The 62720-nt window shown below is 44.2% G+C and overlaps 3 protein-coding genes across 3 annotated transcripts; 1 reads left to right on the top strand and 2 right to left on the bottom strand.

The window, feature by feature from the left end:
- Positions 1 to 1989: 1989 nt before the first annotated feature.
- Positions 1990 to 29450, bottom strand: T265_07195 (hypothetical protein; the record flags this gene model as incomplete). The annotated part of the gene is made up of 8 exons (XM_009172651.1): positions 1990 to 2585; positions 8700 to 8824; positions 9874 to 10265; positions 15700 to 16197; positions 16318 to 16624; positions 24093 to 24394; positions 28369 to 28767; positions 29442 to 29450. 8 exons carry the CDS (start codon positions 29448 to 29450, stop codon positions 1990 to 1992), a joined length of 2628 nt encoding a protein of 875 aa, XP_009170915.1.
- A 3471-nt stretch (positions 29451 to 32921) lies between these two features.
- Positions 32922 to 43347, bottom strand: T265_14227 (hypothetical protein; the record flags this gene model as incomplete). Its single annotated transcript, XM_009172680.1, has 6 exons — positions 32922 to 33232; positions 33431 to 33598; positions 34454 to 34697; positions 37852 to 38223; positions 40708 to 40938; positions 43219 to 43347. Coding segments are annotated over 6 exons (1455 nt in total), but the record flags the coding sequence as incomplete, so codon positions are not given.
- T265_07194 (hypothetical protein) lies at positions 35959 to 36279 on the top strand (the record flags this gene model as incomplete). Its single annotated transcript, XM_009172650.1, has 1 exon — positions 35959 to 36279. One exon carries the CDS (start codon positions 35959 to 35961, stop codon positions 36277 to 36279), a length of 321 nt encoding a protein of 106 aa, XP_009170914.1.
- Positions 43348 to 62720: the final 19373 nt, after the last annotated feature.

Here is a 62720-nt window from a genome sequence, read left to right as displayed (position 1 = left end):
ATATATATATATATTGGAGCCTGCGACTAGACAGTTCAGAAGCAGTGGCTTCAATTGTTTTCATTGGAACCTAAACACGATCTTTTACAGACCTCATTACGGCAACGTTTCATGCTTCTTAACAGTGGATTATTGAGAAAATGAAACAACCTACTAATCCTGCAACAAGTTAAATGGAGACCATAACACATTCTCCCTCCATCATATTGTGGGTATAATGTATACGGACAATATATACGTCCAAGAGTTTACTTTTCTTTCTAATAGGCTGAGTTTGGATTTAGACTAAATTGCTAAGGGAACATATTCTGGGTATAAGCTATAAAAGTAAAGTGCTTATGGATATTTTTAACCAAATCCGAAATTTTTCGGCTGTTGACAATTCATGGTTCCCGGGAATTGGCCGATTGTACTTATAATTATATAAGACTACCTCTCTACGGAGCCGAAATGGACACACTAAGCTAGGGCACCAGAGCATTGAGCTGGTACTCAAAGACAAACCGGAGGGATCAGAACAGAATACAGCAATTGAGGGGAATTACCATCTTTATTTTCAGGACCTGCAATAGGAAGCAACAAGGCGATCCCTCCTGGTCGTTTGAGGGTTGAATTGCACAAAAATAGTCTTCCGACGTTCGGACGTTTTCATGATATTTTACACAACCTCACGCAACTCGTTGGTCCAATAGTCAAATGGATGAGGAAATATGACGAAGAGATTGCTTTCAATCTCAATTTCTTTCTTTCCCGACATATCGCCATATTTTGTAAGCATGTTCCTTCCGTCCCCAAAGTGACCCCTCAATAATAACGTCTATTAGGGTGAAATTCGGTCACACATTAGGAACTGGATAAAAAATGTTCCGCTTGAAAGATGTGGGCTAAACTAGGGATATAAGTGGGGCCATGTATATTACTATTATTATTAGTCGGCTACTATGATCATTATCAGCAACGTAGCACTTGTTGAGGCGACATGACGTCTATAGACGAGTGTGAAGGGGGGGGGGCAACAGAATAATAGCGCGGAAAATCTGAAGGTCGAAAACAACGAACAAGTTGGAAGAAGCAATAGACGTATAGAGTACGGGACGATATTGATCAGAAAAGCTGGTACGTAGTTATCTGTGTTGGATCCCATTTTTGGTTGACACACGGATATGGCCAGAAGAAAAGATGAGCCTGACGTTATAGGGATAAGCTATGACTGAAAAGTTATCACTGACGTCGAAGTCAAGAGTTGGAAAAAAACCTGTCCAGAAATCTATCGAGCAAATTGGATGAAGCCATGAAAGGCTGAAGTTTGGGTTTGGTAAAAATATAAACTTAGGGGAGATGGTCTAACACTCAGTACTACAACAGGAATGATAAAAAACGAAAGTGGACTGTACCCAGTCTGGACAGAATACGAAAGCCCCATATTTAAGTTTCTAGTTCTTAAGCACATGTTCAAGATGAAAACAATGGTAAGAAGGAGCAGCGATCGAACAGGGATCACAGTCGCCAACCAAACGCGCACCTGCTGTGTAGAAGTTGTACCCGTAGAACCAATCTTAAAGATCGCTCAGCCATTAATGGCGCAATAAAAAAGAAGAGGCATTTTGGCTAAATCATTACATATTTCACCCAAATTACTTCCATAGTGTGCAACAAGGAACGAATTTGATTACTTCAGCTTGAGCGAAAGAGAATCTTGTAATTAGACGGGTAATTAGACATGACGACGAGAAAACAGAATCGAAAATAAAAGAACACTGAAATGGTGATGCCAATGCGGAGGGTTCGCGACATCGGTTGATACCGAGGCTTGCTGATGAAAAGGAATGTGAATAACACTTATTTGCACACCAATTTGGTTTTAACGAGAGACTCCACTGAATCCCAGTGAAATTTCCCGTTTATGATAATGATCAACTGAATGAGCTGCAGCGTCATGTTTCAGTTGGTACGATATTCGAGATGTGGTGGTATATTTTTTGAAGGGAATTAACCAGGTTGCTGAAAACTTTTCGGCAACAAACCTACGAGTAGTTTCCTTAAAAAAGAACTTATTGTTTTATTTAGCTGAAGACACTGACAACTAATACAGAGAATGCTCAGGGGAGGAAACGTACTGTCAAACAATTGGGCAATTAAGTTTTCAAAGACCAAGCGGCAAATCTTCGACTTACCCGTTGTCTCGTTCAAGGAGAATTCCGGTTGTTTGGTCAGCAGCCTGTAACGAACCACTGCATTGGTACCCTCGTCCAAACTAACCGCCTTCAAGCGAGTCAAGTGACGTCCAGCGGGCTCCAGTTCGGAAACGTGTATTTTATGCGCTGAGGTATTTACGAACTGCGGTGGTGAGTCATTAACATCCAGCAAACGAATAGTGAATGTCGTTGTTGCCGTGAATTGGTTGGCACTCTTGGAGTAAATTGAAGACGAAGATGAACCGTCTGTTACGAAGACGGTCAAGGTATGCACACTCTGAGTCTCACGATCCAATGTTCGGCTGACCTTCAACAGCCCCGTATGCGGCTCGACGGTGAAACTGGCTTCATGTGCCGAGTCGAGGCTGTAGACCAGACGATTTGAGTCAACTGCGAAGCAGATGAATAGCACAGTGGAGTATTAAATGAGGAGGGTGTCGCTTATCTATATGGGGTAATTTGCAGTCATCAGAGTGAAATGATGTTGACCGTATACGGACAGCCGAGGCCAATTTACAAAGAACCAATCAGACACGCGAAACAGTTATCCAATCACAAATTGGGGCTCGGAATATGCGCACATACGGGCAAAGGGTTAGAGAAGGAACCTGCATGAAGTAATCCTGATAGCTTATAAATAACTCTGGTTAAAAACAGAGAGAACCACAGATAAAAAGCAGTGAATCAGGCAGTTAAAAACCTAGTAGTACTTCGCAAAAGACTGCTGCGTAAAGTGAAAAACCGCAGTGTAGAAGATGCAAATAACATGAAACCAGTGTGGTGTGCATGAAAATTTGTGGGGATTGTGCATGCGTGGGTCTACTAACTCAAGCGCACCCTGGCTTATTATTGGTGCTAGAGTGAGCATCCACCAATTTCAATCAGAAAAGCGGCAGGCGATAAGTTACGGCTTAACATTGGTGATTCTTGTGAGACTTCCCACAGAGTGACTAGTATGGAATTTGAAAACGTCTCACCCAGCCGACAAAGTTATCTCTGTACACAAAATTTCGAAAAAAAAGTGCATTCAATCTTCCAATCGGACTAAATAAGAATGCACGTGTGAAAACGACACCTTGGGTCGACAAACTGATATCATTCAGAATTGTGAACCATCACTTTTTTAATGGTTAGACTTCGGTTTTAGTCAAACGTTTTAATGCAAACAAGTGATGGACTAATACCGGTGAAGATACGGCATGTATACTCGGAACTGTGCCAAACCGATTTGTATGATCACAAAAATAAAGCTAGCGTGACAGAGTCACGCGAATAATACTCACAATTGTTTCAAATACACAACTAAAGATTTGAACATGCATTTGGACCGTTAACAGACGACAACTAATTCAGGTGAGCGATGACCGGATGGAAGCTACTGCAACCGTTAGGCATTTCTGGGAACTTTGAGGACTCCACTTTCTTTCCCACATACGTCGCTGTCTTAATATTTACCTAGTTCGCTGTCTCGGACAATCTCAACGTTTGATCACGTAAACGCAGTTTGTGCATTCACTAAACGGAATGATATTCTTGTTCTTTAAAAGATGTACGAATGCCAGTAGCAACACCTTAGTCCAACAAAGTGATAGATTAAAAACACAGAGATATGTTCCCATCAGCAGACTAGTCACATCGCTTTGTCGAGCTACCACATGTAGGCAACCCACGGGATCTTGAAGAGTCATTAACCAACCTCAACCTTTAGTAGAAATTCGTGTCTAAAAATCTACGGGGCCGACAAACGGTGGTCATACAAGGGGAGAAAAATCGGCCGGTAGGCTTCGTACTACCCCGACAGATATGCCTCCTTGCCTACTGGGCATCTGAACGTGATGAGTCACGATCGCAGATTTATCGAATTNCCGAAATAAAACAAACAAAAAGTAGAGGGGTTCAGTCTGGGGCGGTGGAAAGAAATGGCAAACCAAGTGAAAAATGATCAAAAAGGTAAGGACTTGTTGCACACGTTTGTTAAGGGTACGCTGACGTTGACGAACACGTTGAGTCGAGGACAGGAGAGCCGATCAAGACACTGAACTGGGTTTTATGAGGGCTGTTTACATCAACGGCGAACTGCCTTATGACCGCGTGGTAGATAAATTTCAGACGATATGGTTGTCCAGCGGAATAATCTTCAAGCCATTTTAACAAAAGCCAAGCTGATCGAAACACACATCGCTCTTTGGTGCAATCCAAATCTGGATAACTCTACCCGAGCAGTAACAAAAGCACCGTTGGAATATGCATCGCTAATTGCTGAATTCCATACCTCATCAACTTAAGCTGAAAAGCTGAACACCAGTTTCACTCTTACTAGGGATCATCAACAGTGTGAGAGAGAGAGAGACTCGAATCCATACGCATATCCCCATAAAGGAGTCAACTATATTATGTGGCAGCAACGAGAGGTTAGAAGATGGGCGGCAAAAGACCTGAGTATGAGTTAACAGGAAAGCTGGTGAACCATGCAGCTGTATGGCGGCAGAACTTAGAGCTGGAAGTTGTGAATAGGCTTCGAGGTTCGTGACCAGCAGCGTTTTCAGCATAGAACACCAAAGTTTAATTATTTACCAGGCGACCGACAAACTAATGAAAGGCCGTAGCTGGTAGTACAAATATGACTAGAGTACCCGAGCATGAAGCTTACAAAATGTGTGAGAACGAACAGCATTGCGCACAACAAGTTTGTGAAGCGATATATACACATTTAACCGACACCGACAAGCGTAAAGACAGTCTCTAGGGTAATAAAGCAAAAACATTCATCGTTTTGCACACACTCATAAGGAATAGTATGTCTATGCTGCAGAGTCCCTATGGTGGTTGTATTAAAAAAGAATAAAATTTTCTACTTGCAAGTTCGCTTAAAAAGTCGTAAAATCGTAATTAAATGAACTTGGAAATTCGAGCGAGGTGTGATTTCCTTTGATTATTGTGGACCAATTTGAGGTCCTCGAATAGCAATCCTGTCATTTGATCTCATAAAATTTAGAAAACTAGAAGGCTAGCATTGTCCGTAAATTGAGTAAACTATAGCCAAAACAAACAACAAGGCTCTAGTATGCGTTGGAAGCGTGCGAAAGCCGAGTCCCTTATTTTCGGAAGCGTAAAGGACGGATGCACCCTGATAGATAGGAACCAAAACGGGTGGACAGTCATTGACAAGTACCAAGACCCAAACTGTAAGCGAAGTAGACAGGCGAACGGTCGCAGAGTGACAACTTAGTTAGTAACTCGATTATGGTGAAACCTAACGACGTGCCCAAATTCACTTATGTCAAACCAAAAAAATCTGACATTTGCAGTGATAACAGGGGAAAAATGAACTGTAGTAAGGGTGATGGGAATACAGGGAAGGAAAGAATGGCCTAACTGGGAGAAAGAAAATTTAAATTGGACAGTAGCATCACCATCCGTAGGTACACGAGCAGCAGAAGCAGTGTGCGAGAAGATGATGCGACCACCGGTTAGACTGGATGGAATCCGACAGATGTCGACAGTGTTGTTGGAAAAGTTATTAGTGATGGCTTGTAGACGCCCCGGATGAAGCGCTTAGGCACGTTTATCCGCACATGCAAGCATCAAGCTAACTTCAATATGTGTTCGTCAAGGGTGGAAACCAGGGGAGGAATAGTCATCGTCTTCGGGAAGTACCATAGAAAATAGAAACAACAACAGCAGCAGTGTCCTAGAGATATCTCACGCTTGAGGCAATGATGGGTCATAAAAGCAGATGTCGGCTGCACAGGTTGTGAGACAGAGAGTTGAAGGTAAGAAACGAAGGGGTGGATAGCGTAAGTAATGACAACTACACATAGCTGCGGTGACGAAACTTACTGGACTGAAGCAAAAGAACTTATGTGATTCAGACTGAGAGTGAACGTTAATGGAACTAATTATAATGAAATACATATCTAGAAAATGGTTGGTACGAGACAGACTGGTTTGAGTGAACAAACCTTGAACACCTCTGATGTCATGTTGCGCAAAACAACTGTTTGGTGCAAACGGACGATGTAGAAAACACAGTGGCTGGAAGCACCAAGACCGAGAGATTCAGCTGGGTTCCAGGTAAGTCTCTCGAAAAACCAAATTAGTTTGCAAATGAGTGTATATTCGCTGATTTCGTGCAATTTGTTTTCAAGTTTAAGGTTGACGGAAACTCGGGGACTGTGCCTACCTGATGAGCCCCAAGAAGGGTGAAACCGGTCGTGGGTTGTCGAGGAGTTTTCAGCAACCTTATGAGTAGTGAATTACAAAAGTGCTGTTTCCTGTTTGAGTAACGAAGCAAACAAGCCACCATTCGACTATCGTACAATTGGAAACACTTCCTTGACGGTAGTAAAAGGCATACAGCGGGGAATTATTATTCCATAGAGTCGATTATTCGTTCGTAATATGTCATCCGTGCAGAATCTTGTCGGCTAATGTACACTAGAATCGAATACTAGAGCTAACATGAGACACCTACATCAACTCATTGCTTTCCGAACTCTTCCAAATATTGGAAAGACGAGAACAATGGGTCCCACTGGTCATCGTCCGGTACTTTAGTTCCGGTGATTGGTTCACTTGCAGTTGTCTGTCAACGTGGCGTATGTAAAGAGCGCTTTTCCATAGAAAGTTCAGGCTTCTAAATAGGTGCGCCAACGGCTTGAGTGGTAGATAGCACTTTGCCACCAACTGCTCATTAGCTATGGTGTGCACATTTATCCAAGGAGTGTTCCGAAAAATGAAAGATTTAATTGATTTCTTATGATATTGACTGTCTCAGACGCGATACGTAGTCTGAACAGCAAATTTTAAAGAGGTAAAAGAGATTTCAACTATGCAGCAAGATATAGATGAAAAGAGGAAGATAGAAACAAACCAAGCTGAGCGAAGAGAGTAATCGCTTTGCCATCAAATAATTGGCGGATCGATTCAGTAAAATGATACTGTGTTTTAGAAAACAGACAGCAACTTACCTTAAGTCACAGTGTGCGTGTGTTTGGCGTCTGATTCACAAGGATTTTGGTAGATAGATACAACGATCTGGACACAGGCCTAATTCTACAAGTCACCTATAGTGTCATCAGCGTCTTGTGTCAGTCGAGTGCCGGAGTACAAGGGTTTTAGCTAACACCATTTACTCTCGAAAGGCAGAGAACAGCAACAGGGAGATAGGTACCAAGAGTGCACCGACTTATTACATCCCCAGCTCATAAAGTAATGCTAATTGATGGATGAGTTTCTGGAAGATATGGGGTTTGCGACAAGACAGTGCGGTTTTGTGTTCGATCCAGTGGTTTTCTTAGGTAGCTTACGACAATTTACTACACAATTCCAATGTACCTGACAATAAATCGACAACCAAGCAGTGCACCCAAACTATCCGCATTCCGCAGCACTACTACGTGGCGAGGTCGGGCAGGTTTGCCATGAGATTAAATTATCAGAGCTGCTAAAAAATTCGGGAGTGCAGTGAACCACGCATGGCAGTGCACGTATAAATTAATAAACTCCTCGACACTTATTGCGGGTATTTGAAGCGTGAGGATAAAATAGGGGGGGGGGTAATTGGGACCAAAATAAAACATAAAATCATACCCAGTGGATATCGGGATGTTCATCGAGACGTAAAATCATACCCAGTGGATATCGGGATGTTCATCGAGACGGCCTAAACGAAGTGGAGCGCACAAAAAATAGTAGGTCCTTAGCCACGGTCTTTGTGATAGGAAGGAACCTTCACACCGACGACAACCCACAAGGACCAGGACAGGATTCTCCAGTCTCATATCTATCTGGGACAGTCAAACCACTACGAAATAAGTAGGGAGCAAATCGCGGATGCATAATGAGACGAAAGCTCCCAGGCCTTTGTGGCTTTTCAGATGACTGAAATAATGGATCGAAATGAACAGCACCAATCGTGGGACCATATGTCCCACACAATGACTCAACATGCCGGTGACTAATGCAACACAGAAAAGTGTTAGGACGCCATAATGAAATCTAATTAATCACAGTGTCAAAAATAATACCGATGGCTACGGGAAACATAAACATTATTCCGAAATAGTACCGGTAGAAAATGTATACAAAGAAAAGGCTGGGCGGAAGTCTGTGTCACGGTATCCATCATTACACAATCAAATAAATGTGACTGCGAATGTGGCCACAGATGTTGTCAAACACTATCTAACACATAATCGCTAGGGTGGCGGTTTATCAGTAGTATTGCTCTGTTGAATACTAGATTGTTCCAGCCTAGACACAACGGATGTCTCGTAGCGCCTACTATACCCAGTTCAGACGAAATCTGACGACTGAAAGGCCGGCAGCAACATCGATTACATCGGCTCCAGAAAGAACGACCGTGAATTCAGCAAGATTACCAAACGGAACGAATGTCCATGAGATCCCAACCAGTTTGTTCTCCACAGACCGTCACTAGTTGACAGTTTGAAAAATGTTGGGCAACACAGTTCAGAATTGCGATTTGCTCAGTCGATCGACTTCCTCGAAGGGTTCTTTTCGCACAACCACGTGGAAACGAACCAGAGGTGGTCAAACAATGAATTGGCAGCGAAGTATAAAAACCACTGCCAGCAAACTCGGCTGCTCTGGTCAATGCCGTCTTCCTGGATGGGGACCCCGAGATGGGCCAAATCAATGGTTAGAGACATTGTCAGACATGGCCCAGTCGCATCCTCACTGACGCTCATGCATCCAATCTGTTGCATTCAATGCAAAGCTCCCTTCCCAATTCCCCCCCTTAACAGTCCACTGACACTGCAGTGTACAGGCACCAATTTATCAGCTCTCGCCACCAATGCGCAGCTACTTACCCCACCCACTTACCCTATCGGTGAACGGAACTGTGGCAGCTACGACCACTATATGACAAGTACGCGGTCCTTACAGCTGACAACGATGATGGTGATTACGATTTCCTGTCTGTCTGTCCAGAAGGCAAGCGAATGTGTAAAATGAAGAGCAGTTGAGGAGGTTTAGTTCAATCCGCTGAGATGAACATAGGAGACTCAAAGATGAATCAGTCACGAGACAGCGTTCAAACAATGAACTGGCCTTATCTTTTTGCATAACAATAAGGCAAGCAGGATTGAGTGAACAGAAACCAGTTCATGCTACGACAATATGTGGGAACTTAAAGATACCCGAGTAAGTCCAGTTTGTTGCCATAAGATAAAGTAAGTAAATACACGTCAAAGAATCGCCAGAAAGTGTGCGACACGGAGGAGTCCATGTGGGGTGAGCATCGAATGGTGATCAGCGGTCAAAAAGCTCTTTAAAAGTTCTCTAACAGACAATACATTAGGAGTTTGATCCATGATCGAAGATGAAAACATTGAGCTTCCTATCAAAATCGAGCAATGCCACCGGGGCGAAACGGCGAATTCAGCTCGATTCCTGAAATCTAACGAAAATATTTTTTTGCATAAGAGAATGGTGGCACCGCCAATACAATCCTATTCCACGGTGCATCATCACACAGTAAGCGAGGTGAGTCTGTATTGAAATATTCGGGAACGCCTGAAGGTTTTAACGGCCAAGGAACACTCTGCACATTGTAAGAGCTCCTCTCATCCAAGGAGGAGCCAAAGTACTCAAAGGAAAGGAAATGTGAGACACATGACAACCAAGGCAGGTAAGTATGAGGCAGGTTCACATACCCAAATCTCGATCTCTAGCAGTCACTTTCCCCACCAGGCTACCAAGAGGAGCATCTTCAGGGATGGGACTGATCGCGACAGGTTCAAATTCGGGAGGATTGTCGTTCACATCGAGAACGTGTACGACGACATGAAACAGGCAACCCAAGCCCCCAGGGTCACTAGCAATGACACTGAGTTCGTGGGATTCTTTCGTTTCAAAGTCCAGGTCTCCTCCAAGTTGCACAAGTCCCACAGTGCTATTGATATCAAAAAGACTGGGATCACCGGAGCTGAGGCGGTAAGAAACTTCGGAATTCAGAAGATCAGCATCTGCATCGGTAGCCACAAGCTGAGTAAGCACAGTCCCACGCTTGGTATCTTCAGCAACCGACAGAATACGTTCAGGCTGGAACGGACGACAAACTGGCGACTTAAAAAGTGTGAAAAAGCCTGTAAGTTATTGCTTTGGATGAGAACAAATCGTTCAAGGGGAGAAATCTCATGTTTGCTGCGACAAAGTCAAATTGTGGAAGCAAATCAGTGTTTAAAGTTGACGATATTGTTTAGGACTATTACGTATCACAGTGAGGTATGAAAAGCCTAATCAACGGATCAGCGCTGTTAGTTTTGTTCCCTATTTTGGATGATAATAATGGGAAATGTTGTCCAACTAAAGACAGCGATAGGCAAAGTGGTTAAGTGCTGAATGATGCGAAGGTGTCATGGAATAAGCAACCATCCAGCTAAGCTATAGACTACCTTACCTTCGACTAACACTCTAGCAAAGCTGTCGAATCCTCGCTATCGCGAGGACCACCCACCACCCATGATCTTTACTTATGCACCTCACCATAAAGGCTACACATTGTGGCCAGTGAAAATTGACACACTGGTAAACAAAGACGTCATCAGGAAGACCATCACAGACTCGCATCCTACCCAACTACAACTATGCGGCCAAGTGTCCTCTGTTCACATGTGCCCCATTAATGTGGGTCATAAGATGGATGAGGACCTCTCTTCGGCTCATAGGGGTGGATCTGTCGAATTTTCACTATGATATATAAACTAAGAATTCCCACCTCCCTAATAGCAGCAGCTAAAGCGAATTTCCCGCCGCTTAAGGAGCACAACGAGTATCACAACTGCGTTCAGTAAATGTTTTTTTATGTATGCCCCCGCTGTGGATAGAGTGTATCGTACTGCTGCAGCACTATCATAGCGTCCCGTTACGATGGTTCGCAGGGCTACACAATTTATCTCCCGGGATCATTATCAGCTCCCCTAAAAAAATAATATACGTTCAGTAAAGGTCACTCATATATGATGGGTTCATAAACCTGGGAGTGAAGAAATCGGTCATTATAGCATGTTTAGGTCAGTAATCATCCCTAGGGTGAATCAATCGGGTTCCATCGAAGTATGGATTATAGAATAGGCACTCTTCGAGTCATTCCTCGGAACTATTTGCACAGTCGCCTGAACCCCATCAACGTGAATTCAAAAAGACGAGCCCCCTGAAAATATATTCTGAAGATTACCTTGAAGAAATTATTCAATTTGATGACATGCCGTTCGTAAACTCCCTTCCAATACAGTTCTTCCCTTACGTCCTCAAAAAAAGCCGTTCCTCGAAAGAAATCATACTATACTGGTCCCTCAAAGGGATCCAGTTTTTGTTCAATACTTCAGTGCTCTACATAGGTGTCCGTCCGACATATGCAGCCAGCTAATTTAGTCACACACTAGACCACTGGATACCAACAGATCAAGACTCGCAGATTAACGCTAGTTTGTTCATTCAGCCCGTGGGTGCAATTCGAACGCAACTGTGTCATCAAGTGATATGCAGTGGTTCGACAGTTACATCTCATATGTTGATACTTGCCTGTCCAGAGAACGAACGACCACACCTGTCTCTAACGGAGTGAGTGCTTGGCACCTGGGCACACAAAAACCGTGAGCGGACGGTTTGCCTCCTGACTATCCTGGGAGGGCAGTGGATGTCAGGTTTGTTTTGAGACCTGGGATGGCCCCTCGAAAGGTATACATTCCAGGTGGAATCTGGAAAACCGCGGTGGTGTGGTCCATCCAGGGAATTACTATTGATTTGTTAGATATAATCATCGCCCAGACTGAAAAAATGCCGACTGAGTCTCTATCGTGACGCACAAAAGGTGGAAGTTGGCGACACAGCTCAACAACATGCTTAAGGAATCTGATTCAATCGTTTTCTGGTGCTCATTGGGTCAAACATGGAATGCGGTTGCCTACCTACACTACGCCGAAATTGTCGCGTGATAAAACAAACTTTCTTATGGACAATCAACCTGTTTGGCTGGACCATAGCACTGACTATCAAATTAGTCAAATTTGTGAGTCGTTAAACAGGTGGATACGGATAGGGAAAGCGTACTAGCAAATCGGACTTGTCCAGACTGTCTGAGCGAGCCGACAAGACAACGCATTTGCGAGTGCTGTCTGTCTATTCCAAAACAATGAACGGACAATTTCGTCTGGCTAAAATGTGTCCTTATCAGGAAGATCGGTTCAAAACCGTCATTGCAATCCGGTTGTACGTTCAGCTAAAAGAAGAGGATCAGGTAAATAGTTTTCTCCCCCTGTTGTTCGCTTATAGCCTACCCTCTGGTGGACTGAAAACAGATGAGTCACTTGGTAAGATCTAGAAGAGTCTAATAAAACAGCAGATGTTGCTGATAAACTACGAGTACGGTTTACCTTGAGTATGGGCCATTCAATTAGGTTGTGAAGTAGTACAGGCTACAAAGCCCGCAAAATTATGTGATAGTACCTCACAGTCAATGTTGTTTTCACGGTCAATTGGATGGAACTCCATACGGGCAATTTTGAAATTTATTCGGACAACTATGACAAACTAAATTTCCCAGTTAGTGCACTGTAAACTCTCCCTGTCGAAATTCCGAGGCTCGATTGAGAACGGAAAGCTTATAGTTGAAAACTGTATCTTAATATCGCGTATATGTATGTCTTTCGGTACTGTCACCAGAACTTTATCTCTAAGCGAGGAAGGTCCTCGAACCACGCAGAATATAGAGCGCGGTATCACCTGACGCAAGCCAGCCACTACGGTAACACCACCTAAGATTATAGTCAGAAATTATGGGTGCGTCGTGTTTTGTAAGCATTGCAAGCTGTCTGTAGTATTCAGCCAGTGACGTATGCTGTCATAATTTTAGATGACCGTTTCACCCTATAAAACCAAACGATAGATTTACTGAAAATAGAGTACCAAAAACCACTAATGTCCCTCTTCGGTGTGAATAGGTGGGTTTTCTCTTCTGCATTTTGATGATCTTCATTTTCATGGTCGGTTTTTTGCACTATGGGAAACGAGTAGATCGAAATTTGTGTATGATGATTTGGGAGGGGAACGCCAATATTCAGTGAAATTACCTCAGGCAGATAATCTATCTCTGTAAGATATACAAAACCCAAATCCAGATCCCCGGGTGCATCAGGTACACAGCATGGGACAAAGCTGCTTGACTACCAGCGCGGTCACAGGTTGTACATAAGAAACGGTGCCCTATCTCCTTTGAGGAGCTATCCGTGAATAGGCTTTCCGTGATAAATAAATATCAGTGAACAAACAGCAGGACACGGGGGGGGGGGCATAGAGGGGGAGAAAATTCCTTACAAAAGGTCAAAACCGCTCGGTGGCGATTTTCTCCAGATAGGAAAGATCGATTTCCAAAAGTTTCTAATTCTGATATTTAACTTATGGAGAAGGTATGAAGAGTTCCATTGTGTCGATTCCACCGCAGGGTCGGCAACCGCCGTTCCACGGATGGCATCCTCGGCAGCACAACACCAGATTGCAACACTAATGGCGTATGAAGTTCCGTCTGTCTAGCGGCCGAAATCACCTCTGAACCGCACCACAACACACTGGACGCCTCTATAAAACATTTATTTACGGAGACATGGTGATCGGATCGAACCTTCAAAATAGAAACAGCAAGTTTCTCAAGAAACTCCCGGGACTTATTCAAGCGTATCTAAGCCACCAGTTACAAGCGATTAGGTGTAAGGGAATCGAAATATTCAATTGACCGATGTCACCTAGAACGATGGAAAAACATTGCCGACAGTGAATCCAACTGGTCATGGTGAGAGGCCGACGGTATGTCTCGATAAATCCTTCATCGGATGAAGTCAAGACGGAGTTGCAGGTTATAAAACGCAGCACGGTGTTTAAGTCATTCATGGGGTGGTGTTGAATCGATGAAAAAACACTTTATAGGATCTTCAGCAAAGTAACTAATTAACCAAACAAAGTACATAAATAAGTAGTCTTCCAGCTGCGGATCCAGTCGATTATCACCCGTTTGCAAACAAGTCCTCAATAAACTGCGCGGCAACTACCATGACGGCAGGTTTGCAGCGAGGGGAACTGATACGTGGAAGTAGGTTCTAAAAAGGTGGAAGCTGTATTGATCACATCCCCATCCATTGTCACTTGTGAGGCCGCTACATGTACCGCACATCAACAACCATTGCATGGGATGGCCGACTGATCCCGCGAAACTGTCTGTCGTGAATTGAAGTGCCTGGTGGCTAGTAAAGTCAGGAGAAATTGAGACATGGGACCAGCTCTCTCGCTCTCTCTCCTTCCCGTTCATTGTGACTTGGCTACCCTAACTCCCCACTCCTTTTTTACCATTTGGTAGATAACATCCTCCGTTATGTTATCCAATAAAACACTACAGGAGACAAAGAACTTCGTCCTGGTTTGTTTACCAATGAAATCTTTTTGTCGGGTACCACAACTCAAAACGCACTTTTTGCTTTCGACCAGCTGCTGATTGAGGTCAGAAGATACGCCACGTGCCCTGCTTTTTCTGAATGTAAGGTTCTGCCTAAGTATCAGCAACGATATGCACTTGTGTGGACTCTAGGTGAAGCCACCCGGGAGAGCCAAAATCATTGTCCATCTGAAGAGTGGTAAACTTTCGGCGAAGATACTACAGAGGGAAACCCACAGCAAACTGGGAACGTAAGAGCAGTGTCTTCTGGTATGGGACATTTTCAGAAATGCCATGAAATGCACGGGCAGTGTCCCCGCGTAAGATGTGTCCATTCTGCTCTAAACATGTTCAACGTAGTTGCAGCTTGCCGGCTGATGGTATTTGAAAATCGGTCTGAAAAACGCATGCCTAGTGGTGACAACGCGTCGGCTACGACTTGGCCGGAATCGCTCCTCGAACGAGATCGTATCATGTCAGCAACTGAGGCAATTAGGTCACATATTACGCATCCCCGCTCAGTATCAACCAAATCGAGTCGTATTTGCACCCACCGGTTGTAGTCGGAAGGAAGAATGCAATCCGGTGGATAAGGATGAAGGTAAAGATTAACTCAGGTATTGTTGGACGAACTCCAGTTTAAGGATAATGCGTCCGAAAGAATGTGATTGCCGTTTATGCAGGACACAGAGTGATATGAACATCAATCGATCACAAAGGAGAGGACATTCAAATCACCGCTGGTTGATTCACGGGACAGGGCAAACAATAGAGGAGACCGCATATGGACAAAAAGAACGAAAAAATCCGACGGGTCTTCCCCTTTCCGATTTCTTGAGCACGCATTTCACCCGCATCTATTGTTGGTTATTTTACACAAAAAGTCCAGCAACCAATAAGAAAAAATCCTTTCACATCTACAGACGTGAATTGGCTACTGAGGTATGTCATAGGGAAAATGTTGACGGAAGATGTTGTCCCTATAGCAATTCCGGACCCCACGGCCACTGGCATCGAAAAATGACCAACTGGGACGAAGGGACCAAAACTTACTTCCAAACAAATTGGTGCGTTGTCATTTGCGTCCTCCACCCGTACTCTAAGGACGAACGAGTCCTTTGTCACGAATACACCATCGGAACCACGAAACTTGAGAATGTACTCCGCTGTCTGTTCCCGATCGAGAGGCCGTCTTAACTGGACGGCACCTGACGATGACACGGAGAAATAGGAGCTGGCTTTTAACTCATTCACTGATTCGGTGTATGTATCGGGCAAAAGAAAGAAACTTGGCGTAAGCGCCACTTGTGTGTCAGGATCCACCAGCTTGAGTTGATAGACCAAAAAACTTGAGTCTGGTAACCAGTTTTCTGGGACGGTCACATCTGCTTGCAGTACTTGATGCCGTAGAACGTCAGCATAAATAATATGATCCAAGGAGTTATTTTCTATTTCCTTAAGTGGCCAGTGAGGGGCATTATCGTTCACATCTATGATGGAGATGACGACCATGCTTGAGTTCCAGTGCCCGACGGCATCCATCGCAGCGACCTGAAAATATGTATAAGAAACATATTACTTGATAAAGGATAGTAGCACAAATATGTTGTTGATAGTGCGCTACAGCGATCGCAAAAGCTAAAGCTAGAAAACAGGTGCGAACGAACTCACCTTCAATTTGTGTTCTCGCGTCGATTCGAAATCTAGTGGACTCTTTAAAATCACCCAACCTTCAGAATCCACTGTAAACTGATGGCGTACAAGGTTCACCTCTGGGTTAGCGCGTGCGAGCGTATCAAGACGAAGTCGGCGTTGTTGAGCGGTCTCATCGCCTTGACTCAATAATTCGGATTCCGGCAAAGAAGAGGGCCAGATAGAATAAGTGATTGGATCCTTCAGATCTGCATCTCTGTCACGAGCTAGTATTCGCGTGATCCGCGTGCCAATCACAGTGTTCTCCATCAGTTCAATCAAATAACTGAAGAGATCGAAGAACATCTAGTTATAGTATAGGTATGTGGAAAGTGCGTCCATTCTGCATCAACCCATACACTTCCTCATTTTAATGAATAAAACAGTTAGTACCACTATTAGCGGTTGCGCAAGCACAAGTTATCCAAAAAACAAATGTAACGGCTCAAAGGTAACGGGTCAGACCAGTGCAGTGGTTCTCAAACCATTTCGCACTGGTCCCTTTCAGTATACAGAGAAACGTCTATCTCTCTTCCACGTTTTGCAGAACCGAAGCAAAATATTCCAAAAAACGATAACCATCCAAACGTAATAAACAGAAGTAACTTACGTCACTAATAGCACTTCATCGATTTTCCGGACTCAACTCAGGTCAATAAACCCTCACAAAAATCCCCATTCGTTGTGAGACACGTCATTCAATGGAAAGTGTGACAGGTATTACTAAGTAGCCCTAGAAAACGCGGTAGAGCACTTTAAGCAGCTTGGTGCACGTCGGTTTCGTCTTGTGTTAGATAGTACCGACAGGAAGACTCGATATGAAAAGCATCAACCGCTAGTTAGATGTGAAATTACATGCCCTGACAAAATCTTTTGCACGAGGTGAAAGTAGGACATAGCTCAAGCATTATTAACAAAAGTTGTGCATTATGCACATATTTCCACAGTTTTTTCAACGACCAAATGCGCACCCTGACCCATTAGAACTCATTATTGAAATACGCTCAAATATTGTATTTCGCGGGAAGACATCATATTGCTTTTCGGTTTTCTATTTCGATTACTCTTTGCCAATTTGACTGTAAAATAAAATAAAGGGATCGGTTCTTGTTCGAATATATATTCTCCAAACGGCCTAACTCATTATGGGATCATCAAACCACCTTTGTATACGTTATGCGATCAGCTGAGTCACCTCTGGGGGCCCGATAGCGCATAATGCTACGGTTTTATCTGCCTGGAATAAAGGTGGATGGCGGGAGTACTATCAAGCAGGGCACAAAGACTTTATCTACAGTCAACACTCACAATGTAAGAATCCGAGCACCTACATACTGAAGACGACAGCTTTACTGCAAATGTGCCCATGGGATCTACGATCGGCTAATCTCTATCAGTGCCACTAGTCGTTGGTATGCCTTGTTTTGAGGTCCAAAAAAGGGCAAGGTGGCAAGGTGGTAAGAACCGAGTCATTGACTGACTCATTTTAGCTTGTCTCCATTCTACCTACGGCTGAACCAAATAAAGAGGTGGACAGTCATTCGACACGCAAAGAATGCGACCGAATCAACCTAAACGTGGCATTTGAGTACCCTAGGTGAGTCGACCCTCCCAAGCGACGTATTCCAGCGTTACTGACTCCAGATCTGGGCCATACTTGGGAAACACTGATGGTTGTCACGCGTCTTCACGCAGTGGTCTCGTTTTGACTAACGATACGGCATGGATCATACGGCGTCTGTACCCTTCACAGACAGAGTGGTCTCAAGACGGAGGTTTGAAAAGTTTATTCGTAGAGAGATTTCATTCTCGGCCGGGACTATTCGGGTTGCTAAGATAGCCGAATTGATTTCCAGAAGAAGGAACAATCTTGGGTGGTGGATCTTCACATAGCCCAACTGGGACCACAGCTTACTTGTCAATGCTGTTAATTTTACGATGAATTATACAACGTAAAAACGGTAGGGCCCTGGTCTGTTTGTTAAGAGAGGTGTAACGGGATAAAGAGGTGGAGAACCACCGGAGTAGAACTGAGCTTTTCAAAACCAGTCTAATGCTTAGATTTTTCAAGGACCTCATAACTGTTGTTATGGCACGTATAATTAGGAGACTACTACTGTGAACTATCAACTCAGGTGTTGAGTGAGTGGCCAAGAGCTCATCACAAAGAAAATAGTGCGGAATATCATTCACAACCAATTACGTGGACATTTTAGGCGAAATCCGTTCGGTGACAGCAAGTTTGGCGGAGGAATTGGATGAAACTAAAGGGCAAATTAATTAAACTTGATTAGATCAATTCTCGTATCCCTTGTTCATCCTAATTAGCATGTGGGAAGGTATGCAACCATCTGAGCTTCAGGTCAACGGCCATGAGAAAGGAGAGGGTGACTATAAGATGACAGGCAGAGAACATACAGATGCCAATTCACCGCATATGTGGACACACGTCCCAATTGATCGATGGCCTGAATGCATGCCAGCCAAGACGAACAACTGAATGAGTCATTTTGACTAGGTCCTCGAAATGCCACTCAAGCAGAATGTTAGGTTGTGGCGACCACAACGCAATCGAGCGAATTAGTCTAACGCGAAGAAGGAGGGAGCAACAACCTTCCGTTATTGAACTGACTGTCCACACAAGAGAAAGGAGCCTTTCTATAGTAGCAACATTTCAGTTGATTGAATTCATCAAAATGCTGGTGGATAGGGGCGTAGAGCCAATAAAACTACTGAGCCGTTAACAACAAAAATATTGGATGAACAGTCTTTTGGTAGACAGTGAGCAAATGAAAAGTGTTATGCTCTCGGATTTTGTCTTCTACAAAAGGTGGAACATTAACGCCAGAATTTCAAACGGATGCTGTATGCGGAAAGGTCAGAAGCTTCACAGCAGAATGAGGATTCGTTCTGAAAAGAGACGAAAGTCTGTGGTGGGGTGGCCGGCTGAGAAAAGTATGGTATAGTGTCGTTATGTCAGAGAAAACGGGATTCCGTGAACATTTGAATCCATTCTGAAGGTGTTTCGTGCACATATATTTGGGCAAGTAATGGTGTACGATCAACTATCCCTCTAATTCACTGAGCACATCAGAAATAGCAACATCGGTGCTAAAATTGATGCTTCATTGTGTACAACCACAAAGTTTATTTAATTATATTTTATTTACTGAAGTGAAAACAGAGTGGATGAGGGAGGCGACCTGGTGATGGCCTACTGCAAGCATCCTAAGGTTCCTACAATTCCGAGCGCCCAGTCAATCTGGTAAGAAATTGGCAACAAGGGCCACATTGAGACCGGCTGTTTATTGCGATGCCTACAAGCAAGTACAGTAGGAATTCACGATAAACCCATCCTGGAAAGCAACACCCAAACTCTTAGTGATCTCTTTCACACCCCTCTGCCAAGCCATTCGTTGTGCACCTAGCAGTTTGCATCATTCTAAAGGAGGCACATAGAACGACACTGGTCTTGGTAGACTGTTTCGACATGTGTAGAGTATGAGCGAGCAGCATCAGTTGGTGAAGTACAATGTTCTTCAGGACTGAAGCACTCGCTGCACAACCGGAGTGCCGTTTTCCAATTACTCCATTGATGATCTGTTAGCGCCATTCGATACCAGCAGCACTTCTGAAATATCGGTAGTAAAAACCTGAAGATGACTCACACTGACCGTGGAGGCCACGCACCGCAGCCATATAATCCAGCTCTTATTGTAGTTTGGTACACGCGAATGTTTGACTCAGTGATATGCCTTTTAACACCACATGTTAGCAAACGTGACTTGGGCCTTTAAGAATCGTACACTCTGAAGTGAAAACAGAGTGGATGAGGGAGGCGACCTGGTGATGGCCTACTGCAAGCATCCTAAGGTTCCTACAATTCCGAGCGCCCAGTCAATCTGGTAAGAAATTGGCAACAAGGGCCACATTGAGACCGGCTGTTTATTGCGATGCCTACAAGCAAGTACAGTAGGAATTCACGATAAACCCATCCTGGAAAGCAACACCCAAACTCTTAGTGATCTCTTTCACACCCCTCTGCCAAGCCATTCGTTGTGCACCTAGCAGTTTGCATCATTCTAAAGGAGGCACATAGAACGACACTGGTCTTGGTAGACTGTTTCGACATGTGTAGAGTATGAGCGAGCAGCATCAGTTGGTGAAGTACAATGTTCTTCAGGACTGAAGCACTCGCTGCACAACCGGAGTGCCGTTTTCCAATTACTCCATTGATGATCTGTTAGCGCCATTCGATACCAGCAGCACTTCTGAAATATCGGTAGTAAAAACCTGAAGATGACTCACACTGACCGTGGAGGCCACGCACCGCAGCCATATAATCCAGCTCTTATTGTAGTTTGGTACACGCGAATGTTTGACTCAGTGATATGCCTTTTAACACCACATGTTAGCAAACGTGACTTGGGCCTTTAAGAATCGTACACTGACGGACACGGGGTGAGATGAACCAAGTGGTTAGAGCGCGACTTTACTGATCGGAAGGTCCGTGGTTCGAACCCGACCTCCGCCTCTCGACTTCCCCTGTCTAGGCTTGGGCAACCTGACAGTATCTCAGCTCTCGTGACTCCGTGTGGCATGGCAGCTAGGCACCGAAAGGGTGCTACAGCTGAACGATTATTTATTATTTTTATTATTATTATTTAATCGGATGCACTTCCCACGGAGCTCATACAACTACCGAGATATGCAACCTTCAGTGCTTCTCCTTCGACTGCAAGGGGCATGCTCAGAGTGGACGTTCTGAAGCATGATTTTACCCTTTCAAGGCGCATGCAGAAAGATGGTATGATGGAGGTCAGTTTATTCATTAGAACTTGTGCTTCGCATTCGTCTTGCAAGAGGTAAACGATATCGTCAGCATACTCCCACCAGCAATAATTTGAACACCAGACTTTTGAATACTCTGCAGCGTTTCGGTAGCACGCCAGCTAGGCACAGGATACTACAGGTACACAATTATTTCTTATTACTTTATAGGGATATGTATAAATAGGAACACTTCTCAAGCTGGGGGACGCGTGTATTCACAACTCACACTTCCATCAAAGGCGGGCATCTCGGATTAGAAGTAGCAGGTGGACAACTAAATTGCTGTCCGAAATATTCTGTCCAACAGTCCACACCTTGTTCTTTGCTGCGTACCAGAGGAAACAACAGGGGCTCTGACAACCTACCTCACGAATCAAATGGAAAAATCTGCGAATATATCCAGCAGTTTTCGCTTATTCTGTTCATTCGACCCTCGGGATCCACCTAACTACCCAGTCTGTGCAGACACCATGTTTTACCTGATGTCGGACGATACGTCACGTTGGGTTGTGGTTGCGATCAGAAAGGACCTGGCGTCAGGATTCCAGCAAGGCCACAGTTCTACCAGAGGTTCAATGGTAATATTAACTAATAAGCGTTCAGCTATAACCCCTTTCGGTGCCTAGCTGCCATGCCACCTGAAGGAAGTACGAGGGTTGGGATACAGCCAGGTTGCTCAGGGGCAGTCAAGATGCTGGGGTTGGGTTCGAACTACGGACCTTCCCGTTCCTAATTTCCCACCCTAACCACTGAGCTATCTCGAGGTCTCAGAGATTTAGTGCTTGCATGAGGTTGTCTAAGTTGTGCTGCGGATAGAAGTTCTGGTAATGAGTAAAGTTTTGGAAATGTCCCCAGTGGTCATCAATATCCGACATCGGATGACCTGCTGTATGTAACAAGTAAGACAAGCTGGTTGATGACACCATGCGACGGTCGATGTGGCATGATGGTATCTTTATTTATGCTGTTATGGGTTACGCGGGTTGGTATATTGTCAGGGCACCAACACCTAGAAAGGGGCCCTCAAGCACAAGGAAGCGGATGGGTTCGGCATACCATTACAGTAGTACACAGTTTTGGGGAGACCAGTCGCCATGTCTATTCCTACTCCCACACTGGAGGACAACAAGACTGTTAGCAAGGCCCGTAGCTACTGAAGAACCTGGTATGAGAAACTCTGCTGGAGTTAAAGTGAACCCCCCACCCCCAGTATTGCTAAGTGGGTTATGGAGGGTAGAAAAAAGCAGCAAATTCGTGAGAAGGTACAATATGTTCGCTTAACGGCCGCCAGAGTGGTTTCCAAATACCGAAAATCTCAGTTTAATTCAATTTCGTCCCAATCTGAATAGAGAATGAGAAAAGATGGAAGCTGTGCGGATTTGAAGTTATGCTGGGTTGTTGTGTATGCAGTTGTTGTGTATGGAGCACAATATTCTCTTGATAAGCTGACGACAATCATACGTCGTGCTGGGTGAGGTTTCCCATCATAGAACTGTAAACTACTAACTACGGATTGGCGTTCCCCGATGGAGCAGCGTTAAAGTTTGCTAGCTAGGAAGCTGACCCAGTATGATGGTTTTGGAGATGAAGATACTGACTTAAACACCAAATCTCGAGCGCTGGTTTTAGGGTTCGACATCTACGACGTCCAGATATCAATTTGTGGCTGAAGGGATGCTTCTGTGTACACTGTAACTCTGAACTAATACAAAAATTCGGCTCTGTGAATCGTGGATAACAACAGAGGAGAGCTCTTGATCACAAAGACCTAAAAACACATTGAGCACATATGGTCAATGGACAAATTAGTTATACGGTACTACTTATAGCATGAATCCGTCCTCCGTAGGTACAATTCTTATGTGGCAACACCTATATGTGATATCTATCAGCTATACATCAGCTGCCTGTATGCATTTCACTCAAGAACACAGGATCATAGTGGAAACGACGATCCGGGGTCAACGACTGACAAGGAGTAAACTTATGGCAGTACTGTCAACCAAATCAGCGTTTGCTGGCCGACAAAGACTTTCTGGATGAGAAACCAAATAAGACGATTGTGGACGAAGCTCGATAACGAAGAAAAATGGGTTAAGAGTGCTAACTAATTGGTTAGTATAATTCTGTTTTTTTAGACCAAATGACCGATTTCCACTCCCAAAGTAATGATGCCAGCCGTTAGGTGCCACATTTGAATGAATACACAGTACGCCGGTAAGCGTTAGCAGTCTGCTTTATTGATAATGTAACAAAACTGGTAATACATCACTGCTAGCTTAGTACTTTTCGAGGCTATAAATCTAACAAATCGGGCAGCGGATGAATACTAGACAGGACCTATACGCAATTCTTTTTGAATCCTAATAGTGCATATTACAAAATTCCCAACTTCACGCGGCATAATCGCATTCGCTTAGTAATTGCTCAAAGATGAATAATTTCATTTGCTTTTTTAAAAAAACTTCAGAAAATCAGAAGTGTTCTGATTATTCCTGAAAGATGATAATTTCATTTGCTTTTTTAAAAAAACTTCAGAAAATCAGAAGTGTTCTGATTATTCTGATTGTCTAACCTATCGCAGAAACCAGTGGCTATGAAATGTAGGTAGGTATTTAACCTAGCAAAGAACACCAACTCGGTTTTCCAGTGTAACGAGAGAGAAAAATCGAAATTAATGCACCGTTACGGACGCAGTAGCGTCGATTGTTCAAACCCCTTTTCTCACGACAGCACGAAGGAACAAGAAACAGCGTGTAGAGGCATCACGCGGTTGCGAAGGTCAGAGGTCAAAAACCTTGATTGACTGTTGCGGTGTTCGTTCAAGTGAAACGAGAAGACGATGTACCAGCAAACAGAGAAAACAGATCAATGCAGAAAACAACCGTCCAAGGCGTTGGCATGCCTGTTAGTGAACTTACACAGGTGTGTCTAGCTCGGGTGCACAATCATTGACATCGACGACAGAGAGTGTGAATTCCGTGCGCGCGCCAATCGTCGGTTTGACGTTGTCCAAATGAAATTCGACAGCTAGCTGATAAAATCGACCACGCTCGTAATCCAGCGGCTGGGTAGTATACACATGGCCAGACCGCGGGTCTATCCGAAATGATCCAACACTTAACCCGAACTCGCCGGTTGCACTTGTAAGTATCCAAGTGCCTGATAGATTGTCCGGTCGAACCTGACAGAATGCAACATCTCTGTCCAACAGATGATCATCCTGGAGATAGAAGGAAACGAATGGGAGAATAAATTATCGCAGTCTAGAATAAATGCAAGGAGAACCAAGGACATTCCACAGAATCAACTTCGTTCAGAAGCTGTGCAGGCGAAAAAGGATCCCGCCATGTCTAGCCCTCGGCTATGGAGCTGAAAGGGTCACACAAATGACAACCAATTCTGTCAAAATAGCACAGCACATCGATGTGAGTGGGTTGAGACGTGTTCTGAGCAATCATTGGGCTCACAAAGTCAAACATGCAAAAAGCAAAACTTTGGGCCATGTGATCGAATCGCTTACTAATTTCGCGTTCAAGAAATCTATCCAGCTAGCCAACAAGTAGACGCAAGATAAACGAAGGATACAGGGAATGCCTCCATTCGGTTCAGGCGCAGCCCTCCCTGACAGACCATGGATGTTGCGTTTTATAGGACATTAGTAAGTTCCATGTCCTAACAGAAACAAAGAATAGGCACTTGGTACGAATGAAAACTCATACAATCCACGTGATCAAAGACAGCTGCAACCAGACCACCAGACCAAATTTGCGACCTTTCATTTTTTACAAGACAGGTCACTCAAAATTGGTCTCGTTCTAAGACGGAATGCATCCATCACTGTTGCCCAAGATTTAGACACATTACCCATATTTGTTGGTTGCCATACCTTAGAGGTACGATTCTGTAATTCGCTTGTTCCGTCTTTTGGTTAGTTACTGCTAATCGCCACTTCCCCAGTAACTCATCTATCGATTTCCAAAACCATGATGAGTGCTTCCAAAGCAGAGTGAACCCTTGAGTGGCAAAGACGAACAAATTATGGATACCGCCAGTAGTTAATCAAAAAGAAACTTATCCGCACGCTGGTTCAATATTATACGTCTACAGCAAACTGTGAAGGATAACTAGGTGAAAATTAATCACGCTTAGAATCGATCCACTTTGTCTGAAGCCAGTGTGGTCGGGTTGATAAAGAAGGGCTTGTTTCAATGACCGACCATCAGCTCAAACGAAGTAAAGTATCCACGTCTGTGTGTGCGTGTGCGCGTTTACAGATCGGAACTAAAGTGCAAGGTTGTGTTCTCAAATGTTTTTACCTTTATGGGCAGATACACCTAATTGATAGTCGGGACTTCCTGGACCTCCGCCACACAGTACAACTAGTCGGTATTCAAAAAACCGATGGAGGTAGGGAACAGCAACTGAAAAGTGGGAACAAGCAATACGCAATTCAGCAACTCAACACGTATGAACGCACAAGAAGGATTGGGCGAAAGAGAACAGAGATTCATATCTGTCCTTCCCTAGATTACAAGCTATGCGAGCGAAACCAGCGATTCATCTGTATGTGACATTGCTAACTAGTCGGCTAGGGAGGATGAAATCAGGCCTTTCCAGAAAAGTGAAGCTCACTAGAATACAAATGCGAAAGTAGAAACAAAAATCTCAGTATAACAGCTTTGTGCCTATGTTGGAAGTGGCCCACTTCTGCAAAGGAGGTGACAGAATTCAGATGCGAAACAGGGAACATCGATTTCGGGTCCATCAACTACTGACCAGCGAGATTCACACGGCTAACTTCCTTGTGGTGAAGCGAAAGAACTGTGGGCGGACTCAGTAAGTTACCGGAATGGGTGACCGCAACGGGAATGGTTTGATTTCTTGCCAGGCGATTGATACCAATCTACTCTAAACTACAACAGATACATGTGTTGAAAAACATGGAAAAAAGCGTCAAAACATCCTGTCCAATATTTATTAGAGTTATCAGGTTTTCGGTTGTATAACATGGAGTCGTCAGATAGAAATCGACCGTTCAAAAGTCTTTAAAGGGCAAGCGTCGTTGCATGGCTAATTGAAAAGCGGAAAAATGACTCACATCATGTCTTTCCCACGTGTTGTAGACTCGGAATTAAAAAAAATAGTGCCTGAGTAGTCATATGTATATCCAAAAACCCCTAAAGAAGGGGCATCCCACATTTGTGGATATTTCGGTTCTCTTTATGAGCTCTTTTATTGAGACAGTTAACCAAACAGCCAACCAAAAACATTCACCAAATGTGTAGTGAACCATGCGCGCATTAATCCATAAAGTGGGCTATTTTTCCCGTTCTCCCGAATCATTCATTATTCAGTAAATTGTTGTGTCCAAACACCTGATATCCAAACTTCCCCTGACATGATGCACCTACGACCTAATAATGTGCCTTTTGTTTCAGAATCACCAGAGATTCGACCGGACAATATACAACAGAAACACTCTCAGAAGCCCATTTGGACCACCTTTGTCACCGGTGATTAGAACACTCAATCCGCTGTCTCCCTAGGGATCGGCCAAAATAAACGCGTCTGTGAAACAAAACCAGTTACCTTTGGTAACGTAATAGTTTCCCTAACATTTGGAGTGAAAAATTATGACCTCATCCCATTTAAGCGTATCCATACGGTGCGTTGGTCTGCTAGGGCAGCAAACACGCGAGCTAAATCGAAAACCAAAAGACACAAACAACCAAGATCTGAGCGACAATGATACTGTCCGAGACAGAGAACGGATGACTGAATGTTAATGTAGTCAAAAACTATGCTGTCAATAGTGGTAGACGGTACTAAGCAACATGAAAAGCCACTTGGGAATCGGATACTGGGTGAAACAGTTGGTCGGCCACAGGGGACGTCGCGCATGTCGAACATGCGCCGGTGGTCCTCACCTGATCGATCTGTCTGGTCATTTGTGGCCAACAGTTGGTTGTCGGAACGGAGAGTCGAGTAAATTTCTGCTACCGGTGGTTTGGGGAACAGTCCAGCTGACAGCCACAAAGTAATACTGCTTTCAAACACATGAGGCAAATCGTTAACTATTCCCTCATTTGAAGGAGACAGACTATCCCCTAATTAAGTCTATCTACTTCAATTACCTGCAAAAAATGGTCTGCTAATAAGAATGGATTCAGAAATGGAACAGAGAAACATCCATTCACTGCATCCATGAATATATGAAAACAAGCCACTTCAAATGAACGTATCCCAACGTGCGTATGTGTGCTTAAAATGAGAAATAAGCCACCTGGATTGCATGCACAACAGGTTTCCGTGGCAGTCTGTTACCCATACACCATCAACACTACCATATGGAACACGGCAAAAACTTATGAATGAAACAGTTTCGAAACACGAGAAAAGTTTACCCCAAATCAAAATGCGTTGTAGTTCCGTGAGAGGTGGGTGAAGGGCTGGCAATATTAAATAACGTTTTTTTTGGTTTATGGTGGGAGGGAGAACACACCAGTCAAACGACGGGGAGAGAGTGAAATGCGCCGTGCATACGGTGACGCCTTGCCGCCGACCGAATGACTGTACGATCGGGTAAAACCGCCGGCAATAACTCGAAATGGCAAATATATGTGGTTGGGAGATGAATAAGACAAGACAGGCAATCGAGCCCTAGTGAATTAGGAATGGGAGGGAAGAGGCTGAGCGTAACGATTTAGAGTAGCTAGACCACTAACCGTGCAGGAAGTGGGCAACTCGACGATGGGGAAACGAAGAACTACGGATGACGAGTTGAATCACTCACGAGCTATTTCGCGGCACACCTGCATCCACAGGCAACACGTATGTGCGAAGTATCGGGTGAGAATACAACACACCACAAGTATTCCGGAAAGTCATCACAGTTGTGTGGGAGTGAGTCATTCATATTGTTGTTGGTCGTGATATATATCACGCAAAATTAGTCCAGGTAATCAGCCATGACAGCAGCAAATGCAGACTTGGGAGGCGCGTAAAAGGTATCGCCCAATATGCGAATACCTACGCACTGGTAAAACTGGACACTGAGATGGGAGATAAGCACCGATACAAATGCCGATTGTGATTGAAGCTACTTGGATTGACATAGCAATTAAGGAGAATATGCACGGTTTGCGGTACTATGCAAATGAACGGCCACTCAGGATGTACTGAGCAACAATTTACCTCCAAAACGGATGACGAGGTACAAGCAATTTGCGGCACAACGTCGGGTGCGCGTTTGGCGAGACGAATAACAATCCTGGCTGGAGACGAGCAGAGTTGAGTGGAAACGCCCGTGGTTGCAGATGAATCGCAGGCTTCAACGAGAACTTGTGATTCTCCCCCAATTTCATCGTCCAGAGCACGACTGATGATCAGCTGACCTGATTGTGGATCCACTTCAAACGGAGTCATGCTACGGTCAAATCCAGACTGGAACTCCAGAGGATGAGGAGGGCGGAAAATGCGATAGGAAACTCTCGCATTGACACCAAGGTCGGCATCGGTCGCGCGCACGTATAGTTGGATACGAAAAGGAAAGTGGGGCATCGGTGGACTGTATTCTTCGGGCAATAAAGTAATCTGAAGTATATGGCAAAAAGATTGTTCAAATGTGTTTGCAGCAATTAAGTCGCGTTCCCCAAGTCATACGTGGCGTGTAAATATATTTTTCCCCGTCACGTTTATTATTTTACTAATGGGGTGTGCTGTAAATAAACTAGCACGGTTATAAATTAACAAATAACAGTGGCTTCGCTGCAAGAGGTTGACGAAAATATTGATCTAACACTGATGTTTAAACAAAAGGCAGTCACAGAGGATGAAGCAGGGGAATTAGAAAAATAACGGATACTGCAACAGCCCACAGCTGTGGTAAAAGCTGGGTGCTGAACAAGTGGGAGCTCGTGATGGTGTACGAAATTCCTGTAAACCCACACTGTTTCTTAGCTACTTATCCACTTTAGTGAGGTTGGTGGAGGGGTGTATAGTAGTGAAAAAATTGCTTCGATAATACGCCGGGAATGTTCGAATTGTGGTAAAACCAGTCTAGATAGATACCGGAAGGTACGTACTATTCGGTTTCTTAGGTCTAGAAAAGAAGGGTCGAGATGCAGAGTTTGAACAATATACCTTTCGGTCAGTAAATTCGCGTCTTGACCACTCAGCCACCTCCTGAAGTCCTTATTCATCGCATCGGTTTCATTATACCCATCCCATAGTCGAAGTGGTTAAGTTCTCATAAGGATTACACTTACTACGCACATTCAGAAGAACCGAACGAACAAAATTAGCAAAGACGAGATCTTCGGAGTGAATAACCAGTTAAACAGAATAGGGAGAAGGGTCTAAGTGATTATTCAGTTGCGAATTCCAAAAAAGGGAAACGAAATAAAAGTGAGCCAAGCAAAAGCGAACCGCATACAATTGTGATATCGTGTGATCTGTGGAACATTCCAGCGAAAAATGATTTTCAAAAGAGGACCCAAGCAAGCACCCTTGTGTTGATTGCCTGCTAAACAATAAATTTGACCGTAAAATCGAAAACTGCATGGGTTTCGGTCACTTCTATATGAGACGATTCTTCAAAGCTACCGGGTACTGAATCGATTTCATACTCCCAAAGTAGGCGAAATAAACTAGAATTTATGCCTCGGTTCACTGATCGGGTTTGTCGATAGTCCAAGTGACCGAGTGGTTGCGAGTGCTTTCAATTTTTTGTGGGCGGTTGCGCGATTTGTCACAATTAGGGCTGACATTTGGCCCATCTGATCTGTGTGATCACGTAGCCTCATGTCGTCGGAACGACTGAAAATAACTGTCGAGAGTCTTGGTTTCGGTGGCTTTCGGTGTTTCAGAAGTACTTGGTAAACAACCAGTAGTTTTTTATTTGGGCAACGTTTCGCTTTAGATACAAAAGCTTCATCAAACCAAGTGAGAGATCAAGTTGGCCAGGTTTTAAGGCAGACGGAGAACCAATCACTAAGACGCTTTCCGACTAGTGTTGATTGTCAATTAAAGGTTAGTCAAGTTGACAAAATCTTGCATTGATGGGTTGGGGGTTTCAAATTAGTTCCGACCAGGTTTGGTTCCTTAATCCTCCACTTCAACTTATGGTTCGCCGCGTGTGCCACTGGTGGATTTCGTTGGTCTTTGTGGGGTGAGGTCAAGTGGAATTCACATGATGACTACTCCTCCTTCTGATGACCGCACGCCAACACGTGTCAGCTCGACTGATCCAAAACCGTTCTTCACAGGCTTGCCAGTTCCGCGAATTCGATTCTATTAACAGTGAGGACGCTTGGAAATTTTCAACGCCTTGGCCATCCGTCTCTGTGGCGTGGGCCGTAGTCATCACCTTAAAGCCTCAACATTTTCTAAATCTACTTTGTATTCCGTTTCCGGTGCATGTTCCGCCATTGTCGAGTCTCTCAATAACGCTTCATATTCGCCTGCGTTCCTGAGCGATCTGTCTATTTTCCTACTGTACTCCCCGATTCCGGTGTGAAGTTCCCTGGCCGTCTGTCCTATATAGGCCTTAGGTCAGTCGTTACACTTAATTTGGTAACAGTCCCGGATACTGTTCATTTTCAACTGTACCGGTGCAGATCGCTACTATTATGTTAGCTGTTTTTGGAAGCTTTCGAATGACCTCCAATGTCCCTGTGCACAGGGCTCTTACGCGCCTAAACATTGATGGGGCAATACTAGCGAACAATGATTTCGGATGGGCAGACGAGTAGTTCAAAATTTCCCCTGTGTTCGTTGGCCTCTCGTATACTGTGGTCTTCATTTACCCCGGACCTTGTGTCATGCAGACTAAAAAACCCACTGTGCCCGAAGTTGACTGTATCTCCATACTAGATTTGACGTGTGGATCCAGGTAATTCAGATTGTTGTAAAATCCACTGACCTTGTCCAATTTCATCACGATGAAAGTGCCGTCTATATGACGCCAGAATACCTTTGGTTGATAAGGGAATACGGCTAAAGCTACCCATTCAAGACATTCCACACATTCCGGTGTGTTTGAAAACGAAACGTCTTTGAGACCCAAGTTTTCAGGCCGCACAGCAGATGGGGAAATGCCACAATTTTGGTGCACTGGTTAAAGTACCACTTTGCTATAGAAGACGTTAAGTGCGTCCCAACAGTGTGCGGTGTAGCCTTCACACTCACAGTCACAAAAAAGGAATTCAGAGAGTGACGAACCGTTTCAGTTTTCCAGGGTTTTCTGGATCCAATCATATCCCTTCTGCTCATAATAAACTAAGGTAAGGAAAGCCACACACGCAACAGTACTCACCTCGTAAGTGGATTGAGTGAACTGGGGACGATTGTCGTTGACATCCAGGATATTCAGATCAAGAGTCATATAGTCGAACAGCTTTCCGCCATCCGTGGCTCGAATTAGTAAGCGATAGTGGCTCACAGTTTCCCGATCCAACATCTCCAAAGCGAAAAAGTCGCCTGTATATCGAGCATTCAGAAAAAAGGATAGGTAGGAAGACAACAGGAAGAGGTGAGGGGATGTTCCACAGGCAAATGCTAGTGATCTGTCTAAATCGGTTGTAATAAGATCCCTGTAACGTCAAGTTAGAAGAGGAGCGACATACTAGAAAACCCACAGTGATGCCGAGGGAAGGAACGTGCCCCAAAGAGGAAGGCTGGAAATCCTCTCCAGGTGGGGCGTTCGTAAAGTGGATGTGAGGCGACTCCAAGTGACAACGTCGAATCTATATGGATTAGACGAGTTCGCGTCAGGTCCCCGCGCCTAAACTCTCGTAATCCGACATCATTAAGGCCCGCTCAACCTCGAAGCGCATACATCCACCATGACGTAAGCACAATAAGTTGCCCTTTTGCTTAAAGCAGCTAAAAAGAGTCGTGGACAGAGTGTGGAAAACGTAGCGTGCATGGCAATCAGTACACTACCTAACGACAGAGCCGTTGAGGGGATAATGAGGCTTCTAGAGGTTGGTAGCTGGACCCATGTAAAAGTTCATGAGCGAAGTTCGCAACAGTAGACCAGGCGGTGATCTAACTCAACTGGAACTTATGGTTCGCCGCGTGTGCCACTGGTGGATTTCGTTGGTCTTTGTGGGGTGAGGTCAAGTGGAATTCACATGATGACTACTCCTCCTTCTGATGACCGCACGCCAACACGTGTCAGCTCGACTGATCCAAAACCGTTCTTCACAGGCTTGCCAGTTCCGCGAATTCGATTCTATTAACAGTGAGGACGCTTGGAAATTTTCAACGCCTTGGCCATCCGTCTCTGTGGCGTGGGCCGTAGTCATCACCTTAAAGCCTCAACATTTTCTAAATCTACTTTGTATTCCGTTTCCGGTGCATGTTCCGCCATTGTCGAGTCTCTCAATAACGCTTCATATTCGCCTGCGTTCCTGAGCGATCTGTCTATTTTCCTACTGTACTCCCCGATTCCGGTGTGAAGTTCCCTGGCCGTCTGTCCTATATAGGCCTTAGGTCAGTCGTTACACTTAATTTGGTAACAGTCCCGGATACTGTTCATTTTCAACTGTACCGGTGCAGATCGCTACTATTATGTTAGCTGTTTTTGGAAGCTTTCGAATGACCTCCAATGTCCCTGTGCACAGGGCTCTTACGCGCCTAAACATTGATGGGGCAATACTAGCGAACAATGATTTCGGATGGGCAGACGAGTAGTTCAAAATTTCCCCTGTGTTCGTTGGCCTCTCGTATACTGTGGTCTTCATTTACCCCGGACCTTGTGTCATGCAGACTAAAAAACCCACTGTGCCCGAAGTTGACTGTATCTCCATACTAAATTTGACGTGTGGATCCAGGTAATTCAGATTGTTGTAAAATCCACTGACCTTGTCCAATTTCATCACGATGAAAGTGCCGTCTATATGACGCCAGAATACCTTTGGTTGATAAGGGAATACGGCTAAAGCTACCCATTCAAGACATTCCACACATTCCGGTGTGTTTGAAAACGAAACGTCTTTGAGACCCAAGTTTTCAGGCCGCACAGCAGATGGGGAAATGCCACAATTTTGGTGCACTGGTTAAAGTACCACTTTGCTATAGAAGACGTTAAGTGCGTCCCAACAGTGTGCGGTGTAGCCTTCACACTCACAGTCACAAAAAAGGAATTCAGAGAGTGACGAACCGTTTCAGTTTTCCAGGGTTTTCTGGATCCAATCATATCCCTTCTGCTCATAATAAACTAAGGTAAGGAAAGCCACACACGCAACAGTACTCACCTCGTAAGTGGATTGAGTGAACTGGGGACGATTGTCGTTGACATCCAGGATATTCAGATCAAGAGTCATATAGTCGAACAGCTTTCCGCCATCCGTGGCTCGAATTAGTAAGCGATAGTGGCTCACAGTTTCCCGATCCAACATCTCCAAAGCGAAAAAGTCGCCTGTATATCGAGCATTCAGAAAAAAGGATAGGTAGGAAGACAACAGGAAGAGGTGAGGGGATGTTCCACAGGCAAATGCTAGTGATCTGTCTAAATCGGTTGTAATAAGATCCCTGTAACGTCAAGTTAGAAGAGGAGCGACATACTAGAAAACCCACAGTGATGCCGAGGGAAGGAACGTGCCCCAAAGAGGAAGGCTGGAAATCCTCTCCAGGTGGGGCGTTCGTAAAGTGGATGTGAGGCGACTCCAAGTGACAACGTCGAATCTATATGGATTAGACGAGTTCGCGTCAGGTCCCCGCGCCTAAACTCTCGTAATCCGACATCATTAAGGCCCGCTCAACCTCGAAGCGCATACATCCACCATGACGTAAGCACAATAAGTTGCCCTTTTGCTTAAAGCAGCTAAAAAGAGTCGTGGACAGAGTGTGGAAAACGTAGCGTGCATGGCAATCAGTACACTACCTAACGACAGAGCCGTTGAGGGGATAATGAGGCTTCTAGAGGTTGGTAGCTGGACCCATGTAAAAGTTCATGAGCGAAGTTCGCAACAGTAGACCAGGCGGTGATCTAACTCAACTGGACAGAAAATCGAGGAATAACATATGAATAAACATTGGCAATTTCGATAATACTGTCTGAAACGGCGATTGTAGTACTTCGACCGCGCACCGATTATGTCCCGTCAACTATGGACGAAAGTTCTTTAACTGAATTTCCAAGAGCAACTGCGCCCAAAAAACCCATATTACACAAGCGTTACTTCAATAACCCAATCGGAACGACTGAACGGTTTAGTGTCTATCCGAATGTGCAGTAGGTGAAATATGCGTTTTCTCTATATTGCAAACCCACCGGTTGTTGACTCGACGCGAAAATGTTCTCGTCCGTGGCCACCTACGAGGGCATACGTAATTTTGCCGAAATTCGATCGATCTGGGTCGGTAGCGAGTCGAATACGTCCCAAATGAGTTGCGCCTTCCGAAACATTCCACACTTCATGTTTGGGCAGCGGAAAACTGGGAGCAGCATAGTTGACAGCATCCATTTCGACATGTACCAAACAATACGCCGTGTGGAGTTGATCAGACACCTCAACCTTGACAATGATAGATAGGCAACATAAACAGCGTTATCCGGACATCATCCACTCATCCTAGAAGGCTCGACGAATGAAGTTAGTTCAAGCTAACATGTTCGGCTGACAAGCTAACAGAGAATTCATTCAGTCCGGTAAGATGGTGTCGCATTAACATACGTGTTCCCGTCATTCCTAACAGACTTTGTGACATCACGCTGAAATGTCCACAAGTTGCGCCGTTTACGAGTAGAACAGCCGAGGATGTAAACGAAAGATACCATAAGCAAACAATAAGTAACTTCAAGTAGTCGCGAATTAAGAATTCTTCCCTGAATAGGTAGTGGAAGCCGCAAAGGCTTCCACGTATGGTTTAGTCTCACTCAATCTCACGCGATATGTAAGAAACAAGGAATATGGTTATAACCTAAGCAAATCTCTGTATTTAAATAAGGCAAAAAGCCCACATTCCACAATAATCACTAATGGCAACATGAAACGGATGCATTTTATGAGACGTATTCTTTGGCTAAGGCAACCAAACCTGAAAAACACTTTGAACTTAAGGAAAATAAGAGTATTCTGTGCTCGCCCGTTAAAAACCCACCTCGCGAAAGGTTCGTAGAGGACTTGAAGACAATCAGAGGATTAGAACATGTCCGGCTTCATTGCTGAGTTGTAAGCTAATCCGTGCTCTACCTAGGAGACCTGTGAAATAACGTCGAATTGGACTCAGCAAGGCTGGCTCAATCCCAAGGTAGCCAATCTGGGTACGTAAGGCTTGTCAACGGACGTGTGGACGAAAGACAATCGAAACTCCTACCGACTGACATGCAGTTTATGAACACGTTGACACAAGTGTTCCCCGCTGCTCAAACCTACCTAACAGTAGAAACTGCCTCCTCAAATATACGCTCCAGATAGTAATCAAGAGAGAATCGACATTTTTAACAATCAATCGGGAAAAATAACAGGGCCTATATGTAGGTTAGACAAACGGTGACTTTGCAACTATGGCAACTGTATGCAAAAATACAATTTTCCACCTTGTGCTGGAGTAGAAATCAATGGCTTCATAAGGCACTGAATGAATAGACTTTATACACTATTTTCCAAAATACCGGCAACTAATGCGGCTGTCACAATCACATATCATCATATCATTATTAATTACAGAGAGGAAATGAGGCGAGGCGATCAGTGGAAACAATATCGGGAAATAACCAAAAAAACCGCTAAAAAAACTACACCACGAACTAAATTCTCAGTGATCCTAATCAACATGCGGCCAAACGTGATTGATGAGAAGCAGCACTGTGTGGACAAAAGTCTGGTCCTCTCTCACGATAGCGAAAACCCACAAACACGAACATACATCCGAAAGCTGTCCCAACTGTTGTCTAAAACGTGGAATGGTGACAGAAAACAGCCACATCATGTAACACCCCGTTTACACTGTATGCGCTACAACAGTGATGTACTGGTCGCACAGAACCTCGTCCAACTACGCTCAAGAACACGGGTCGAACCGAACAGCACAATATGTGCACATGCACAAACCGTCAGGAACGAAGAAGACAAAGTTTCCAATGCAATACAATGAGTTTTGGGACGGTATTGTTGGCGCTGAGCCAGGAAACCTATTGCGGTTTGTTAAACGATGATTTACCATAGAGAAGAAATGGAGAAAAAACCGTTGGGAACTGAACTTGGTTCACTAAAAGTTAGTTATATGATCTGCGTTCAAACCCGTGACTGGAGGAATTTAACTTCTTTTAGGCCGAATTGAGTGAATTGCGTGAAGTAAACGTTAGCGCGTAAACAACATGCATCTGGGACTACATGTCCAACCGAGTGTCTTCGTAGTACAACAACCTCCCGTGGGAAGAGATCAACCCTCAGAACAAACTACTTTTTCCGGGCCCCTTGAAGATTCTGTTAAACTTTAGGACTGTGGATCACCATCGGCTCGGATAGCAGACCAGTTTCCAAAGCAATTTTTTTCGAGACCGAAAATGCACTAGCAACTAAGTGTTCTATCGTTCAAACAAAAAAAAAACAGGAAAATCTCGGATAAAAAGAACGACCACAGCGGATCTGAGATTTGCATAGCAGACTTCCCAATGAACTGTGACGAAACGAGATGATCGAACATCAACTATGGGATAATAGACTATCCAAACAAGTCCACCATACTGAATCACCTACAATCACGGTACGGAGAGTCGAAATGAATGCTGCCAACCTGAGAGCTGTTGAACCCTGACACACACCTAGTAGGAGTTCGTCTGATTCGCCTTGCATATGGCTATAAATCTTCTCATCGGCGAGTATCCGGACACTTCTTCCCAGTTGAATTTCGCATGTCAGTGTGGGCTGCGCTTTGCGAATTGAAATGTGTAGTGGTACTGAGTAAACCACGTTAGTGACATTCTGATCCGACGGACTACTCAGACAGGTAGGAATGAGGTGGAACATTTAGCCTAGTTGGACTGTGACGAAACAACACCTCATAAATCTATCGATATTTACTAAATGATGCTTTGGACACCACGGGAGGCTATCTTCAGCAGTGGAATAATAAGTACAGAAAAACAAGGAAAAAGAAGCCAGGTTGATAGCCACGGTTAAAAGGACGTCATTCGATTACTCAAAAAGATATGCCCATGTTCGCGGTTTGAGGCCGAACCCCACACACAGAACGCGCCTGCTTGGTAGGCACCTTGATCCAGATAATCTTCCCTATGAGGAAAGTTTTGTGCAAGTTTTGGTAATTCAAGGCACTCGCTCTAGTCGTGACGTTCGCTAATTCAAATTAGTTCAACGCTCAAAAATATCTAATTTTTACTACCCTAAATAGAAATGGTGGAATACAGTCCGACTGGGAAACATAAATGAAGGGTGTCCGCAAAAGCTGCTTCCGTCTCAGAGTGAGTTTCAGCTACTAGTAGCACAAAGAGACAGATATGACTGACAGAATCTTAGAATCCTCTTTACTAAACCTACTCGACTGGACAAAGTCGGATCAGTTAGCGAACATTACCGTGAAAACAGGTTACACCTCAAATGCGCAGGTTTGTAAAGGGGAAGTAACTTAGGAGAACCAGTGCGAAGAACCATGAAAAATGCGACAGTTCGATATTCCAAATGGGTAAAGATTCGTCCATAAAGTTACCTTCAGCCGAAATGCATCCAGTGGGATGTCGACTATCTCAGAGGGAGTGTTTCCGAGTTCAGCTTTCGAACGCAAATGTGGAAAGGAGATTCTACCGTCTTGCTTTCGAAATGGAGCCCAGTACAGGATGCCGTCATTATGCCCAAGTCGGAAATACTCCGAGTGTCTTGTCTCATCGGCCACCAATCGGTACCGAAGAGTATCGTTTGAGTCCAGATCTGTGGCTAGCAGGCGAGTGACGAATGTTCCCGGTGGAGCACGTTCGTTCAGTTTTACCCGATAGGAGCATCGCTCACCATCATCATCAACATTGGGCTGATAATTCGACTGATCGAATTGGGGCGCGTTGTCATTGTAGTCTAGCACATGTATCTGGATTAGAAGGGAGCAAAAAGAGATGCAATCGCGTTGACGAGGATGTTCCAAGCATGTGGAGTCTGGTGTCAGTGTTCACACTCTTTAGTAAGACGGACAGAACTGCGCGGCTTCTAGCATATCGCCCGGCTAGCTGAATGGGCCTGGCAGGCTTACGCCGATTTTTCATTATTATATGATTGGAGCGAATTTCGACCAGCCGAATAACAAAATGGGAACACAGGTATGAATTAAGATGACCTGATATAAAAATTGCATACTCGGTTGAACTAATCGCTGTTGACATATCTACGGGTTGAAGAAAGTGGTCCTGCCGAACTGTCCATTCTGAAAAGCCTAGATGCGATTTACAGCTGTTTAGAAGCCGTTATAAACAGACGACTCTAAAAGCTTCGCAACCCGATTACCTTACGCAAACTGCTCGGTTGAAGGGCCAGTGGTAACCACACTGATGATCAGCCACTCTTAGCCGAATGGAATGATATTCAACAACTAACCGGCAGGGTGTGGGTTGAAATCATCCTAGAAATTCGCAGGATGCGTAGTAATGGTGATTTCTGACAAGGATGAAACAGCCGTACAGGCCTTCCGGGCATTCTTTCAACATATATTTGTGCGGGCACCAACAATGGACATGTACACAAAATCACTGAGGCTTACGTGGTTATACCTGCTATTACATTCCCGGTGAATGTGAATTAAAAACCAAGTAGTGTGTGGTGTAGAAAAGGTCCAAAAAAGATTGGCGTTAGCGGCATGTATCCGCAGGAGAGATGTGAAGTTTTGGATATAATGGTTTAGATGGGAAAGAAAGTCTTGAGACGAATAAGGAACGGGGTGACAGTGGTTTCGGAATATGGAATTCCCCCAAAATGCTGCTCGCCACTGGCGTCTAGTTCAGAATAATCAATCGGGACTGCTGTTTTACACCTTGCATAAAAGTTAACATTGTCTTCCAGCAATGAACCCTGAAGGAAAAAACCACCAATGATAGAAAAATTAGAGGAAAAACATCAAAGCGTGCATCTTTCACGCGTGGTTGAGTGCATCTTGCAAACGGGTTCCCAAAAAGATCAACAAATTACAAAACACAAACGGCTTCAAACTTTGTAACATTTTCGACCAGCCATAGACCAAAGTAAACTAGCATACATTCGATACCGACTCCAATAACTGAAGCGTAAAAGCATACGTTAGCCATATGCGCAGGGACAAATTACCTGTGCACAGCGATACAAGCGGAATAAACCTGATTAATCTAGGAAGTTGCAGCTTATCAGTGAAGAACGGAAGCCAACAACATAGTGAGTTCAGGTGCCGACTGCGCTGTATGATGTTCAGCAATTCGCCGTCCGCACGTCAAATACAAACCACCACTGACTGACAAATAAAACAACAACACAACACTAGCGCAATTCCAACAAGGCAGGGAAACAGGCAACACTGATTCCAGCCTTGGTGTGCGGTCGTGACGGGAGCGATGACGGGCCTTGGTGAATCATACTCGAGTACAATCATGCGGGGCAGAATTTCACTGGTCATATGAAAGGCGCTTGGCGTGTGTTGTTGAAATCACAGTTAATATTGTAGTTCAATCGGCACATCCCGATTTGATTGTGCGATAAAGGGGTGTGGATTTCGGGGAAATTCTACACAGGACCAAGGGTGAATGTCAGATTAATTAACAAAATGAAACGCGCCATGCCACTTCCGACAACCCGTTGAAATAGACGCAACCTGTCAAGTCAAAAGTAACCTGAGAGGTTCGGAACGTCAGACACCGGATTACAGATAAACAGTTGAAAATAAGTGAGGAAATTACTGCGGGAAACCAATACCTTTCCATTAAAAAATGCGAAACGCATGAATATAGGCTCGAATGGACGAATGATAGGAAAGGAACTGAATTGTTCCCAGATCAAGAGGCCTCTTTTCACACATCGTTGCACTGTGATTCCACCAAGGTGCAACATCTACACCGGCTGTTCGTTTGCGTCCAAGCGGTGAAAGCTAATTTGTATTGTGATTAAATCTGGTTTGAAAAACTACAAGTGAACCAAGGTCATCAAGCACTTTCCAACTCAAATCCGGTGAGCCAGAACATCACTTCATTAAAACATTTGCCGTTGGTCAGCTACTGGGATGGTGGCGGAGATATACCCCCATTATGCCACAGCATTATATACCAAGCAAACGCATAAATTGTCGTACCAGGCTAAGGTGCAGTCTCCTGGACGGGTCCTGCAGTGGTTGTGGAAGCGAAGGACTGAGATCTGACAGTATAATGGTTGGACAATGCAGCATAGAACAGAATCGAGGACGCCCTAAGTATTAAAAAGGAGTTCTGGTCGGGTAAGCAACGTGACCATTATAACAAGCCTGAATAATGTATCAGGCGAAAGAGCGAGCTCTACCCAAATGCAAACAAAAAGAAAGCTTTGAGAATATCGCGAAGGTATAAGCATGAGCTAGTCGACTTACCGTAATCGGGATACGAGAGCTCAAAGGTATGGCCCCTTGATCTGTAGCAACGGCCCAAAATTGATGGACCGCAGATTTTTGATAATTTAAACTTCTTGCCAGCGTTATTTGTCCAGTATGCTCATCACACTCGAAGTAGGAAAGGGACTCCCGTGATGTATCCGATATATGCCTGGTGAGCTGTGTGGGAGAGGTGCCCCCAGAATGATGGGACTCCAAACTGTAGGTGATCTGTTGGAAATTTTTAGATGCGATGTAACGAATGAAAGCCATGATACCGATCGGTATAAAAAAGGCACAAAGCATGGGGATAATGCAACGGAAAAAGCCCCAGATTGGAGGAGGAAGATGGATCAGTTTATTAACGTATACCACCAAGGCGTATTCAGAAGTTCGGATAGAAATGGTTGGGAACGCCAAGCATTCATGAATATCACGACTGAAGGGTACATCATGCGAATAGCTGTACGGTCAGCTGGACAATCAAATATGGATTCGGAAGGGGAAGAAAGAGAAAATGTGTACCGAGATAAAACTGTAAAATACAGGAAAACCAGTCAATTTCGGGGAGTAAAGTGGATATTTCTTGGCTCCAAACCTGAATAAAAATCTTACTTCAGTAAAGAGAAATTTGGAAAACACGATATCATTTTGCTTGATATACTAGTAACTTGCAAAACGAGCCATGAAATGAGTGAATGTTAACGCAAAATTACCGATTCACGCCAAAGTTATTCGGTCAAACTAAATCACAAATTGCCCAGGAACGAAGGCCCATACGCGGAGATCTTTAAGAAGACATAACAGCTTGAGGAACAATGCGTTCGGTATCAGTAAATCTGACACAAAGAGGAAATGTCGCTAAACTGATTCTGTAAACGCTGGAAGAATAGCAAAGTCAAAATAGTATTGATAACTCCTGGCACAACAGACAAGTAAGAAATAAACTTACGGGAGCTACTCAAAACGGTCGTTATTTCACTCACCAAACAAACATGGAGATGCAGACTATAAGGATATCTAGTTCCGCTTTTTCACGTGATATCTAAGGCCCAATAGGTAAAAACCATGGATTAAAATACAAAATTAGATTGGTCCAACGCCTCTCGCTGTTTTGTTCCTCCCTGAGATCCAAACGTTTGAAAGTGATGATCTCCACTATCTATGATCAACAAACTATGAGGTTTCTACTTCGGCTTTAAGAGTACCGCTGAACATATTTTTCCTCATCTGCTTCTCATCCACATGTCCTGAACTGTTGTGCCAAGTACATTCAACTACTATCCCGATGCGACCAATATTTTTACTGCATTCATCGATCCATGAATGGGGATGACGCTTCCCCGCGTTTCTCTTTATTGAGTAGAGCTTGTGAGCGACTACTTCATTCCAGCCCCATATGTGGAAGTTCACATTCCCGGCGAATTCGACTTCCGCAGGTTTCGTTCCACACAGATCCTACAGGTTGTGTGGCCGAGTTCTTTTTTTCCCGTTCGCTTTCTCTCTCTCTCTCACACACACACAACCCTTCCCCTGACTATGATGATATGGAATTAGTCTTGAAAGGGTCTTTTTCCTGGGATCCCTCATTTTTTCGAGAAAACCAATAACTCCCTGTATGACGGTACGAGCCAAATCATCCCCCATTCTTTTTAAATCAGGGAAGCAGTCATTCCCCACTGGTTTATCTATGCATGCTGCAGGTAAAAGATGGTCATCGATGATCGATAAAGCCAAAGATAAATGCATTCATCACCAAGAGGAATGTTCGCCATTTCCTATCAGAACTCAGCACATTCAAACCACCTGGTTTGGATGGCATCTCTCCCATTTCGGTTCGTGACTATGCTTTCGAACACCATTGAAAGCACTCTCTCTCTCTCTTATCCTTATCCACCGGTATCCCTTCTTCGGGATGAAGGTGCATTTATCCTCATTATTGACAAACGCAATACGTTGGCATATGTGTTGCGACTTGGTCTTCCTCTCTGAATTCTTGATGCGCCCAATGGGCTTTGGATGCTGACGTTCTTGCTAAGCTTGCCATGTGCTGGCTGCATCCAGATCTGTTTATCTGGACTGGAAGTGAATGGCTCTTTTATCCAAATGGGAGGCATTCCATGTAGCTTTCAGACAGACAAAAATTAACCCGTAGGGATTGTTGAAATCTGACGTACGCAACGTGAAATGTAGTTACAGAATAAAAATGTACGCCCAGCTATCCTGTTCCAAGTTAGCGTGCAATTAATAAAAGCCGAATTCGAATACCCTGGAGTGGCTAGTTGTAGAAAGTCCCATGTTTTAGGATGCATGAATCATATCCAAGTATGAGTGTATAAGGGGCTTGTATATGTCTGTATAAGAGGCCTCACGACAACGACGGACTTAGCAGTGGTGCAAACCTTCCATGTTGGAAAACGTAGGAAATAAGTGTTCAGATTTTGCATAACGTAATATCACTGATGCGTACAGACACTCGTAACAGGCACAATCTTCGACACCTCAACATACCTGTCCACCATAGCCCGAATCCGGATCGGTAGCGCGTAGCTGGAGCACAAAGAAGCCGACCGGCTCACGTTCGGACACAAATAGGGTGTAACTGGGGTCCGAGAATCGAGGCGCCACATCATTCACATCCTAGTAAGAGAGCAGGTAGGGAAAGAGACAGTGAGCAAACCACGGCAAACAAATAAAACGTTATGGCATCGTTAACAAAAGGCCACACCCTGAAGTGTCAGTCAATGCTTCAAACGAGCCCTCAGCCTCTTCCATGTCTAGCAGCTTTGTGTACTTTGAAAACAACGTTTTCAAAATGTCACCAACTTTACCTAGGTGCCTCCAAAGCAAGGATCATATATAAGCTTGAGGAATGAAGTGTCCGTTTCAATATCAGAAGCAGAACCACGATAGTTAATTAGAATTAAAGCGCAATCATTTGACAGAATTCGCAACTTAAAAAAAACTGGACACCATGGTGATATGGAAGATCTATAAATCCAGAGCAGGAAAGACGCAAGGACACAGTATACAAAGCACAGCTGAGTATCTACCATCATTGGAGTATATACGCTGTGTGAGTGGATACCATCGCGTTCATATATTTATAAACAATGTTGGGTAGGTGTGAAGTGTGGCATTATTTTCACCAAAAAAAACAACCTAAACTAAACTAAACATAGACGAGTGACTGCTTGCGTTATCAAACACGAATCAGAGTATTGAAAATGTAAACAATTCACGTCCGTAAACAAGCCCCGTTTCTCCCCATCGTCACGCCAACTTCACTAGCTCTGAGTCACCTGTAGACGAGAAACCCATTCTCTCGTCAACCCTCTCCTTTCCATGATCTCACACACAAATCTGACATTGAATCCACCACAAAAAGCAATTAATTTCGTGCACCTATCGCCACATCACCTCGCTGTGCGTGTAGTCCGTGATGGGAACACTGAGCTGTGTGAGTGTGTCCATAGTGAATTTTATCCGGGTTGTTTGCTGTAATCCCACATGCCTGATGGGAGTACATAATTGCAAACTTGTTTACTCCGTGATTTTTTGCCGTATCTGAAGTCGAGTTGGTAATGTGTTAACGTACTCTGGCCTGTATCATGCGATCGACGGGCGCAGGACGCAAGCAACCTACAGGGTAAGCTTCTTGTGCAAACTAGGAATAAAGCACCTGTTGTATGATGCACGGCATAACTTTACCAAGCTGCAGCTAAATCGACGAACTGTGACACCTGTAAGATGATAGAAACAAACTGGAAAACATCCACGCTAAAGCGTTCGGCGGCGCTGCACCTTGTGCGTTGCATCTGGTGGCATGATCATTATTCAAACCAGCCGTGATTCCAATAACTCACGGAAGAGCTCTCTTACCACAATAGTTGATAGCTACGTCATCACATCAGAACAAATTAACACGTCACCGACTATACACAATATGCCACTGATTACTTCTGTAGGGCGCCGTAAAACATTGGATAATATGGATAACAACCTTACGGTGCGTGACAGAAATTTATTACATCGTTTTTTATGGGACACAGCATATAAGGTTGCTGAAAAGTTTTCAAAAGCCCGCCAACGGTTTCATCCACCTTAAAGCTAATCGAGTAGGCGTAGTCCCCGAATTTTCGTCAGTCTTACGTCATACTTGAACACCAAACTGTAAGTGACTGACAAAATATCCTCATTTGCCAACTACTCCAGTGTTACCGGGAGACTCATCTGAATTCCAGCTGAATCTTTCGTTCACGATTTTCTTCAAGTGAATGTGCTAGACAGAGGCCCTCTCATATTTCAGTGGGTACGACTTACGAGATATCGTACCCGGCAGAATACATCACTTATGAGCTCACTACAAGTCTCGTCCTTATTGAGATTAATAAGGCACCTAGGAGTTCTCGCCCACCGTAATTAATACAACTCTTCAAGTAGGCGAATTTTCTTCCTGTTATCATCGACTGGCCTATGCGAGTGACGTACTGAACCCACTAAGCACTGTACACCTCGTATGTATGCCCGAAACAAGCGGTCCAATTATTTAGCTTATTTAAAATGATCCGTATTTCTGAGGGATCTGATGCAGGAAATGTAACATCAGCAACGTCCGCGGAGGGGGGAACCCCATGAGCAGTTTCACCAATGTGCTATCAGAGTCAGGCAAAGGAGAATCAAGTGGCAGTTCAATAATGAAGTTGGATAGGAAAGTTGATACAAGATTATTGATGGATCTGGTCAACTTAGCAAGCATCTCTTGTGGACGCGTACAAGGTTATGGAGGCTAACCCGAGGAGACAGTCAGACAGTGTCTCGAATCGATAGGATGGAAGGATCACATAAAACAAAACGACCGTTGAAAGTAGTATTCGACTTTGAAAATCTACCAGGATAGGGATGTGACCAACGTCTACACAGGTAACCCAGGGTGAATGTGGCTTCACTTACAAACCTCACTCTGTAGTTAATTGGCTGGAGTAAGACTGTGCAAATTAAGCAGGGGAATGATTCGGATCAGTTGAAGCATTCAAAACTGACATGAAATGCAGTACATGATGTGAAACCGTTGATGAAACGCATAAATACCTATAGATGATACATGGGGCCCACGGTCTCCTGGGCCCTAGGTAAGCGGTGTGAACCCGATAAGCAACCAGCCATAAGCCGACATCTCTGTGCCAGTCTGGTTAGTCCCAGTGATGAGGATGAAAAGAGAAGAGCCTGGGCTTTTTGCAGGGTTATCACACTTTTGATCAACTTCCAGCTGAATTAGCAGCAAGGCTTGGTAAATACCACATCTTCCGTAAGTTTGCCAGCAGAACCCAGTTGCCAGTCAGCCCCATAAGCCAGCAACCTACTTAAGAAGCAGCTAAACTATGGAGAAAAACATGGGAAACCAATGTACGCCAAGGCAGTTTGTTAAATGAATACCTTCTGCAAACAAGAGTAACAAATGGTCGACAGTTGAAAGCGAGAAAGAACAGTACAACATATCCCTGTAAAATGTTGATTTAGAAGCATGAAAGAAAAGAACAAGAAAATGTGGTGCAAAATGACAGGAGGCCAAACTGGAGAAATCACACGTAGGGATATGATGGATTAACTTAGAAAATCACTATTCAAAAAAAAAAGTCTAACCACTAGGACATGAAACAACCAGATGCACAGCCGACAACATCGTGTGTGGCACTCGGGGAGCGAAGTCAGAGAGAGAAGGATAGTCGAGCGGCTAACCAAATCCGGGTTCAAATTCTCTGTCAATCGTTTTTTTCCACACTGACCACACTTGACTGATCTCGGGGCACATAGGTATAGGACAGTGGCAGATAACCCATCTAAAGTAAGTGTGGTTTTTATCGCTCACATCTCGGCTGTACTGAGAATACAGACATTGAAGAATAAATGCTGCGTGTGATCTGGATTCGACACTGGTAAATTTGGTGGAATCGTAAAACAAAAGAACTGACAGCTAAAGAAAAGCGGACGGATTACACAATGCTGCGAAACATGTTTGTCATTTCTGACATGACAAACTTCGTCTAAGCATTGTTAGACCATATGGTTAAAGATGACCAGCTCAGCGGCCAAATTTGCTATGCATGGAAGACACGCAGTTGACAGCAGTCATACGGCTGTTTCCACCCTAATCAGTCCGAAAGGCACTGTCAATTAGTCAAAATGTCCAAACCGTCATGTCTGATTTAGTTATAGCTTTCGGACTTAGTAACAGCAGCCTTTTCATCTGGCAGTCCGCAAGTGGTGGCACAATGCCAGTCAACGTCTTGTGTGAAGTGATCTAAATGCGAAGCGACTATTGACAGGTTAATCTGGGTTAGCTCTAAACAGTGTCCGTATAAAAACGAAACGTGTCGCCTATTGTGTGCCCATAGCAAACCGTAACCCGTATGTTCCGAAACGATGATATTCGAAGTACTTCAAGCAGTGTGTAAACACGGATGGTAGCAGGATGACCAAGCCGACGCTCCTGGAAGAACAAAGCATCCAGGGAAGGGCATCTCAGTCCTACTGCACGGTCTCTCGGTACTTTAACATTTTTGTGCAGGCTGTTTCAAAATGTCGTCAACGAAAACTTGTTTGAGCAAACAGAACACTCAACGGATAGCGCGACAAGTGTGTGGTTCTAAAAGAAGTGAGCAGCTAAATGGCATCACTGTCACAAGAGGATAAGAAATGAAATAACTAATCAATGCAGCTCTTTGCAAATGATGTATAACCTGAGCTTCATCATCCTATTGATTCCAATAGAATCCCTTAAAGTACGCACTTCCCAGAAGTTGATATCATCCCTCTTGAAGAGCATGATGACATGTGCACCTCACGAAGTCGATAAAAATTCCATTGCCATGCCATATAAAAAATACCGACAAAATCAGGAGTAAAAAGGAACAAGTGCATTGGAAAAAAATGTTTCCTGGCACTCGCCAGCTGCTAAGTTGACAACGTTACCAATTGTGTATCTAATAGCCCACTAGAAGACGCTGCTTATCGTACTCTATTGATTAAAACGGTGCGAATAAGTGCCACATTCAACGCACTCCCACTTCCTGTTGTCAGGTGAACTGATCGTACACTTAGATTTGGATGCCAACCAACCTGTACGCTGTTTTGACGGAAGGGAAGGGATTTCAAAACAGCAGGAGACATGCGCAGGTGTGGCTGTACTAAACCTATGTTTGACCCAATAGACCAATCCGCTCGTACGGCTATTAGAGATTGAGTGACAGTGAAGCCGAACATTGAAACGTGCAGCCGGTAGAAACGCACATATACATGGCACTCTGAAATCCGCACATTTCAACCTGAAAGTTGAGCCGACGAAAGACGATGCACTTTTAGAAGCCCGATGTACACCCCATTCCCGTTAATCGTATCAAGAATGATGTATACATGGACATTTCCACTAAAAAAAACAATGAAAAGCTCTGGACCAGTTTGTTAAATGGTAGGCCAGCATAGGGTGGACCGAGTTAAACTAACCATGCCGAAATATGCCCAAGGGCAATTTTTGAGAATTGATCGAAGACCATTAATTATGTTCGAGAGACCCACATCGAATGAAAAGTGGACAACGTTCGAGTCTCCAGGACATTTCCCTAAAAAAAAAACAATGAAAAGCTCTGGACCAGTTTGTTAAATGGTAGGCCAGCATAGGGTGGACCGAGTTAAACTAACCATGCCGAAATATGCCCAAGGGCAATTTTTGAGAATTGATCGAAGACCATTAATTATGTTCGAGAGACCCACATCGAATGAAAAGTGGACAACGTTCGAGTCTCCATGAGTAAAAACAAACACGACAGAACGAGTTCTGCCGTGTACAGCTACCAAGAGATTGTGCTCAGAAACAACGTGCATACAGATCAGGTATAAATTACTGATGACATGCGAGCTAAGGAATGGCTGGTAAGAGGTGGGCACAAAGGATTTCAGGCCACTCATTCACGGAGAGAACCATAGTTCTAGAGACCTGCGATCCTCTCAGTTTATTTGCCGTTGCTTCAAGTGGTTTCCAAGCGCGAAAGAGTGAAGGACCTCTTAAGGAGGGCTGTTTATGATGGATCCAATTTCGCCCAGAGAAAATTCACAGAAGGAAGAAAAACAAACGTCTCCGGTAGCAAACAGATTTTTTATTTGTGTTCATTTAGAAAACTCAAATCTCGCCTTTTTCAATTTTGAATAGCGAAGAATTAGTTGTGTGTGCCTCGGAATTTCTGAACGCCATTAAGATATATTTCAGGCTGTGAAGAATAAATATCCAGATATTTTTGGATACTATAGAACTCTCTCCTTGGAGCAGGAAGTGAGGATCATGATGTACAGGTACCACAATACTCCGTACTTGAACAGGTTACCTCGAATTGGTTTCCCCTCATAGGAGAATGATCAGTATAAGTTGCATCATGCGCTTTACGTACCGGTATAATGCCATTCTAACGATATGTGGATTTTCACCAGCTTTTGAGAGCGCATCGTGAAACGTGTAGTTTCGTCTGAAACGGCTGTGCCTTATATTCATCGCCTCAATTTCCGTGACTGAGGTTCAACACATAGTAAGCCCGTGTAATGGTCGTCAAGATCACTGCGAACGAGTAACTTAGATGACACTCAACTAGACTCTAGTAAGAACCACAAATTAATATTATTTGTCACAGAGATATGTTCTAATGTAGAAAAGAAACCAGTGGTAAGTGGGAAAGCGACTCACTAGGCGTTACTTCGTTCTGGGTTCCGGCTTGGCTACCTTCGTTTGTATTGCAGCTGTGATATGCTCTGGGAAATGGGATGGCTTACCAAAACAACCGCCTACACGCCCTCATAATTGGCCAGTCTCGAAATAAAGACGAAAAAAGGTTCTCTTTTATTTTGACTTTCTCCGTCTGTCTTGAGGACCCAGTGATGAGAGATGAACGTGCATCAGCATCCAATCAACCGTTCACCACAATAGTGGAACAGTAAATGTAGGCTAATGGCATAGGGCGTTCCCACTGTAGTGTCCCTTGGGTTAACGTTTCTTGGGGATGATATTGCTTTTTGGGGAAGGGAAGCTATGGAGCAAAGTTGGACGGTAAAAAAGCGATAAGGGCTTTTATAATCATACAGTTTGTCCCATTCACCGCAAATTCCGACCGCATATGTCATGCGCACGCCCCGGAGACAGCCGTTATTGCATTAGCACGCAAGACACAGACCAGACGATGGACCGCAGTTGTCGAGTGCGCATAAGCTAACTGCAATGGTGGCTGGTGGTTTGCTTATTGCTGACGAGCTCATACTGCGACTACGACTTCGTAGTCCGTGGGAGTAGGTTGAGAAGATTCGATTATAGGGAGACAGTAGGCCTTGATGAGATTTGTTGAGCTGTATTCCGGTAAAGTGAGAACCAGTTAACAAAAATTGAGCAAGTCTATAGTTCCTTGACAAAACGTGCTTACCTCCATCTAATAACGTTGTTCCCGAGTCAATCAAAGGATCTCAGTGGCTTATCCCAAAACATTTGGTGGTGTCGCTTGTGTCAAGCCTGACAGATCACTAAACCGATAGCTCTTGCAAAGGACTTTCGACTCATTTATTACCCAATTTAATCACTGCATGACGTGAATATTTCGAAATGTTCATGAAATTCCGTATCACCACACAGGAGTGAGCGGAAAAACTGGAACTACTAATTCATACCCATTTTAAATCTTTAACGTGCCAGGGTGGCTCTTCTCAATGTGTACCGATGAAATTTATAATATTACCTGATGGCAATATAAGGATGAACTCATGAGAATTCTAATACACTCTGACTTCAAGATAATCCGCCATGTTGTGCACCCTAATTCGACATTAGATTTCTACGGAGGCATCATCAAAAGACCTCGTAAAAAAGGTAGAGGCATCTAAAACTGGAAGATATACCGACAACGAATATCGGCCAATGTGGTGTGACATTTCAGAAGTAGGGGACGTAACCAATTTGAGAGTAAACTTTTCGTGGACGGATGTCGGGCTAAGTCATGCCTCGTGGAGAAACACGTCCTGTACTCTCTTGGTGGCGCTTTACACCATTATGTGCTCTGTTCTATCTGTTCCGGGTCTTACCGTCTACATATTGCATACAAACTGAAATGGGAGGGGGTGTTGTAGGTACAAAGAGGATGGTAAACTGAGAAGTTTGAGGAGGATAGCTCCAAGGGGAATGTAACCACCGGCATTGTTTGCGTGGGGGGATGCCATACCATCGGAATTACCCTATCAAAAGAGACCTCTGCAATTCAAAGAGGACTCTCACTGGGGAATTATACTAACTAATGTGTGTTACCATTAACCATGATAGACAGACCCTTCTACATGTTGATCAAAGTCCATCTTAAAACATGGAGTTTATCCCATATAACGGAGTGGGATAAATACGGGATGAAAATGATCGGAACCACGATAATCCTCAATCAAAGAGAAAAAGAATTTGGTAAACTTGAAGAAAGTGACAGAAACTATCCGGCCACTATCCGGCTCAAAGAACGCGTCCCATTACACTTCGACATCGACTGCACTCTGGAGGAATCATCCCTGCTGGCGTGAACAACTTATGACGGAAGCGAAGCTCAGTACATGGAAAATGGAAGCCATAAGGCCACTAGCCGACAAGAGCAGCTAATGCACATAAGCTTAGCGTAGTGGCTCAACGATGGAAATCAGCAAACCGATAAGCACATTGCTCAGTCGGTTTTCTATGATCGAACGGCCGACCTGCTAAGGTCCTCGGGCGAGATCACTCATGCTTCGGCAAGTGGGACATCATCATCATCATCACCAGAGACAGCAACATCAGTGTTGGCCTTGATGCTGCCGTATAACCACAAATTTTATTTCATTATGTGTAAAGCCTCAGAATGAAAAGGACAGAAAATAATGGGTGACGAGCCATCGTAGTCACTGATGCTGGATGTTTTTCCCGATTAAAGTACCTGCCGCACAACCAAATACTCGTTTTCCAATCAACCCGTTACTAACACGCTGAAGCCATCCAAAACCAACCACGCTTCTTAGGCATCGGTGGTCAAATACCTGGAGACGCCTCACATCATCTGTCCGCAGAGGCCACGCCTCGCACCCATACAACAACACAGAACTTACTGCAGCAACTCAGCAATCTTATGCGTAGTGCATTATGAATCAAGGATTCCCGTGCCACCGTAAGACGCCGAAAGCATTGTTGCAGCCTAACACCTCTGTGGTTACCACAGTGGAACTGGTATGCACAACTAGCCTCGTTTAGCTCTATCGCTATCGTCGTTGTCAAGCCAATGCACCACATTGCAAGGTGGAATGATAAACTGTGATGCGCTGATTCGAATTCTACTGGGTGGTGCTTCTATCAACGTCAATTAAGCGTCAAGTACGTTCACAAGTCAACAGGACTTCTTTTCAAGCCTGTTCACGAATTAGTTTCTAAGATGCTCCGTTATGGGACAAAGTGGCGTGGTACATTCAACGTACATAACGGGGAGTGAATCCGTAAGCAATATAATCATCCCGCGTTGCTAAACACTGAGGCAGCTGTTGCACCATATCCGGTTGAAGGACAGTACGGGCGAGAGCTTCTGAACAACTTAGGCATCAAATTTTTATTGTATTCGGCATACGTATAAGTTGGTGATAGAGTAAAAAAAGCTTAATTAAAATCCAAGGCCTACGGCTGCCTTCAAACCCCAAATAGGATGAAGTCGGTAGTGGGCTGTCGGTGAATTTTGATCAACTGTTCCATAATAACTATAAGGAATCCTACCCATAAGAATCATGGTTGCCAGACTGAAGACTCCGGAAGCGTTATGAATATTGATGAGACTGTTGTAGGTGGCCGAAATAGACGAAGCTTTCCAGGCTCAATAAAAGCAACTGCAGGCTAAAAAAGACAAGGAATGTCAATCCAGTAAACCGGATCTCTGAGAAGTGACTGTTCGGTGTGCATGATTAATTATATTTGAGTCTAGAATTGAAGTTCAAATGTAATATGTCTAATTGGGTATGAAGTTTATAAGTATACCAAACAGCTTGCACAGCCGAAAGTTAGCTACCTCATGCGAGTTTGAACCGCGAAATGAGAAAGATGCGCGAATGAATTGAATGCCTCCTCCGTTCAAGAACCTCCCACAGACCTACGCACGTATGTGAACTTAAAACCGAACTCCAGCCGTTGACAAAAAATACGTCTTAAAAACTGTTACCAGAGAAGGATCATTTTCAAACACAGAGACCACGCCTGATAAAACCAGACCAGTCATGGTGTCAGCGGAATAATCTTTATCGGTATTCCTTTCAAGGGAGACCTGGCTGCGGGGCTATCTAATGCAGCGCTTATAACAGACACTGCGTCTAACCTCTCCATTCACTTCAATAGATTGCTCAGCTAAAGCCCCCACACCTCAAAGATAGGTTGCCGGCAAACGCGCAGAGCATGGTACTCTACTTCTTCACTGTTACTTTACACCGAGCTACACAGGGTGTACGGCACGGCAGTTGTGCAAGCAATTAATAGTCGCAACCGCATCCGGCTGGCAACTGAATCGAGGGAACCTGCTGCAAGTGCATTGATCAATCAGGCTATTGTAAGGGCGCACATGGCGAATGACGAAAACTTATCTATTCATCCCAGCTCCCAAATTAATGTTTACTCGCCTCCGATATAGGCGTGAAAATACCCCTCGGCAAGGAAAGTGGGGAAGAACCGGGAGCTACCATGTCTTACAATAAATATTACTCTTTCTGGTACAATAAGTTGTTTCAAGAGTAGACAGAATAAATTACTGGTACAGTAGTTTAGAAAGTATCAAACCAGACACTCTGTACCCCTATCGCCTATGCACACGTCATGCCGCGACCTGAAGTCCAACAGCTTCGCAAACCATTAGGATTCCTAACGTTTTTTCACCTTAAAGCTTTGTAACCTTTGTAAGTTTGGCACCGGAATATCATATAACTCGAATAATCCCGGGAGAAAACTCTGCTAGACATATCGTCATCAGTATCATGAACAATGATTTTAACTGCCAGAGTCTCCTTTGCTGATGCGTATCGACAAATCTCCGTAAACCTGTTGACATTTTCTGTCAGTGAGTTGCAATCATAATTGTCATACTGTTTGGATGGACTCATCATAATCAAACATACTGTTCAGTGTGGCTGATTCTCTCATACAAACAAAATGCCTTGTGATACTGACAAAATTTATCAGTGAACTATCACTGTCAACAGTTTGTCACGATCACCAATCGTGTAGTTGAATCCAGCCATGTGCTACAGACTCGCCTAGACCAATCCAGCCCATGGTCGGAGACAATCTAGAAGTTTCTCGAAGAGTGCAGTGCGTCTTTACGGCATGCGCTCAGTTACAATCGAGCCCACAACCGTCAACTAACCGATGAGGCACACATAAACATACGTGGAGAACGGGCATTGGGGAACAGTGTCTAGTAAGCTGGAATTTTGCAAAGTTAGCGTCGTTTTTACACCCAAATCACCCTTAACCAACCTACATTAATCAAGTGAGGAGTAAATAATCATGTGGGAGTGATAAACTAGACGAGGGTGGATGCGTCCAGACAGACTGGTCCTTCGAATTCATTCGTTAAGAAACCCTGGTGAATAAGCGAGGTGAATTGGATATGCAAGCTCCATTAACCAGCTATCAATGTTAATACAGGACCGGTTGAATGCATAATGAGAGTAGAAAATTGTGTAAGTTAATGTTGGGTGACTGGTCACAGGTGATAGGAAACTCGAAAGCTGATAGAAAATTATCCGAGCTCTCACGGTGAGATCCGAACATTCTCTTCTAGGGGGAATCCTGTCGGTATTGGGGAAAATCATTCCCTAGTGTAAGGAAATCTGTCCGGAGGTGATTCAATCTTCTTGACTAAGCACTTGTGTAAAGCATGATCACCCTATCACATTTGAACTTTGTCGACTGTTTTCGTGGTCTTGCACGGATTAGTCCGTCAGAACGAAAAGGGCTCGGACAATAGCGAGCAATAAATGAAATAGCTGTTGTAGTGGTAAACTTTCAGTCGATCCAGCCCACACCCTATTCACTGCTATTCTGTCGGAACCTGAAACAGTCTCCTGCAGGTGAAATGGGTGTATTTACATAATCAGACATAAAAATGACAGATCAGGGGGGGGACTGCCTGCTGGTGTGATAGCGATTACATTGAACAAGACGAATGCTTACTCATGAAAAAAGATATAAAAGATAAAAATGAATTTTGTACGTGAACAGAGCTTGGTGAAACGAAGCAAGGTGTTCCGAATGATGTGAAATCAAAATTACTTGCCAGTTTGTCTAGTTTTCCCGAGGACAAGACGGGTTATCCACGACGCAGCCCAGTTCTGAGTACTTCACTCAAGTCGCAAGTAACACTAGGCCAGAATGCACTGCCCATTCAGTGTATATCGCTTAATGAAACTCATCCCCAGCCCTAAAGTTGTTGTCACTCCCATTGAAAACTAAAGGTGTTATGGTTTACTCAATGATACTAGTTACACGCGGACAATCCCGGTAACCATGGTGGATATTAATTACATAAGCTGAATTCTGGAAGTGTTCTGTATAAAGACGGCCTATTGGGGGGGGGGGGTCGGTCGAAGAATACCATTCTGCAGCATGAGAAATTCTCTCCTCAAAAGGCTCCCTCTAAAAGGAACGAAACGGCGTACCAAGGAGCAAAATCACATACATAGTACAGCTACTACACAATCAACACTATGTTTCAGGGATAGTTCGACGTCCATCGCTGGAAGCACGTGAGGAAAACACAGGATTTCAAGTTGGGCAAGTTTCAGGAATTCTTGATCGCTATTGTTGAACCAAACTTCACCCCGTCACTGAAGCTGTGTTTTGGTCGCAGGACAGCTGATTTTAACAATATACACAATAAGACAAAAAACTGCAGGGTGCATAGATGCAATGCAGCGAAGCTCCAGGATTCATTCGATAAAAGCAGTTTCAAACAGCAGCCTGTTGACCAGGTGACTGAAAAAAAATGGACAGCATACACTCCGGAATATTTTTTTTCTTGAAGGGAACGGTGGCCGAAATCAGAAGGAAAACAGCGAGCAACAACAGATCTGTTTCCGATCTGCTATCGTCTTGTGCACCACATGCGTTATCATGTGTGTAATTTGTGGGCAGCTGGTCATTTGTGATCAAAAACTCAGCTAGGGTTGAATATGCCAGGCAGCGTCGTATACCGATGCCACTTTTCCTTGAAAACGAGAGAAACAAAGTTCAAAGTTCCGTCTCCCACCAACATCTTCCCCTTCGTTCATCACTGCATTGATACAGCGTTCACTTAACCTCGTGCAGTAGACAGAAACTTTTAGGTGGGAGTATTGAAACTGCGGATGGATGGCACCACAAGGCCGTAAGAGATGTGTCTGCAAATGGTAGCCCAGTATTGGTGAAATATAAGGGTTTGGTGGTTTTGAAGGGCTGCTATTCATCGTTACTACGGCTATAGCTAGTAAGACCATTCGGTAAGGGTCACATTAAGACGCGCATTTGGGGGTAATTCCCTAGTGCCCTAGTGTCTCCTCCGAGCACAGCGTTTCCAACGGCATTGGACCCTACTATTCTTGTGTAGGTAGCGGCATACACTACAGAACCGCGGATGGTCAAAAAATCATGGGATAGTCTGACCAGGAAGTTAAAGATAATGAAAGACCACGTACACAGCAGCTGCAGAAATCATTACAATTTTCTTATTTGAAGCTGTTGTTTTGTGGGATATTGCTGGAGTAAATAGATAACGATATAACTACCAGAGATGGAGCCCTCAATGTTGGATGCTCTCCCGAGGATGATCTGATATACTTAACAAGGCAGAACAAAGCAACTTCGTTATCGCGCCCTTGTCACACACGTAGTCGCAGAGAAATGCGGATTTAGTATATATGGCTCAGGTGTTTCACGCCTGGAAGTCATTTGTTTGGTGACTGAACTCGACAGCTAACGCTAAGATCGCCCACTATTTACAGCACAGAAAACGCAACTTCGCGCCCGATTGAAGTTTGTACAAGTTTCGGCTTCGTATAAAACCATCGGGACCGAACACAGTGTCCGATCTCGGTTACATGCGGATGTTGCTGATCGTGTGGAAAAAAGATGCCTCACGAAACTGAAATAGTTGGGCGACATGCCAGCCATTTGCAGTGAGATTTTAATTAATCAGCCATCCGGTGTACCCGGGCCCATGCTAGAAGCTACGCGCGCATACAACAAACGGCCTCAATTACACGTGTGCTATTTATCATGCGCGGATAGGCATACACCTACACTTTGCGTGTGTGAGACAGATTGTGTTGTCTACGGACGCAAAATCTATAAACCACGACACGGATAGCGCCCTAACGAACCGGCGGCTGACGTAGCAACGCGTAAAAAGACGGACAAATGAAGAGTTGAAAATTAGAAACAATGGTTGTGAACTGCATTCCGTACAGTGAGTTAGTTTGGTAGCCTCGGAAACCAGGATGTGTGGACTTGCAGCAGTTTGTAGTCGCAGCGTTATGAAGTTATTTGCCAGTCGGGGGAAACAATATAAAAATGACCTCAGCAGAATGGTAACGGGTTGCGAATCGCGCATCCCAGTCTCAAAGTACATCTGGCACCCTAACCAATAGTGTTTAATCATTGAGAACAGCGGTGTACTCCACATCCAGTACAGAGTAGCGTAAAAGGGCGGACAATCTAAGTTCAACAAAAAGATAACACGGACGACAGATGTTCGGGTACTGTAGGGTCCTTGAACACAGATCTATGCCAGCTAACCTACAGTCGATTAGAAGAGAAGGAGGATAAAACTGCCGATGACGTCAGTGAAATCTGCCTGTTGGTTGCTACGCCAAACAGCAGCATCGCCCCCTTTGCCGTCCGCTCTTGTTCACGGATGGATTTGCTAAAGTTAGCAATCACGCCCAAATGTCATTCGAATTCCACCGTAGAATTTTGGTGTACGAAATGCCGCATCAATGTCAGAAAGCTTTAGGCTTGATAGGTGTTGATCTTTAATTTCCAAAGTTTAAGTTTCTCAAGATTGCGTCAATGATAGGTGCAATGATAGGTGCCCCCGATTCGTAGTCCCACAAGTTGATACAGGCGCGTGTATGCATCTTGTGTAAACTAGAATCTCCTCGCGAATCCTCCCCAGAATTTTTAAAATATCCCGTCGTCCATGTTTCGCACAGTCAACATCCAGTTCACATAACTACTGCGGCCCCCTTTACCAAATTCCGATCATACTAAAGGCACTAAAAACTGCGCTTGTTTCGCATACCAATAGGTTGCGTAAGACCTAGGGTGAATGTGGCAAGAGCTCTTCGTTTTACCTTTGGTACGAGACGACTACAGCAGAGATTAATTAGGATAGAGAATAAAGCGGGATATGTTAAATCTAGATATATGTACGACTGAAAGTGAAATCACTGGGTTAGAACAAGTCAGAAGCATTTAGTCACTTGTGACTAAATGGCAAACATATTCCAAGAAACGTTTCATTAAGAGTCGTGCAGTAACTAATCAGAGTTCAGAATAGCTCAGTGGTTATGGCGCCAGCTTACGGATCGGAAGGTCCGTGGTTCAAGCCCAACCTCAGCATCTCGACTGTTCCTATCTAGGCTCGGGCAATTTGGTAGTATCCCCACCCTCACGCCACAAGCCTCAAGCAACCCGTGCTGAAGATCGACAACAGAAATGAAAGACTCATCCCCTAATTAGTGGATCACCCGTTTGTCTTGAAAAGCGGAGAATGCAAGAATTGAGACGCAAAACTGAAAAATAAATGGAACTACTAATAAAACGTTAATACAGTAGTTTGACTTTTCAATAAAAACAACATTATAGAGTCCGTGTTACCGGGAAACTGCTTCAATCGAAAATGCCTATCCCGTCAATTAGGCAAGTAATCACGCTGAATCAATGCAGACAGGCATGTGATGAGCTAAAGTAGACCTCAACAAAAAATAGTCATCAAAATTGTGAACATCGAAGTCCGACGACATAACTGCCAGTGTGGAAGTAGGTCTTTATTGGTTGATTTGAAACATCTCTTTGGCTACAGGTTTAATGAGTCACAGAACAGGAAGCTGACAGCTGCATGTTAGGGCCCGACAGATTGAGCAAGTGCGCAGCGGGCCCACCAAAACTCAATAGCAGTTCAAATGAGCATCTAGTTGACGGTTCGATTGTTCGCAACGAAATTACCGGGTTCATCGATTAATTCGGTCAACTCAGAGAGCGACTGCATCTCAGATTGTGCATCAATTATTTAAGAACAGTCAGCCAGAATATGAGGTAACAGCGTATACATAAAACAGAAGTGCTAATTTTCACCGTGTCGTGTAAGTATTCTCGAAAACGCTATCCTATTATCGGCCTGACGTTCATTCTATTCACCTACCTCTCAAAAGCCAGTCAAGTATTTAGGTGAAGGTATAACTCACCGTAACATTTATAGACAGTTGCACTCGAGCTGATAACGCGGTAGACGTGTCCAGTGCTTCCAGAAGCAACTGATATCCAGTCACAGTTTCGTAGTCCAATGGGGCGATCAAACGAACAATAGCTGCAAAATGAGAGTAAGTTGTTGCGATTAGCATGATGGGGTGGTGTGATGGTGCGGGTCTACATGGATGGAAAATAGAGCTGCTTTGATCACAGATACGAGAAGCAAAGGTGTACTGCTTGCAGAGGGAGGGAGAGGGAGCACAGCGACCGATGAAAAAGCAGAGATGAAACGAGGGAAAATCCGTTGGGAAATTTTGCTCAGTGGGAAAATCTGCAAACAATCGATCGAAACGAGGAACTGTGTTCACTTTGTCGTGAATTAGCGTGGGCCGATGCACAAAACGTCTACCAAAAGCGGGGGGAGAGGATACACACAAGAAATGAGTGAAGGTTATCGTCACGCTGGGGCAAACTGCGCCACCTACAGTTGTGACGGTGGGCTAGTGAATCGACCAGATGACAAGCCCATTAGGCGCGTTCATCATAGAGTGGGACAACACCAAGGGATTTGTAAACAAACACACTATGTTAATGTGTGTTTGGCTGATATATTGAGACAAGACACAACATTAAACAGAATTCACATTTCCAAACGGACAACGTCTTTCATCGATGACGCACAAAATGAAGTGGAATCAGTGCGCGACCTCTACAAACACACACACGCACATACACTGGGTAAAAACGAGATGCGACGAAAACCACACGCCACACATACGTCAACAATCGGGGTCCAACTTACAGGGTCCTTTATTGCGATAGACTGAGAGTGAGCAAAATAAGCTGGTTGGTGAATGATACAGGCTAGTATAGATCTTTGGGAATATGAGACAGCAGAGTAGATACGAGTGACTGATTTGGTCAGTCTTGTGATCATGCTTCTCGAAAAGCATACCAGTTTGAAAAACACGGAAAGTAGGGAATTATCTGAGAAAATAGTGACACTGTACAGGTGTTCAGCTTGTATAAGTATTTCAGCAACTTATAAAGGCCCACAGTGACACCTGCAATTGAGTTCAGCGACCGGACAAGGATTTTAGTGGAGTAGAATAATAGAGACGCGAATGCATTTGGACCATACGAGAGCTGGTAATCACCGTGTGAAAGGTGTTCCACGAAATCCGGCGAACCGGCAATGAAAAGAATCAATTCATGACAGATATCACAAAATTTGTCCTGAAACATTATTGCAAACTCGTCGCTCACGTTCACCTGACTGTATAGCTATATTAGGTTCAAACGAAAAAGCGAGTTCAATTCAGGAACCCTAATTCCAATGCTGCGTGCGACTTGATAATTCCTCTGAATAAGTCCGCGTCTGGAAACACCTATTAAATCAGGTAAGGCAAAAGACAAAAAACCGGGTAGTTCCAAAAAAATCATGTTTTCCAAAAAGCTGTCCGGACAATTCCTATGTGATATTCATACAAAGTTTGAACTTCACCGGTCACCCGCAAATTCAGAGGTAGCATTCAAACATCTAATCCAAGCGCTCAAGTGCTGTGATGTGCTCGGGATGAAAAACATCAGACTGACAGTTTGTGGAACATAATTTAGTGGAATTGCCAAAACCGGGTCGAAACCGGTTCATTCAGAGAAAATCCAATCTCGGAAGTCAGGTAATTGAGTTGGTTATATCTTGGAGGCATATGGTCCAGACCACACTGTTAACTTTCGGACTTTGTCAAATCCTGGGTCACAGAAACGTTGATGAATATACGAGAAATTATTTATGGCTGCAGTTCAACACACAATATTTATCACCTGCCGGAGGTAGCAATAGTCTAAAACCATGTCACACAGCACTGCGTAACACCAAAGAATGACGTAACGAAAAGCAGCCCCAAGTCTGCACGGATTGATGCCCAATAAGAATATGGGCAGCGCACACTAGAAACATCCTTAGAGAAATGTGGTTTTGTCTCTGACACCTCAGTGACTGTACGCTTGACGAATGAAATAAGGTTCTGTTGCAAAGAGCTTTCTTCAAGTCTCATTCAGTCTCCAACCATTCAGTAGGCTCCAGGTTGAGTACTTTCGACCGTCATGTTTCTATTTACTGGAAGGCGAGCCACCCCAAGGAGTCTGCTGTCCAACTCCTGTTCCACCCATGGAAAGTATACAAGTCAGCAGTCCACCAGGTAGTTCAGTCTAGTCTAGGTAATCCACGCAAAATAACTACAGGACACGGAAAGTTCGTGTAAGATGCGTCAATCGGTGAAATTTAGTACTTACCGCTGAGTGAATATACTGGATACTCATTGGTCTAAAAAAAACTATACGAATTGGGCCAAAAGTTTCTGACACTAAAGAGACTGTGAGCTCTTTACCCTACATATCCGATTCTCCCAAAATACAACCCGCCCGGATTGGTCCCTCTTGATTTGGCCGACGGATTAATTCGATATATTTGTTTTGGCTTTAAAAAGCTTGTGTTTGACCACTTTGTACGTCTGCTACGTGTACACTACTGCGAGGAGACAGCGTGAGAAAACAAGTCTTGTTCTGAGTGGACACAGGTAAATTGATCGCAGTAAACAACCATTTCACTGTACAGCAAACAGAGAGCAAGTACTGGTCATCAGGATATGTGTCTACAAAGGATGTTGAGACGGATTACAGGATGATAGATATTGCAGCAACCTATAAGAAAACCATCCCTTTGTTAACTCGTACACAAGTGGAAAATAAACACTTATGTATGACTAAAACGTTTGTCCCATCAGTGTTGATGGCAATGGCGACAGAATATAGCATAATTCCTCTGGAGACACACAAACATGATACTAATAATGAAATGATAATGAAATATCAATACTAATACTAAAAATAACAATAATCGTCCAGCTACATCACCTTTCCAGTGCCTAGCTACCATGCCACCCGAAGGAAGAAAGAGGGCTGAGATACTGCCCTGCCACCTAAGCCTAGACAAGGACTATCAAGGTGCAAAGGTTAGGTTCGGACCACGGACCTTCTAGTCAATAAATTTGCGCTTTAATCACTGAGCCACCTCGAGCTCCAAATATGACACCGGCAAACATGAAGAATTCAACGCGCGGACATGTATGGTATGGTCGAGGCAGTAGTCCGATGTGTCATTTGAGCGTTAACTGGAAAAACAGGATAGCCGCAATTAATGGGAGAAGGTGCGGTTGGATTCATAGGACTCGGAGAGCATATAAAAAGTAAATCAACTATGGTTTCGATATTGTCCCAATATTTTCGATGATCTTTGTAACCGAAGTGAGGGCGACACGGGTCTACAGTGCCCGTAGAAACGTAACGTGCTATTTCGCCCCTTTCCGACGCCTGGCGACTTGCCTGTGATGCTGCCTAGAATTAGTGTCGTGTGCATCCGATGCAGCAGATCCGAATTCGATGGACAGAACTGGTTCACCGATCACGATACAATGGAATACCCCCTCCCTATTGTTGAACA

The sequence above is a fragment of the Opisthorchis viverrini genome, assembly GCF_000715545.1.
Source record: "Opisthorchis viverrini unplaced genomic scaffold opera_v5_162, whole genome shotgun sequence".
Classification (NCBI taxonomy): Eukaryota; Metazoa; Platyhelminthes; class Trematoda; order Opisthorchiida; family Opisthorchiidae; genus Opisthorchis; species Opisthorchis viverrini.
This window is presented reverse-complemented; position numbering and strand designations above follow the sequence as displayed.